The sequence below is a fragment of the Aplidium turbinatum genome, chromosome 17 (assembly GCF_918807975.1).
Source record: "Aplidium turbinatum chromosome 17, kaAplTurb1.1, whole genome shotgun sequence".
In the NCBI taxonomy this organism is placed as follows: Eukaryota; Metazoa; Chordata; class Ascidiacea; order Aplousobranchia; family Polyclinidae; genus Aplidium; species Aplidium turbinatum.
This window is the reverse complement of record NC_137488.1, coordinates 17448207-17513939: the sequence shown is the minus strand read 5'-3', so window position 1 is coordinate 17513939 and position 65733 is coordinate 17448207. Positions and strand designations below refer to the sequence as shown.

Below are 65733 nucleotides of genomic sequence, written 5' to 3'. Positions count from 1 at the left end.
GGTTCTCTTTAATGAATCCACATGTTCCAATTTCCCATGGAACTCTGTTTCTAGTTCACTTTCAGATGATGAGATGAAATAACTTGTCACTTACCGGTATCGAGGATGTGCTGGATGAATCATCATTTGTCATATCTTCTGTGAGAAGAGTCCAGCATTTCCTACAAAGTTTTTGTCCAGGAATAGCTTTTAAGTTTTTATTTTTCAGAAATAAAGCGTGGGCAAGATTGATTTCATGAGACCCATTTGGCTTTTTATGAGACCGAAGTCTTGAATGTGTGTTAAATATGTCACAACATTTTGAAAAACAAACCGCATAGTTGTGCAATAAAATCTTTTCATGGTGAAAGCATATGTTCCCATATTGCAAGACAATGTCGTCATCCAGTTCAGCACGCATTTGTAAGATTTGCAGTTGTTCTTTACCAATTTCTTCAAATGAGAGAAAGCCTTTCTGGCGAATTTGAGTTTGTTTATGGCATTCATCATTTTCATTCAAGTGCACACCAATTGAACAAGGGATATTATCCATTACTAAATTATACACAGAGTATAGGTTACTGATAGATAAAATAAGTGCTTAATTTCACCTGTAATGTAGAACATATGACACTTCGTTTTCGAATTACTGATAACTTTTTACTCAACCATATGCAAAACTTAAATTCACTAAATTCAAATAATATCATCTTTCAACTACTAAAAATGACTTTTCATTTTTTCATAAAGTATCATAGCGGCTCGGAATATGTGCACAAAGTGAGATACCTCAAACAGCAAAAATCTCCATAAAGGCAACTATTTAGAATGTTCTAACCCAGTTTTTTGGATTCAGCACCCTCAAAAATGGGGAAATAGCATTTTACTCCATCGATTTACTGTAAGGGGGAAGCTGTAGAAGCTCAAATTCACTGAAGCGTGACGCAATTTGGACCTAGTGGCGGAAATTTCAAAATGCGATATCTCCAAACCGCTCGAGCTAGAATGCTCAAATTTGGAGAAAATGATTTTTTTAGCTATTGGAATCAGTGTACCAAGTTTCGTAAAATTCAGAGAATGTGGGTTGACAAATTGGAAAAAAATCGTTGATTAAGGATGGACTGACCCTAAACAAACAAGCACTGCTCTCCATTTACCATTCTCTAGTGGAGAGTCAGATATTATATTGTATCTCAACGTGGTGTCATGAAAACAAAACTACATTGCAAAAGCTACAACGTACATGCAATAACTTTCTTCGTACTGTATTTGACATTGACCGCAGAGAAAGCATAAAAGGTGTAATGGAACTCAATAATTTAAAATCAATTAACCACATGAAAACTACAGAGATTGCAACTTTCATGTTTAAATATTCAAAAAAGCTGCTTCCCACAACATTCAATGATATACTTATGTGTAAACAATCAAGTAGCCTAACAACAAGAAGTAATTTTCCTTATTTTCTGATATATTGCAGAATTAACACTTGCAAACAATCAATACGGTACATGGGGCCAACAGTTTGGAACAAGCTTCCAACTACTGTAAGAAATGAATGTAAAACTGTAAAAGGCTTTAAATCAAAAATAAACAAGCTAAATCTTCCTTGAAATAATCCCATCTAAGTATTACATCATGCACCAAACATACTAATATTTTTTTTTTTTTTATTGCCCAGCAATGATTAGCCAATGTGTGTAGATTTATTAGCAAAATAGTAAGATTGTAAGTACTCCTACTGGCCTTCTGGTTCTTGTGTTTTTTGTCCATAGAAGTTCTACAGAGTCTGCAGAAGTTTTTCCATCCTTTTTGACCAATCTCCATCTTTCGGTGAAGCGGTGGCCATGTGCTCCAACCAGTTGTTTTATTTCAATATCTTGGACTGGATCGTCATGCTATTGTCTGATTGTTTATTAACGTAATATGCCAAATTGGATATTTTTTGTCACTTTAATATGGTTAAACGTGTAAAACATACGGTAACCCAAATTTATCATATTACTGGGACATACCACTACTACATCCCAGCTGGCGATGACTGTCATTTTTGCATTAATTCAACGTTAGCCAACGTTGGATCGGTGTGGAAGTGACGAGTTTAGCTGACAGGGGTTTAAAATTATCGCTTTATCAACGCAACTTTTATCAAAGCACGCTTGATATCTTTAAGACATAACTTCCCTGAGTATAATTGAATTTCCGCAAGATGATGATGTTGTTTTTTGCTAGTTTGATTTATTTGTTTTTTGTCATTGTTTTATGTCGTCAAGTTATAGCCTATCTATTTTGTGAGTCGTGCAAGGCCTGGTGCGTTGCGCTTGAAATGGCTTTGCCCGTGGTAGGATTTCTTTGTGGGGTTTTCTTTGCCTGCCTTGCTCTTTGCTATGAGCTAAACGCATCAAGACGTGTTCCCCTTACGACCATCAGCACTCTTGATAACGCACCATGGTTGATCTTCATAGCAACTGTCCATACAAGTCTTCAATATATCAGCTAAAGTTATGTAGGCTAATAAAGTTATAGCCTATATATGTTTATTTGTTTTGTAACATTTTTTATTTTTTTATTTTCCCTTTATATCTTAAATTTTTCTGAAGGTGTTGCGACCGTGCCAAATTTTTTTCAACTCAATAACTTACTTCGATCACAAGCACGTTTTAACGTTCGCGTTTTGTCGCTTCTACCTTTTTCTTGACCTTTGCTATGTTGACGTGTATTGTTTTGATATGATGGTCAGAAACAGTGGCGTAGCCAAGGGGGGGGTTTTGGGGGTTACAACCCCCCCTTTGGCACGCGTGTGACGTCACGATATTGAGAATGATGCTTTCAATCTAAAAAAAAATTGCCTAATTTTAAACAAAATTGCATTAAACGAGCGAGTTTTGCCAATACCAAACATTCAAACATCTCAGCCAGGAATTAGCAACAAGAAAACACAGAGACTTAGCTTTTTTTTCCGAAAAATGCCGAAGAAAACATGATCTTATCCTTTTGCTATGCTACCGGACAGCACCATTTTACAGGAATATTCGTACCCACATTTTTGTTGAAAATGCTCTCAGAATGCACCAAATTCAAAGTAATTTTTCAAAATTTTCTGGGGGAGGCCCCTCAGACCCCCCGCCGTTGGGTGGTCAAAACCCCCCCCTTTCAAAATTCCTGGCTACGCTACTGGTCAGAAATAAAAAAACAACTGAACAGACAGACAAGATGTCAAGAGTAAAACTTATAGCCTGAACTCACTAGGCTAACTGTTACAGTAACTAATGCGGTAGTTGCGCTAGGCCTATAGCCTGGTAACTGAGCTTATCAGCTAGGCTATTAACCAAAAACACTCGTACAGCTTCCTCACAAGCCAGCACCAAAAACCCTGTCAACTCCAACCCATTTGCAGTTTGCATAGCTTTGAGCTCAGTGCTTCCACTTTTACAAAGCTAGATTACCACTTGTATTACCACATTTGTCCTCAGATTACCACATTTTTTGCAGTGATTTTCTTCCGGATTTTAACCGTATTTCGACTTACTTTTACATTAACAAAGTGGCTATTTTTACCCACTTGTTGCCATAGTCACAATCAGGTATTGCCAGAGTTAGGATTAAAGTTAGGAAGGGTTAAGGTAATGATTAGACTTAGGAATAAGGTTAGGGTTTTGATCTTTACTCAGAACTAAAAAAAAATTCCAAAATGCAAGCTTTTGTTTTCAACAGCTTTACACTTTTCTAAAATTATGACAGAATTCCTTATCTGGCAACGCTATTATTTGGCTATATTTACACTATATAGTGTGAAATAAGGTCTAAAACAACTACTCAATTTATTAACAGTAGCCTACCGGTTATTAACAGCTATTAAAACGTCCGAAATAAGTAAGCAAAGTACTGTACCGGTACGGTACTTGACACCGCAGCTAGAATCTGAAAGACATCTTGACTATGAATATGGTCACCCTACGTTCAAAGTCAAAATTCAGGATGCATTCCAAAATCAAACTGAAAACAGCGGAACATGCTAGTCGCATGCTATTATAAGTAGTTTTTTGCATATCTGTTCGATTTCGGAAGACAACAGTTTAAATGCTCTTATTTATTGATAGTCTTTTATGTCAAATTTTCAAAATTTACAATTTCCACATTTTGGCAACATTTCCACACAAAATTTCCATATTACCACAAATTTTTCATTACCACATTTTTACCACAAGCATGATGAAAATTCCACAATTGTGGTAATTACCACAAATGTGGAAGCGCTGTTTGAGCTTTCCAGCTTAGGGTTTCCGAAAAAAAACTGATCCATGTTTCCAATTTAAATTTGAAGTTTCATAACTGATTTTTTTGAAAAGTTGAAAGTTTACGAAAGTTTAATTTCTTGAAAGTTTACGCGGCAAGCGGCGCGGCTTTTCATTTCAACTTTCCACGCGGCGCGGCACGCGGCGAAAAAGTCATAAGCGGCCGCGCACGCGGCGCGGCTTGCATCACTAATCGAGACGACCATACGGTCTACTATAGGGATTGTTTGTTTGTTTGTTTGTTTATCTTTATCCTGCATTGCGGGAAAGCGGACTTGAGCGCTATGCATCGGTGTACGTCTTCCGACATACACCTGACCCACGCTGCAGCCGACGGCAATGTCTGTTTCCGGTTGTCTACTTTACTTATGACTTAAATTTGGTACTACCCATTACTCGAAATCGATCACTAGGTAGAGGCAATTATCGTTAAGTTTCTTGCCCAGAGAAGCAACAGCAAGTGCGGGTGGCTGGAGTCGAACACGCAGGCTCTCGACTGCGAGCCCAACGCGCTAACCACTCGGCCACTGCTGCCGACTTGTCAGGCATATATCGCACATAGTATTGCAACAATTTTTTGCATATTATGCAATAATTCTTTGCATACTTGAGCGTGGTTGCACACATTTAGGCGCGTGGCGTGCGGTCGCGCGTATTTTAGCATGTGTTTGAGGGTGCGGTTGCACGTATTTTGGCATGTGTTTGAGAACTTGTCCCTAGGTCTACTAGTCAATTGCCACCCTACGGAAATTGCCAGATGTTTATTATTTTAGTGAACAAATCACTATTTTAACAAAATGTTCACTGTAAACTATTTTGCTAATAGTGATAGTGAACATGTTCACTATTCTGCTATTCTTAACAATTTAGTCAACAATTAATTTCTGTCAACAATTCTGTGAATATATTTTAGCCAATAGCTATGGATTAGGGTTGCCAGATTTTTTTTCTCAAAATAGTGAACATTTTGAAAGCGAGCGACCGCACCCTCAAAGTTCTCAAACACATGCCAAAATACGTGCAACCGCACCCTCAAACACATGCTAAAATACGCGCGATTGCACGCCACGCGCCTAAATGTGTGCAACCACGCTCAAATATGCAAAGAATTGTTGCATAATATGCAAAAAATTGTTGCAATACTATGTGTGATATATGTCTGACACAACAATTTGGTTCATAAGTGATACCACACATGAAAATTAATAAAATCTTACTTTCTAAATCTTCTTTAGCAAGTAGGTAGTGCTCAACTGATCACAGGTTGAATCCAGGTAATGGGCTAGCTATTGGACAGTGTTTAAAGTAGCCTTATCTATTTTTTTTTTGGTTGTATCAATGTGTTTGTAGTGCTTTTCAAAGTGGACAGCAAGTTTTTTGTCTGGTAGCACCCAATGATGACCAAATTTGAGATATTTAGCATAAATACTTTAAAGAATACACACAAAATTTGTGTTCGATCTTAACGCTAGTCCGCTAGCCAATGGCTAGTGAAAATTTGCACGGACTAGTAGAAATAATGCAGTAGTCTACTAGTCCGATTGGCTAGTGAAAATATTCGCTGGTGAAAAGTTTTGGTTTACAAAATGGCGGTTGGTGACGTCACTCTGAAATACTGCAAATATTTGCTTGCCAGAGGCGAAATTGCGCGAAGAAGGCTGCAAAGTCGGTCAATGAGCACGTGACTACTTTTTTCTCGCAACTTTGCTAGACATGACACGTGTGCACGCCTGCACACTGTGCACAGAGGTCAGAGAAGCCAGCAATCCAAAACACTTATCTTAAAGGGTGGGGAAACCCAAATTAACTTTGCGAGTTTTTTGTTTCAGCGTGATGTCATTGTGTACAACATGAGTTTTAGCAATAAAAAAATCCAAACTTTGTTGCCCTCGTCTCGCTAAGGCCGCTTTTGTTTGATACCCGTTTGCGAGGTCTCGTTGCGCATCAAGCTGTGATTCTGTTCGCTGTGACGTCACAAGGTACATATAGTTGTGGCCAAAAGTTTAAGACCAGACTTGATTTATGACGATTTTAGCATCACTTCAAAATAATGCATCAGATATAAGACGATGCATAAAGATGATGCAACTGAAACAATATATGATGCAGTATTTTGAAGTAATGCAAAAATCGTCATAAATCAAGTCTGGTCTTAAACTTTTGGCCACAACTATATGTACCTTGTGACGTCACAGCGAACAGAATCACAGCTTGATGCGCGCGAGACCTCGCAAACGGGTATCAAACAAGAGCGGCCTTAGCGAGACGAGGGCAACAAAGTTTGGATTTTTTTATTGCTAAAACTCATGTTGTACACAATGACATCACGCTGAAACAAAAAACTCGCAAAAAGTAAATTTGGGTTTCCCCGCCCTTTAATACGTCATCAGACAAGTGAAAAGTCAGTAAACTAGTCGGACTAATGAAAAATCGTGCGGGCTAGTGAAAAAAAAGTTTAGATCGACCCCTTGAAATTTTCAAATGAATGTGAAAAGTGTTTAAAGTAGCTAGCGTAGCCTATCGTACCTTATGGTAGGCTTGCATTTTGTCGGCTTACATTTGATGAGTATGGAGTTCTTAGACTACCCTACCTCAGAGATTATGAGTAATATTGCATTTTTGACAATATATTTGCAAAGGCCAAATTTTGGAAAATTTTGTTCGCCCCCCCCCCCAAAAAAAAAAAATGTTTTACTTTCCTACGGCTATGATTTCAGGTCTCTCACTATCAAGGAAATTCAGTTCTATTTCAAAATTTTAAGGACTTTTAACACTCACTAACGCCATTGACTGTCATTTTAGATTTAAGCTTTGTCTGTCTCCTGATTTATATTTTAGTTATAAATTGCTCTATTATGCTCATGCGTCTGAATATCAACCTGGTGCATCAAAACGTTTAGCTGCTGCTTCTTCAGAAAGTGAGTTAATGTTACATTACAGATGTTCATGTTTTTTTTCGCTTTGCAGGTGGTAACTACGGAAAATCATACTTAAAAAAGATTAGAACCTTCTAATTATTCAACTGCTCAGTTTTAATTTTTAAAACTTGTTTGTTTTGCTCTAAACGCTTCCACACACATTTTGTGTGCAGAAATACTTTAGTTTGTAAAATAGAATCATGTTTATTAGACCAATTTATGATGATTTTTAAAGCATAACCTAACGATTAACCAATAGGCCTATATAGAACGTGTAGTTGTTTGGTTTGAGTTCACGATCTAGAGTTCTAGACTTGGCTTGTTACCTTGTTCAGTTTTAAACTGACTACTGAGTAACGTGTGGATGTTCATTTAACAGCGATGGAAAATAACAACGGTTGGAGAAAACGATTGTACCGAAACTGTGTGGAGAGTTATGCGACTTTTAATGAATGACGATCTGGCCGCTTAGATTAATTGGACTGGAAAAAATGTAAAAACTGCCTTTCTTGATCTGAAAATAAAAAAAGTGTTATTTGGTAAGTTTGTATTTATATAATTGTATGTTTACCTAGTTTTACGAGCTATCGTCAGTAGGCTAATAAGTGCTGCCAATGCTAACACCATGCATACTACAGTACGATGGTGGAAAATGCCAGGCCTCTTTGTTTTTATGAATGCAGGTTAAATATAAACCAAATCAACTGAGGATTGACAAATTGGAAGTTTTATAAAGGAATGGAATATTTTTCTGTAATATAAACGTTAAAATGTGACAACGTCCAGTATTAGATCAGCTTCTACTATTTAGCCCTGCCTTCCCAATATCACATGCGTGGTTGTTGTTGCTGGATAAAACACGGGTTTCAGCAGTACCTTATCATAAAAGATGTTTCAATAATGCTGAGTTTATCACTGATGAATTACCGGTATATTATATATATCACTTATGTTATCGAAAGCGTTACGTAACGTTTTGCTTGAACCTCCTCCCCCCAATGCAGGCCCGTAGCCAACCGGGGGCCAAGGGGGGCCTCGCCCCCCCTGGCAAAATTCTAACATTCTCGAGCAACAGCTACAATTGTAATGATTTTGCCCATCTTTCCCGTTGCAGAGCTCCAACCTAGGCCCAATTAACTACAATTGTTTTGTTTAGTTAACAGCTAAGATGATTAAACAATTTCGCCCCCCCCACCCCCTCCTTTGGCAACCTCAACATGTTCAATTCAACCAAGGCCAACACGTGTTAGGTTGGTAGAAAAATTGTCAGAAACTGTGCAAAATAAAAATGTTTTGAGAAAGAATGATAACCTAACAAAGAGGGAATGGTTTTCCAGCAAGCCTACAAACCGGTACAAATTAGGCTATTTGATAGGCTATCAGATGTCGCTATTCTCGGTACCATATTCTAAGGGTCAGTGATAACCAATTTGTGCACTGATAAACCAAATTTGTGCAGAGATAAATCGCAAAATGTGCAGTGGTAAAGCAAGTGGTTTTTGAAGACAACGCATACAAAATATAAACCGTAATCTTTTAAGCAGTGTTTACTTTTTCTCTTCAATCAGTGTAAATAAATTTTGTTTCTAGTTTTCTAATCTGTAAAGTGTTCAACCTTGCAGCAGATATTGCTACATTTGGATCTAGCACTGCCGTTTGTGAGTGTGGATTCTCAGTGTTAACAAGGGTTGACGCTCCCACTAGACGGAGCATGTTACAACCAAAACAGGCAAACTTGGTGCTTATGGCCTTTGAACATTCTGTATCGAAATCTATCGATTTAGACTTGTTTGTGAGACGGTTTGCATCCAAACATCCGCGACTGCAATAGACTAGCTCACGGGTGTATAGGCGGAATGTAATCATATCTATCAAAATCCTCGGCACTAGCTTCTTCGAGCCAATTAAAGTTTTTGCTCATAACCAGTGGCGTAGCCAAAGGGGGGTCTCTTTATGTCTTTAAAACAAAGTTTGCCTAACTTTAAACGAAACTGCAAAGAGCGAGTTTTGCCATTACCAAACATTCAAATATCTTAGCCTGGAATTAGCAACAAGAAAACATAGAGACTTGTAGCTTTATTTCCGAAAAATGCCGAAGAAAACATGATCTTATCCTTTGGCTATGCCACCGGACAGCACCATTTTACAGGAATACTCATACGCACATTTTTGTTGAAAATACTCTCAGAATGCACCAAATTCAAAGTAATTTTTCAAAATTTTCTGGGGGAGGCCCCCCAGACCCTCCGCCGCTGGGTGTCGCGATAAGCAAAACTCGCCGTCAACCCCACCCCCTTTCAAAATTCCTGGCTACGCTACTGCTCATAACAAGTAGCCTAACGCTATTTATACAACAAGTCAACAATTGCTGTGTTATGTTGGTCATTGTAATATGGTTGCCGTGGTTTAACTAGCGGATAAAATAAGAGACCAGTGTTGGGCTTAACACTAATCTGATATATTGCAATTTTTGTGGATGCCGGTATTTAAGAGGTTAAAATGCCAAAATCATTTAAATTTGTTTGGCCCCCCCTAACAAAAAGTTGGCTCCCCTAGCTCTGCGGTCTGGCTACGGCCCTGCCCCAATGTGACATGTGACGCTAACGTAACGCTTTGCATACCCCCCCCCCCCCCCGTCGAAGGCGTTACGTAATATTTGAACGTTCCCTAATTACAATTTTTTGACGTATTTTTTATATTACTACCCGTCTTGTTACGTCATTGGAGGTTTATACCAATATACAGTACATTTAATTGTGAGTAAGTAGTGTAACTAAGTTGTTGTGAGCGAAATTATTTTCACAGAGAGCTCATTTTGTATTATTGCAGATGTGATTCGAAGGCAAGCCAAGGCGACGGACAAAGATATCGAATCTGCAATGAAGCGATATTTGAAGGCGGCTGGTGACAGAAACGAAAAAAAAAGAACTGGGCAAACAAAAGTTCCGGCGCAGATAAAAATTCCGACAATACATGAACGCTATCTGTTTTTTGATTGTTTGTTGACCTTTTAGTGTTCACTTTTAATAAGTTTACTGTTGTTATTCAAACGTGTTTTTGGAGGGGTGTTTTGCCGCCAGTCCTAATCCCTAACATTGCCCCGAACCCAAGCTCTTTGTCGTCAAAACGACCTGTTTCCAGTTTTTTTTCATATTTACCTAATGGATGCCGAAACGCAATAATCACTAGTGATTGTTGATATGCTGCATATATCCTACGTGGGTTTACGATTTTTTCATGCAATGGTAGGCTATGTTATGAGGGTTTGAATTTTGTGCTATCTGGCTTTGAAGGTTACCAGCATGACAGCCACAACAAATGTGCAAACGAAAATGCGTTGTGGTCGTCGTTCAGGCGGCCCTTCCCTATAATTGTGGTTGCCGTGTTGGCAACCATCAAAGCCAGATAGCACGAAAAACTTATTAATTTGAATTTCTCTGCTGGCTGTGTATTAATTTTTTCAATTCAATTCAATTTATTTTCTTTGTCAGACTGCAAAAGAAATGATATTGTGAAAAAGAAATACAGTAACAAAACTAACAAAAGGAAAACGTGGCAAAACCTTAATGGTTTAAGACGTGCATGAAAGGATCTAATATTGCGGTATATGCATCAATAAATATAGTTAAGCACGGCCACCAAACCTGATACTTTAAAATAAGTTGATGAATAAGTTAAGAATCAGTCGCCTTCTCGTTCCTGAAACAACTGGAGCGCCAATTCTTAAAGCAATGAGAACACGACTGAACCCAACATCACAAAAACAAACTAATATACACAGTTACACATACATATTAAAATTACGTAACGGACTATCAAAACAAGGACTATTTACAGATTTCATACAGAAATAAAGTGTTCGCAGCAACGATATTAAGTAGCCTATATATTAAGTAGCCTATATATAGCCTTTATTACATCATAGAGTACAGTGGAAGCAATAGTGTTCTTGATGTTGCTGTGTATTTTCTTCCTGTGCTGTGATTTTGACGTATTGGAATACCTACCATATATGCTTATTGGCTTGCTTATTTGTAAAAGCCCCACAGCTGTTAAGTGAATTTTGACAGTTTTCGCGCAAACAATAATTTTAAGGAAATAATAATAAAACATTTAATAAAAGCCCAACAGCTGCTAAGTGAATTTTGACGGTTATCGCGCAAACAATAATTTTTAAGGAAGAAATTCTATTAAAAAAAACTTTCTTGGTTTTCGAAACTAGTTGTATAACTTTACAGTTATATATTACTATATATACTATAGTTATATAACTATAGTTATGATACTGTAGTATGTAGTACACAATTCGTTTATAGCCGAGAGTAAATTTTACTTACCCTTACCCTAGGGTAAATCGTGCAAGCAAAAATTTGAATCACACTCACACCCATTATAGTTTCGAAAACCAAGAAAGTTTTTTTAATAAAATTTCTTCCTTAAAAATTATTGTTTGCGCGATAACTGTCAAAATTCACTTAACAGCTGTTGGGCTTTTATGAAATAACCTCATGTTTATAGTCTAGCTTTGCTCTCACATGGCTTGGACTTGTAAATTGTTTTGTTATTTGTATTACAAATGATCATAAAAGCCGCCATTCATTAATTACTGAAACATATTTTTTAGCATTGTAGGCTATTACGAAAATGGAGCTGTGGGAAGACAGTGTATTAAAAATCTTCATTGTTTTACATTCTTGAATTGCGTCTGGCTTTAATCACAAAAAGACAATTAATACACAAAATGCTTCCAAAAGTTTAAGTGTTTTGTTTTGGTAATTTCGCAAAACAACAGCTGCTGATGGTGGCCGAAAAAAAGGGCTTCAGCAGGGCGGCATTCGTCAGCCAAGCGACAGCGCGCGCAGCCGGAAAAACGTGCCAGTAAGTTTAGCGAAATTCGTTGACATACAGACAGCGCGCCGTTAACTGACTTGAGCGACTTTCGTGTTCTGGGCGTTTACGCGCCGCCAACTTTATTGTCGATTTTCGCCAGGGTTACGCAGGTTAAACGATGAGCAGATCGGTGGCGGCTGGCTGGCGATTATCGCTGGCGCGTCGCCAATAACTTCGCTAGCGTGGAGCTGGCTAGACGCCAATCTTTGCTACTTGGGTAGGATCTTGCAGAGTGCACAGCATATAGGCTACCTACTGATGCAATAATCGCAAGAAAAGAGACCCATTCTATGTGTTCTCACATGGAATGAATTTGAATTTAGGGTGGTTAGAGTTTGTATGGGTTAAGTATCGGCAAAAATTGAAGATCGTCTTGTCTTAAAATATGCAAATTTGTATCTTGTATTAAAACTCTTGCAAAATTAACTAGTTAAAAGCTTACTGCCCCGTAGATTGTAGGTTGTGGCAGGTTTCACATCATCAGCACTTTTGGAAATTTCAACTAGCCTAACTTATTAGCCACATCACACATGATTGAGTAGCTGGCCTACATAGTCTATACCCGCACAACAACGTGTCGTTGGTCCAACGTTAGACCATCGGAAACGTCCCGTGGGCCCTCCGTTGGTTTCCGACGTTGGCGCGTAACAAATTTGGCCAGCGGGCCACCTTGGGCGAATCGTCAGTCACAAAAATCGGTTGGTTAAACGTCGATCCCCCGGTGGCACACTGTTGGCCAACCCTTTCCCGACCATTTGCCACCTGCGACCAACCTGCGACCAAACGCTTTCGTTGGTTCGACGTGGGATCCACGACGCAATTTACAACTGTCCTCACTGTGGCGAAAAAAGGCTTGGCTAATCGTAGACCCAACGTTGATGCACTGTTGGCCAACCCTTTCCCGACCATTTGCCACCTGCGACCAACCTGACGACCAAACGCTTTCGTCGGTTCGACGTGGAATCCACGACGCAATTTACAACTATCCTCACTGTGACGAAAAAAGGCTTGGCTAATCGTAGACCCAACGTTGATGCACTGTTGGCCAACCCTTTCCCGACCATTTGCCACCTACGATCAAACGCTTTCGTCGGTTCGACGTGGAATCCATGACGCAATTTACAACTATCCTCACTGTGGCAAAAAAAATGCTTGGCTAATCGTAGACTCAACTTTGGTGCACTGTTGGCCAACCTGACGACCAAACGCTTTCGTTGGTTCGACGTGGGATCCACGACGCAATTTAGCCTACAACTATCCTCACTGTGGCAAAAAAAAGTTGTTTAATCGTAGAACCAACGTTAGTGCACTGTTGGCCAACCTACAACCAAACGCTTTCGTTGGGTCGACGTGGAAGACGCAATTTACTATCATCCCCTCTGGCGAAAACGATTTGGTTACTCGTGGGCCTAGCGTTGGCCATCATTTGCTAATCTACGACCAAACGCTCACGTTTTGCTCTGACAAGGGTTAGACATTACGATCTCACCAAACCGAAAACGTTTCTTAACTTTGACCACATGGTGGCGTGTTGTTAACTCACTTTTTTCGAGTTAATCTGTGCTAAAAATGATGACCACGAAGACGTGGGATCGAGGCCTCAATTCGCAGTAAACCTTATCACTTACCATACTAGCATTCCACTCGGTACAACATTGCTAGAAAAGGCACTCATACAAGCAAAGAGTAGGGCAGATGGCAGTTAAGTTTGTTTTTATTTCTAACCATCACAGCAAAAACAAAGAACATGCTAAATATAACAGCGGTCTAGAAAAGGGCATGAGGCAAATTAAATCAAATTTCCTGTCTTCCTCTTCTCAAACTTCTCAGTCCTCATCTCTTGCGTATTTCAGCCAGTCTGAAATAGCGGCATGGATATTTGAATTTGTTGCTGTGGACAAGTTATGGGTTCTTCGTACTCCATCTAAAAATAATAATGTCATTGGGATAAATTGCCAATAGCTGGTCCAAACCAATATGTCTAGTGGAAAAGGTTGGTTGCTGAAGCCACGTAACTAACTCTAACAAGCAACTTTTTCCCATAAAGCAATGAACTAATCACACTGAAAAAGTTCTGAAAGTATCTCCCATGGATAAACTCAGAATTACATTGATTACAACAGTCTGGAAAAGAAAATGAGAATTATCCTGCTACAAATAAACTTTGAAATCATTTCTTCAAAGATTTTGCGAATTACTTCTATTACAAATACAAAATTATGATTTTTCGTCACTGTAATAAACACCTTTTTCATGCAACCTTGCATTAAATTAACTACAGAAGCTTTGTCTGTAGTTATTATTCATTAAAAACTGAGAGTTTGTTGAAAAAGAAACATAAGGTAAAGGGGTAAATGCTTAAGCTGACCATGCTTGTGCTTGTTGTGAAAAAGGATTATCGAAATCTGATGTAGCCTCATCATCATCCGTCATCACCATCATCCATCATCATCAGCCTATTCCTCACAAATAGAGCAAGTTTTCATCGACCTGAATATTCAAAACAATTTACTTTAAAATGTGAAAATGACCTTAATGACCTAACAAAAACTTGACCCAATAATTTAGTGTTTTTTTAGATTTTATGTTAAAACTAATCGCTTTTAATCAATTAGATCGTACCAAAATTGCAAAATTGCGATACAAGACAGTAGTCTGAGCCACAAAACTGGCGACATAAAAATAAACAAATTATTGAGGGTGAGCTTTTTTTATCAATGTAGGAGGAAACGTTTTGCTTACCAGTGTCCATTTAAAACAAACTGACTTAAAATAAGTAATGGTATTGAATTGACTTTTCATTGATCTATTAAACAAGCATCTGGAACCTTTTCGTTACTTTCAGAATCCTTACAAAAAACGCACCGCGCAAGCTTGCTACAAAAAGTTGACTTCATCGAAAAAACAGGAGATAAGCTATTTAGTATTATCGAAACTAACACAAAAATCAATGCACTGCACAGTACACACCCAGGTGTGTCCTAAAATCTAAATTTATGAATAATTATGTATCGGTATTGCATTATAATTAATTATAGTAGGCTACTACATTGAACTAATTGAACCATCTCATGCTTTATCAAAAATGCTAACAACAATAAAAACAGCGATATGCAGTACCTAGTATACACTCACCAATGCTTTTCCAGGCGACTAATGATAGTATTCGAGGCTGGAGCTTGTAGGCTTAAAATCTTTCGCAATTTCATTGGTTGGACCTTGCTGACATACCAAAGCACCGCAATATTATCTTTGTACTTCGTACAAGCCCTCAAGCCGTCACAACTCACTGTGAATAAATTTGAAAGCAGGGCAGCATGGGAAAAAAATGAAAAAAGAAGAGGATGACCTAATTAACACCAATGCATGACCTAATTAACAAAGAGCTGTTTATTGCCAGCCAGCAAAGCATGCTTTTGTATCAACATCTGTGAACGTTGAATCAATGAAAATCAATTTCTGCTCTGTTGTCCGGGTGAATCTAGTAGTTAAACTTAATTCAATTCAATCAAACTTTGGATTTAATTAAACCACAATTCTATTTGGGTTAAATCACTGGCGAACAAAATCAGGCATTTTACATTGATTCAACATCTTCAAACATTGGATGAATGTGAAAAAATTGGACTTTGCTTTTCAATAGAAACTTTTAGGTCGAAACGAAATACTTCAAAAATTCGAAGCAAACGAGATGAGAACAACAAGTTTTGTGGCTAAAGGAAGTAATTTGTATTGAACACTCGAAAGTCTGAATAGTTGAGAAATAGTTTTGCCCACCACAAACATTCATATGATCATTTGTAGGCTACTTTATGGGGGATATTTGCGGTTACTGTAAAAACATGATGAAATCATTTTTTTGGTCCAAATTAAATTATTTTATTTTGATGTAGTTAATTCTAGTCAAACGTTAAATACGGCAGATGTAGGCTAACGAAAATCCTTATCCTCAAACAAGACAAAATTTTTGCATTTAGAGTTTTCTTGGTTGTATTTTCAACAAAATATTATTTTTATATGAATTTTTGGCGGCGGCTTATATTTCATTTTCAAAAATTTCCGATATCCAACCGATTTACTGACTTATAAACTATTGAAAAGCTGTAAAAACGTTTATCAAAAGATGAATTTCTTTAATCAAATTTATGCAGCATTTGGTCATGCAACATTTTAATATAGGCTATTTGTATGAGTGATTGTAACACTTTGTTTCGTGAGACTTGTGTTTTCTCTAATTGAAAACTATTTGATTCAATTGCGTAGGCTAAGCATTTTGAATTCTATGGACTTTGAGTCTGATTGCAAATAAATAAATAAAATAAAATTAAGATTTTTTGGCAAAAGGTTTGCTCACAACCGAATGCCCACGGCAACGAACGCGCTGTGGGGCCCACCATTGGCTCAACGCCGCGTCAACAAACTATTTTTATATAGCGTTTTTGTTAGAATAAACCTTTGTTCACTTTAATTTCGTCAAATTGTAACATATACTGGCCAATACTTCGAATTATTTTGTTGTGAATACGAAAAATGATATTTGTTGTAGAAAGGTTGGCTGACAACCGAATGCCCACGGCGACGAACGCGCTGTGGGGCCACCATTGGCTCAACGTCGCGTCAACAAACTATTTTTTACATAGCGTTTTTGTTAGAATAAACCTTTGTTCACTTTAATTTCGTCAAATTGTAGCATATACTGGCCAATGCTTCGAATTATTTTGTTGTGAATACGAAAAATGATATTTGTTGTAGAAAGGTTGGCTGACAACCGAATGCCCACGGCGACGAACGCGCTGTGGGGCCCACCATTGGCTCAACGTCGCGTCAACAAACTATTTTTTACATAGCGTTTTTGTTAGAATAAACCTTTGTTCACTTTAATTTCGTCAAATTGTAGCATATACTGGCCAATACTTCGAATTATTTTGTTGTGAATACGAAAAATGATATTTGTTGTAGAAAGGTTGATTCACAACCGAATGCCCACGGCGACGAACGCGCTGTGGGGCCCACCATTGGCTCAACGTCGCTTCAACAAAATATTTTTTATATAGCGTTTTTGTTAGAATAAACCTTTGTTCACTTTAATTTCGTCAAATTGTAACATATACTGGCCAATACTTCGAATTATTTTGTTGTGAATACGAAAAATGATATTTGTTGTAGAAAGGTTGCTTCACAACCGAATGCCCACGGCGACGAACGCGCTGTGGGGTCCACTATTGGCACAACGTCGCGTCAACAACTATATTAGTCATGTTAAATTTTTGTTGAAATGAACTTTAAAAATTCTTCATTTCACAGAATTATAATACATACTTGCCATATCTCTTAATTCGTTTGCCAGAAACACCAAAATTGAGATTTATTCTCAAAAGGTTGGCTGACAACCGAATGCCCACGGTGACGTACGTGACGTTGGTTCTTCGTTGGTTCAACGTTGTGTTAACAACCTATTTAGGATATTGACGTTTGTTGAAATAAAAATTTATAAAAGCTTCAATTCACAGAATTGTAATGGGTACTTTTCATTATGTAAGATTATTTCACCCGGAATATCAAAATAAACAATCGGTGGCTGGAGGTTGGTTTTCAACTGAATGCCCACGACGACAAATGCGACGTTGGTCCACCATTGTCTTAGCATTGTGTCCACAACCAAGTTTTACACAATATATATTTGGTAAAAAAAATGTTTTATGTGGTTTATATCACCAAATTATAACATGTTGTACCCTTTTTTACTGATTCTTTGTCCAGTTAAAGAAATAATGTTAGTTGGCAAATGGTTGTTTTGCGGCGAAAAGCCGACCGCGACGTTCGCGACCGTTGGCCAACGATCAGCCGACATTGTTTGCTGTGCGGGTAACAGTGGTTCTTAATTTACCCCAATAGATAAAATGGTAGCCTACTTATTTATTAAAAAACGAAAGTAACAAATTCCATCAGTTATATTTAATGCGACGGCTGCCCTTGATTTTTGGCAACGAGTTATTCAAATTCAATGTCTGGTAAAGTAGGAGATAATGCACAATAAATATCGGGTTCAACATGAAGTTGGTTTCGTGCTTTAGATTTGATAGTAGGCTACACTATAAGCAATGCAGAGAACCCGCATTCGCATAGGTAAGTTGAAGAAAACGTGACTAGAACATTCAGAGCTTGAATACCTATCCTTGGATAGCAATGTTATATTTTGACCCAAAACTTTTCTAGGTTGCAAAAGTGAAACTCATCTTTTGCAAAAGAATCGTTTGTTAATTCTATAAATTCTTCTTGGATTGCTTCAGGAACATCTTTCACTACTTTACATAAAAAAGGATTTGTCGCTACTTTCATCAAAATGCTGCCAGTATTTATCTCGGAAAAATGTCGTTCAAACTCCTCTTACAAGTTTTGAAGATAACTGATGCTGTCATCCTTCAAGTTTTGATTGAGATCATCTCCAGCTATCTCCGTCAAGCGGTGAAATGATATCTATACAATAGCCTACCTGAGCTGGCACAATTTTTCTGTCCCGTCAGCTGATGTGGATATTTTGATTGATAGCTCATTTACCCCCCAAAACGAGGAAATTTACTCCAGTTTAAGAAATGCTGGTCTATAAATGGCCAAACTTCTAGGCTGTTAGTTGCTCGGGCCAGTCGCTTTCAGTTTGTCAGCTACCTAGGCTGTACACTCCACTGTTGGACTTCGTGCTGGCCAAGCCTGGCTTTGGCAAAATTACACTAGGGTAGCATAGTAAGGGTTTTTCCCCAAATCACCAGACTCATGTGTTTTTAGTCTCTAAGCAGAAGTGTATGGTTACTGGTTAATCCATGGCTGTTGGCTAAAATATATTGACAGAATTGTTAAGAATACCAGAATAGTAAACATGTTCACTATCACTATTAGCAAAATAGTTTACAGTGAACATTTTCTTGAAATAGTGATTTGTTCACTAAAATAGTGAATATCTGGCAACCCTACTATGGATTAACCAGTAACCATATACACTTCTGCTGCTTAGAGACTAAAAGCAAATGAGTCTGGTGCTTTGGGGAAAAACCCCTACTACGCTACCCCAGTGTAATTTCGCCAAAGCCAGGCTTGGCCGGTAGCCACTTTAACAAGTCGAAATTCTGCCACTAAACATGACTAGAATGAAACCGCCAACCAATCATAAGCTACGGTTTAAGTGACGAAAAAAAAATGGCGAATAGAAGATGATGGAAAGCAAATTAAGTAATGGATTTTTTGTCAGCTGGTTAGCTTAGGGGTTATGGTTAGGGCTAGACAGTAGGCTAGTCATTTCATTGACGCCGGTTCGATTCCCACTACTGCTATTGCTCTTTTTCTTCTATAATTACCAAATAAAGTTCAAAACAAGCATTAACTCTCTGGATGAGTGCTAGAAGGATCACAATTGGACGGTAGCCTCTTATAACATGTTCTGATTGGTTGGCGGTTGCATTGTAGTCAATCGCAGTGGCAGAATTTCGACTTGTTAAAGTGGTTACCGGCTTGGCCAATACGAAGTCCAACAGTGGAGTCACGAGTACAGCCTAGGTAGCTGACAAACTGAAAGCCACTAGCCCGAGCAACTAACAGCCTAGAAGTTTGACCATTTAACTGTTAGTTTATATAGAGTTATAGACTATGTAGGCCAGCTACTCAATCATGTGTGATGTGGCTAATAAGCTAAGATCATCGCTGGAAAATTGAACTAACTTCTTTCAGAAAGAAACTGCACCTAACTTGTTAAAAGTTGTCCAGTATGCAATGTCTATCCCTGTATCTAATGCCAATGTTAAGAGAATTTTCAGTGTTATGGGTAACACATGGACAGATGAACGAAACCATTTAGCTGTTTATTCTGTTAAAAGTGAATTGTGTGTATTCTTCAACACACCTTTTAGCTGCTTAGAATTTAAAGAACAAATTTCTGCAAACACACTTTTATTGAAGGCAGCACAGTCGCATGAAAAGTATGTTAAGTGAACTACATAGGCCAGGGGTCACCAACTGGCGGCCCGCCACGCTGTATCGCTGCGGCCCGCGGAAGGTATCAGCGTACAAGTATAACCAAAAATACTTTTCTTGAGGAGTTAAAGAGCACGAAGGCAAAAAATACTTTTCGGGAAACATATTTTCATTTGCATACGATTCCACCGACCGACCAATCAGATTATAGTTCTAGGTGGGGGTTGCTTAAAGTTATTCCAATGCGATGTCCAGCCACATTGTCCCAGTGGTTGATTAAAACGTCTGTTTTCGAATTTCTGTGAGCATAGGGTTGCTTATTTTAAGTTTGCAAATGTCATGTAAACACTAGTGTGTGTTTCACTGTTATTGTGTTTCACGAGCAGTGTTTCTTTTATGCAAGTTTTTTGCAAAATAGGTCGCTGTGCCAAATCAATTTATAATAACTTGGCAAAATATGGAACGCTTCACGATTTTGCGTGTCATCCTTGCGCAGGGACGATGCTAATCTTCTCTGTATGATTCCAATTTTAGTATACAGTATGTACTGCCGAAGCAAGTACTGCAAAATGTTGTTAATCAACAAATTCTTGCCACGCTGATAAGCACCGCAAGTGACAGTTGTCTATAATAAAAGAAAGACGGTTTTATAGCCTCTCACAAAAAGGATGAAAAACCAACTCATTGCTTTTTCAGAGGGAAGACTGTTCATGAATTACGATAGAATTAAGATTTTTCGGTGATTTCCACAAGCGTTTGTTTCATGGTGCCTGATTTCTTTCTCCCTGTTATTGGAGCCTATTTTTCGCTGATATGTTTGCAGGTCACTATTGTTGCCTGTATTGCGATGTGTCAAACATTTCCTTGTTTGCTGAAATTGGTTAATTGCAAGATATCATTTGTGAAGCGAAGTGACAACACCACTCTTGCTTGGCGATGAATATTTTGATGAAACCACTCGCCTCGCTATAAGTGCGCAAAACAAGTGGTCTCGTTTATTAGGCATTGTTAAAGAAGTCAAAAGTGTTGTTAAAGGAGCTTGGCCTGGCAGTAGCGTTGCTCGACTAATTGTGTTGTTGCGGTATTCTAAGACAAATATTAACAACATGTAACGCTGGATACTGGGTACGAAATTCGTTCTTTTCTAACATAAGAATCAACCTACCTAAAATTTTATTAGTGCGGCCCGCCATAGCTCTCCTTAGTGCCAAAGTGGCCCGCATGCAAAAAACGTTGGTGACCCCTGACATAGGCTAAGCAAGTAGGAGTGTTCTAATTAGCGCTTTTTATCGTGGGTCTCTTTTCTTGCCATCTTAACATCAGTAGGTATATGCTGTGTAGGCTACACTGCTAGCCCATTACCTGAATTCAACCTGTGATCAGTTGAGCCAATGCCGGTCTTAGGGTATTTTGGGCCCTGTGCGGAATATGCTTTGCGGGCCCCCATTGATAATGATCAAGTTCAGTAGCGCAGTTAGGTATTTTGAAGGGAAGGGGGTGGTTTGACGGTCGGTGGGCGAACAGCGGCGGGGGGCCTGGGGGGCCTACCCCAGAAAATTTTGAAAAATTACTTTGAATTTGGGACATTCTGAGAGCATGTTCAACAAAAATTTGGGTAAGAATATTACTGTGAAATGGTGCAGTCCGGTGGCATAGCAAAAGGATAAGATCATGCTTTCTTTGGCATTTTTCGGAAATAAAGCTATGTCTCTATGTTGAGTCTGGATGCAACCTATTTCATCCGCTGAAAAATTCGTACCCCGATTTCGTACCCTGAAATCGGAGTAACAAAATCAAATTTCGACCTATTTTGTCTCCTGAAAAGATCGAGAGAAAATTTGAAATGTTTGCGGCAACTCCGATCAGTGACTTCGGCTCTGTTGTTTTTTTTTTTAGATTCTTTCAGGAGACGAAATAGGTTGCACTCGCTAAGTCTCCATGTTTTCTTGTTGCTAATTCCTTTGTTGAATTTTTCCATTGGAAATGACAAAATTACTGCATTTTCTGAGTAAATTGCGGGCCCCCTAATTTGCGGGCCCTGTGCGATTGCACGGTTTGCACATCCCAAAGACCGGCACTGGTTGAGCATTATACTTGCTAAAGATCAAGAAAGTAAGATTTTAATAATTTTCATCTATGAAAGTTTATGAAAGCCCTTGCTACAAGAGTTCATTGATTTCAAAAGTTTTTCCTATTTTTAATCACTCGGAATAAAGTTTATATTTGAATAAAACCACAGGACTTCACTTGAGGATCGCAGCAGCACATGATTTCTTTTCTTTCATTAATATTACTGAAAATCAGCCTATCTTGTTTCAACGTAATTTGCCGATGCTTGACATTTTGTCACATTAAGAACTGGGAAGCAGCTGACTCGATGACTGATATAGTCTTTCGCTGCTTCCTGTCTGTTGTGGTATTTAGATAGCTATGGTACTATTTTATTCGTATTGTGTATAATTGTACCGTACTATTGTCGCAACAGACAAAATAAAAGGTTTCTCTCTCTCTATCTGTGGTATCACTTATGAACCAAATTGTTGTGTCAGACAATATCACACATAGTATTGCAACAATTTTTTGCATATTATTATTATGCAATGATTCTTTGCATATTTGGGCTTAGTTGCACACATTTAGGCGCGTGGCGTGCTTTAGAGGGTGAAGTCGCGAATATTTTGGCATGTGTTTGTCTGTTTGAGAACTTTGAGGGTGCGGTCGCGCGCTTTCAAAATGTTCAATATTTTGAAAAAAAAAATCTGGCAACCCTACTTACAAGAGACAAAAAATAAAACGTTAAAACGTTTTCAACTTCACATTTTGTAAAGTTGAAACGATAGTAAAGTAGAAGTTAAACAACGACTTTAATTTATTATGAGAAACAACACTTTCAAATGCGTCACATTAGGTTGGCTTTTGAGTAAGCAAAAAACTCAACCAAATAAAAATACATATACAATTACGAAATCTCATATATTTGCTTTTTGTCATAAAGTATATCCACAAAATTGTCATTTAGGACTGCATTCTTATTTTTTAGAAGCAAAATGCAAATGTTGCAACATTTCATTCTTTCATGATGAAGTTATCGCTATGTTAAACAATATGGACGCCAAGATCGTATTTCCGCGTTTTCTACATCGGTGTTAAAGCGCTACTTCTGCGGACAATACGCCATTTCACGCCCGGCTTATTTCCGCCTTTTATGGTTACCCGCTTTTGTTTGCCTATGACGGTTTTACCAGGTTTTGTTTTACAGCCTTTGCCAAATCAATGTGAAAAAACAGGTTATGAATGGTTGTTGTAAGACACTTGTCTGCAGCTCAGACCTGACGAGGACTAAATGTTCATTCTGCTCACTTTTCAAGTTAAGGTGTTGTGCAAATCAGTGTTGTACGTTGATGCCGTCAATTTGACGGCGTCATTTGACGGCGTCAACTTTTTGTTGACGCTGAGGCTAGCGCCGTCAATTTATTTTTCAGTTGACGGAAGTGATAGCGCCGTCAACTATTTTGCCGATTTTAAGCGTCAAGCGCTAAGCGTCATTTTTTGTTTTCATTGAAAATCTCGTTTCACAATAGGAGTTTCACAATGTATTCTGGCCAGCGCGACTCATCCGAATTACCGGCTTTTGCGTTGGTTGGAATGGCTCCCTGGAATACATGCGGAAGAAGTTCTCCAAATGGTGATCACCCATGTATTGAGAACGAGGGATCAGAGACAGAAAGCGAAAAATCCATGAATGGCATCGCGGACGTTGAATATACTTTATTTCAAGAGCTCTATGCCCCTGAAAAGAGCGATGTTGGTGCAGTGGACCTCGTTAAAAGATTTATACGTGCTAAACTATCACAGCACGCTTGGAACAGTGATACCTTTCCGACTAAACGTTTTCAACTTGTTTTTGAAATACAACACACCAATACCAACCAGCGCTGCTGTGGAACGCATGTTTTCACTTGGAAAGGACAATATGCGCAGGGGCGCCGGAAGCGGGAGGGGAGCAGGGGGAGCGGATGCCCCCCTGCCCTCAAATTTCTGTGAATGGGGAGGGAAGAGGGGGCAATGGTGCCCTTTTAAGGTCATGTAAGCTACTGCACACTTTGCAATATAACAATTTATGCTATTCGTTTTTAGCCTAATTATAAGGTTCTATTTTTGCCTCAAAATAATATTCACGACACAAAATTCTCCATCACAGTAGGCTAAGTTATATTACATCATTATAAAATAGCATGATGCCCTTCCGTGCCATTGTTCTTTGTATAGCGGACACTTGTATCATTACTCGATAATGAGCTGATAGATGAGCATTATCGCTATATCTTATCTTAAAACTCACAAAAAAAATTGGCCTTTCAGCAACAAAAGTGCCCTTTTTTTATACTCCTGCCCATCCAGTCAAAAATCGCTCCGGCGCCCCTGAATATGCGTCCTAAACGCAGCAGATTGTCAGACAAACGTTTTGAAATGCTTGTTTTTCTGCAAGGAAATAACTAATAGGCTGAGCAGCTAATTACAATACAGTCCTAAAACATAATACCTGCTCTTTATTTATACTATAGCTATTGTTAGCCTGAACTTGGTTGAAATATTTCCGTTTTATGAGACGCTGGCAAAAAATAGCGCTAGAAATTAGCGCTGACGCTGACGCCGTCAATTTCTTTAAGAGCTTACGCAGTCCTTTACGCCGTAAAGTTTTTAGGCAATTCGCGCTGACGCCGTCAAATTATTTCAATGACGCGTACAACACTGGTGCAAATGTGCCTAGGTTGTGTGTTAGGGGGATGTGAAGAGGACAGGCATAGAGTCAATCACCATCTTCAAATTACAATAGTATAAAAAACATATAGAATCACTATCTTTCTCCCGCATTGAGAACACCGGATTAAAGTTTTGCTATGCAACTACAATGCACAGCAAAACTGTGAGAAATAAAACATTCAGAGCGGATTTACCAGTTAGACATGAACTTTGTACCAAACTTGTATTGTGGTATCAAACAACAAGTTGGGCTACCATGGTCTTATTGCATTTATGCTGTTTTGATTTCAATGATTAAGGTAAAAAATAATATGCAAATTGAATGTCTATAGTACTTGAATGTGAAGAAGCATGAATCTTATTTTGGAAGCAGTTTCTTGGATTTTGCATGTTGTCTTTGGTCAAACAATAGAGCCAGAACAGGTATTATTTGAACCTTGTAAATGCTTAATTCTAACCACTGCAGTTCAGTTTATTTTTTGTTTTGTTGGCGAAAAAGAAAGACACAAAAAGCAAAAACACAAACAATTCGCACCACAAGGATGGCAGCGAAAGACCAAAAGGTCACCAAAGTCAGCTGCCACCCAAACATTTAAACAAAAATGCACATAAATCGCACAAATGCACATAAATCGCACATTGCACATAAATCTGTATCCTTAAAAGTGTGTTATTCTATTCACATTTTAAGCAGGCTATTGGTTTTATCTACAGGTTTAAGCATTGTTGTATGATTCACATCATAATAATGTACCAGACTTGTTAAAATAATTTAAGCTTCAATAGACAAGGGGGTTGGTGATATCGCTAGTGTTGACTGGTGAACTCATTTTATTGTTAATTTTTTTTTTCAAGCATTTTGAGCAGTTAGGTTACTAGTACTACAAATAATATATATATTATACATACAACTACAAGTGAATTTGTTCAGATAAGTTTTTGGTTAAGTTTCTTTCAGTTGGCTGATTTATTGGCAATGGACAGGATCCACCACAGACTATGTGGGACTTCTTTGCTTGGGCATAATTTTAGCTTGGGCACTTAAAATAAAATCATTTACTGCAATACCGGTAATAGCTACTGATTTGCGTGGGGTTAGTACAACAAGCTGTGTCCTCTGCTACTGAACGTCAACTGATTGATTGAATCTTTATCCTCGGACTGGGAAAGCTTCTTGCAGAGATTAATCCTGGCAGTTTTGCATACTTGTAGAGGCTTTGAATCACTGACGCAGGCCCGGTCACCGAGATTAGCAGAGTGAAGTTTCTGATTGTTGAAGTCTTGTTGCCGGAGAACTATTCCATCCATTAGATACCGCTGAATGGAGAGCAGTCCTTAGATTGCGTTGCTCAAGCTCACACCCCGAGAGTTGAACCAGCGCCGCTTGATCTTGAAGCTTCTTCGTTCTAGAAGTCACGCGCTAACCAGCTGAGCTATCGGGGCGGACGAAACTGATATTTGTTAATCGGAATGCTCTAGACGCTGCGTAGATGCATCAGCAGTTTTCAAAACACATTGTGACTGACAGTCATTACATTTTAAGACTTGAAGTCACACGGAATTAGAACTTCGCAGTGGTTGCTGGATGATTCTGCCGAATGTTGCTTATACCGAAATATGTTTCAACAGAATGCACCATCGGTATTGCGACTGACAAGTTTCGATAATGGTTAGGGAGCGTTCATAACTGACGTCAACCACTTTTTGGCCATTTGCTTGTCTCTTTTCTGAGAGGTTTCTCTTAAGCTTCATGATGAACCACGATGCGGTAAAGCAACTAGATAAATTATATATGTCACCACCGTTCCGAATGGCTAAACTTACGCTACGTCGCCCACTTGGGTCATCGTCCACATGGTCTCGCCCGAGTGTGTTTTGTCCAGTTGCGCTCGACCAGATTTCGTGTACCGCCCCATGCCAGAGGTCCCAAGTACTATCATTTATTAAATTTAACATACCGGTATAATAAATTCACTGCAAAATTGCAAAAAAAAATAGTTTCCTAAGAGCTCCCTTTAATCTCAGGTCATTTGGATGTGGTACGTTACCATGGCTACCTGGAAACGTGACTTGATTTATCATATTTTACAATGTTTCTAAGATTTCCTTGATCGTGCTTCCAGTCTGACTAAAGTTTTTATTTAAATAATATTTTCTTTTCCTCCACTGCCCTCCAGTTAACAACGAGTCATAACATGTTCGGCAATGAAAATTAAGTGGTGACCAGTTAGGTAGTTGTAAATAATGTGCAGTATATACTTTTGTAACAAAACAGTTATCAGCAACATCATTGACGTAGTAGGGTATTTTAATAAAGTGGAAGACTTTTAACTTTGAGCAGAGTATAATGCCTTTTTTTTGCATTATTCTTAGCATTTTCAATGTGTTATACTGTTAACTATCAACAATTTCCACTGCATACTTCCAGGTGTCTTGACGTCAAGAATTTTTACCTCTGAACTTTGTTTTCATCAAATTTGCAAATATTGTTTATTTTATCATTATAGCTTTCATTCCTTGTGGGAATGTACATTTCCTTGGCTGGAGCATACTTCTTTAAAAACAAGTTGCAATGTTCGAATGTGTCTATTGACATTCAACTTTATCTGCTTGGTGGTGCTGGAATCTGGCTATAGGCCTACTATTTTATATGGGGATGGTATGTATTTTCAATTCTTCAATAATTTACAACATTTAATGATTTAAGAATACTAATAGGAAAATAATCAATAGTCATATATATATTTATCATACATTACCTTGGCTGAATTAATCTGGAGACAGCAAGGTAAAACGAGAATTCTTCAAACTTCCGTGTCATGTGACTTTCTCATTGTGTGTTCAGCAAATGTTGCATTTTGTGAACAGTGCAGAGACAAGAAATTGTAACTTGTGAATCATGTTGCATTGTTTTTGTTCAGGTTTGTCTTCCTCCCGATCGTGGAAGTGGTCATATGCTATGCAGCAATGCACATGTTACCTGTGCAATCGTCTACTAGGTAAATTGAACAGACGCATATATATATAAGTATATATATAAGTATATATATATATGTATAAGTATATCAAATGTAGTTATTACTATCTGAAGCCTTTACAAATTGTTTCACCTAACGGATCATCAGAAGGTCTTATTCAAATAGATTCTATTTGAATATATATATATATATATAAGTCAAATATAGTTATTACTATATGAAGCCTTTACATATTGTTTCACCTAACGGATCATCAGAAGGTCTGAAAAAACATGCAAACAGCAATGAATCGATAATTCTAAAAAGATATTAAATATAACAACTGTAATTTAATCTGCCAAAAAAACTCTAAACCTGTAATTCCTGAGAAGATATTAAATATTACAACTGTAATTTAATCTGCAAAAAAAACCTCTAAACCTGAATTCCTGAAAACATATTAAATATTATAACTGTAATCCAATCTGCAGAAAAAAAACCCTCAAATTACTGACGGCTACCTCCATCCGTTACGACAAAGTTTCAATCAATTTGTCCAAATGGAAACCAAGCAACATGATGGCAACATCTATGACATCACAAAGAAGCAAAATGCATTTGTGATGATCAGCGCAACCTGTAGTAACCTGAACAAAATTAATGAAAATTGTTTTTAAACCTGTAAAAATTAAATGAGATTTATAACCTGTAAAAATCAAATGAAATTTAATTTTTTCAAAATTATAACCTGTGAAAATCCCAAGGAATTGTGATGATGTAACCTGTAGTGACCTGAACAAATGAAATAAAATCTGTTTTTAAACCTGTAAAAATTAAATGAGATTTATAGCCTGTAAAAATCAAATGAAATTTTTTAAAAAAAAACCTGTGAAAATCAAAAGGAATTTATTTTATTTTGAAGTACTTGAGTTTAAATTTGTTTCTATGACGACATTTGCCGACCAGTTCAGAACGCTTGTTCAAAAGGTAGCCACTATCAGCCTTCAGAATGGCCAGCTTTTCAGCCAAACATAGGCCACAATTGTTACGACCACCTCCACTATAATGCCGAGCACAGCTGTGGATGGACCAAGTTATTTTAGGATCAACACCCTTGTCCTTAAGGTCCCAAACTGCCTTAGATAGTTTGGTGCTGTTTCGTTTAGACCTGTCCATGAAGGAACATTTATGGTTGGAAAAACGTTTTTTAAAAGTAGTTTCACAACAACCAATGTAATTAAGAACCTTCGGGCCGTTATCAATGGTGGCTTTGTAAACAACAGCCTTCTGCAAGCATTGCCCATTCAAAGGACAATCTGGCTTTACCCTACAATTGCAACCAGGCTGCGATGGTTCATTATCAGCCTGCAATGTTGCTTTATTGTGGGAGGATATAATACTTGCAACATTCGGAGTACAACTGTAGCTCAGCTTAATAGTATTACGGTTGAATATTTTGTGCAATCTATGATGGGGCGGGAAGTGTATGGAAACAAGCCAGAAAAATTCCTTACCAATATTGCTATCAACCTGCAAGCTGTAAGGAGGATTAAACCATAAAATTTTTCGACTCCTTTTCCTAGATGTTTGCAAGTTATTAGCAGGGTTGTAGCAACTCTCTCCGCAAAACCACTTTTCAAAAGAGCATCATTATAAACAGATGCGGTCTTGTCAAATTCATTTTGGCCAAATGATGTGGCGGACAATCGCTTTGCAATCATAGTCGGGATTTGTCTCTTAATATTGGGTGGGTGATTAGACTGGGCAAGTGGGCATGGATGTAAATTGGATCATTATTGGGTTTTCATTAAGGCCAGAATTTACCAGATAGCAAATTCAAAGTGACGTCAAGAAAATCAGTTTCAATTAGTCCAGTATCCATAGTAATATTTAAGCCATGTTGTTTAAATAATTGAATAACATTTTTCCTCAAACGATCAACTTTAGGGCCGGATAAATTACGCAAAATATTGTCGTAACGGATGGAGGTAGCCGTCAGTAATTCTGAGGTTTTTTTTCTGCAGATTGGATTACAGTTATAATATTTAATATCTTTTCAGGAATTCAGGTTTAGAGGTTTTTCTTGCAGATTAAATAACAGTTGTAATATTTAATATCTTCTCAGGAATTACAGGTTTAGAGATTTTTTTGGCAGATTAAATTACAGTTGTAATATTTAATATCTTTTCAGAATTATCGATTCATTGCTGTTTGCATGTTTTTTCAGACCTTCTGATGATCCGTTAGGTGAAACAATTTGTAAAGGCTTCGGATAGTAATAACTATATTTGATTTAATTTGCTCTGCTTTGCCTTATTGCTTAGCATTGAGCACTTTTTGTAGTATTAATAGTTTTCATTGTTTTATATATTATATATATTATAAGTGGCGGCTCGTGGCGTTTGGTGATGGGGGTGCTGCAAATTTAGATGGCAAGTATGACATCATAATGTGACACGAACAGACGAGCGCCAAAGGCGCGAGCTTCCTAGGGAGGTCTGGGGGCATGCCTCCCCAGAAAATTTTGCACTTTTATCTGCTCTAAAATGCCATTCCTGGTGTTTTCAGGACAAAAAATAAAAATTTTGAGCAGTTGAAAATGTGGACTTTTAGAAATTTGAAGTAAAACAATTGCTTTTTCTTACAAATTGGTGCAAAATAGAAAATCTGAAGTAATAGATGAGAACATTTTGCTCATAATATGAATATCAGTCAATCATTTTATTTTTTGTCATTGACGCGTCCGAGACCAAAAAGATACTACTAACTACAATAGTCGATATAGGCCTACCAGCACGTTAATGAATGGGAAAAGGTGGCAAAACTTTGAAAGGTTTAAAACGTGCCTGAATAGAAAATCATGTAGTAGGCTATGTTCAGTCAGCACGGCCACAAAACCCAAAAAACAAACAGTAAAAAATAAAACATAAACAAGCACAAATGTAGTAATGAATGACATCCTAATGAAAAGTGTTGTGGATTGAATTTGTCAGTTCCAATATTGATGTGGATGAGCACTGAGCAGTAATCATAATAATAATAAGATGGAGAAAGAAAACCGAACATAAAAGAAACCCATCCTCAGGCAAAAGCCCGTTTCGATGTGGCCCAGGAGAGCAGATGTTGAGCTCTTTCTATGGTCAAACTGCACACCACACAGTAGCCTACGACGATTGAGGTTTGATATCCAGTTTAAGTTATTGTTTCTTGTCCTGGTAGGTGATGGAATGGATGAGCTGGTAGATGATGATGTCCTGATTGTGTTGATGAAGCTCTCATCTCCTTTGGTGTCGTGTTAGTTATGGAGTGTTGCGTTTGCTGTTAATATCTACAAACATAAAAGTACAGCACAAGCAGTCAACATTATTGTTAGGTAGGCTTAATCTTTTGTAAAGTATTTCGGATTTCAACTGGAATCTTCATATGAATGCAAAAACAGCCTTTCTACGTCTGTCTTTCTATTGCGTATCCGTTTTGTTTGTTTAAATGTTGCTTTAGTTTGTGGACAATAAATGACTTTGTATCACTCTTTCTAATTGAAGAAGGAAATTCGTTCCATGTTTTTGCACCTATGAATTCTATTGAATGCTGAGTTACAAGCGTTTTTGAGAAGTATGGAATGTTTAGAGAATCATTATCATGGTTTCTTGTACACAGGCTGTGAACCTCTTTGACATATTTAAAATGGTTGGAGAAGCAATCTGGTCAAGGGCGCGGGAAGTAGGGGTGCTCAAGGGGCTTCAGCCCCCCCTAGAGCTAATTCAGCCCCCCCTGGAAATTTTTAAAATTGCTTCAGCCCCCCTAGAAAATTCTGAAAATTTAAGGTAGGTACATAACATATTTTCAGAAAATTTTTGGAAAAGTTTTTTGCTTGGGTAGAATTTTTGGAAAGTTTAGTGGGATTTTTGGAAAGTTTTTTGCTTGACTAAGCATTCAATATTAGGTCGAACAGACAAAGTGGCAACTCTCAGCTGCATAGGCTACTAAGATTTTAATTTTCATACCGATATCACATGATCAAACTTCACAGATTTTGCGTAAAGGCTTTGCTGGTGAATAATGCAATGACACAAAGGAAAGGTGTACCAGTGAAGGCATAAAACAGCTTTAAGATGTCTTTTGTCTTTAATGCATGAGCGATTGTCAAATTGTTTTTGCGGGCCGCACAAAATTCTTTGACGGGCCGCATGCGGCCCGCGGGCCGCAGGTTCGTCACCTCTGGTCTAAACGTAAATCCTTGTTCATGTCGCTTTTCGGTTCCGATGAAGTTGCCTGCAATTTGCTGGGTTTGTTTCCTACTTGTTGGTGCGTTCGTTCTTCTGCTCTCGATCGTGTTGTTAAGTGCTACCCTACCCTGTTTGGCTGTTGCAATCAGTGCCTCAGTGGTGCCGAAGTTAGTTGAGGATTGGGGGGATAATTCAACAATTTATCAAATTTTAGACGATTTTTGAACATTGGGGGGGATGCAAATTTTTGTACACAATTTTTTAGTGGTACCGGTATTAAGTTTATTAAACAATCACCGGACCTCGGTAAATTAGCTGCTAACAGCATAATATACAGATAAGAAATCATGGAGATAAAAGTGCTATCAATGCGCTTGTGAATGGTTGTTTCTTATTCTTGCAGCAGTCAAAGAAAAATAGGTACCTCCAACAGGATTCGATCTTATGACCTTCCAATGAATACTTAGTTTTTAAAAAAAGAGAACAGAAGTTATAGGCTGCTTTTCTTCTTGTCCTCTCCTTCACTAGAATCACTACACTTAGTGCACTATAAGACAAAGTCACTAGTCAGGATACTGAAAACAATCGAAGCTACAGAAAAACACCTGCAAATTTATGACAAACATAATAACTTTCAAACACTTAACAAGAACTTGTTACAACCGAACATGTTGCGTCTTACGGTAGTGCACATTGAAACCTCATTAGCAATGTCATTTATGCTGATGTCATTAAAAATATTTTGGTGAATGTTGCAAATAATACTAGCATTCAACCTCTCCTGTCCCAAAGTATTTCTCAGCCAGGTTTTCAATGTACGAAGATTGGAAAATGACCTCTTACAAGCAGCAGAGATTACCGGGCAAACTAAGAGGATCTTAATCAGCTGAAGTATTTGAGAATAGAGAGGTTTTTCCAACTCGTACAATGCCTGGTAAGCTCTTTTAGATCAGAATAGCAGACACTATAGTTAGGAGCTGCGATTAAACGCAGGAGATTAATCCATTGCATACCAGAGACACAAGGCCTGCACAGGAGATTAAAACAATGAGTCCCCTCATAAGCATTACTGCAGTGCCGTGGCCGGTGGCCTGGTCCAACTCGTCCTTAATACTTTCAATGAAGGTCCTTCATTGTCTGCCGTCAAATCCAAGACAGTTTAGAACTGTGATCAAACATCAATAAAAGAAAAACAACAGCAATGCAAGATGCTTGCAAACAACTAAATCGAAGTACAACTTCATAGCAAATATTTTTTCTAAATTATTGGGGGGATGCTGCCAAAATATTGGGGGGATATATCCCCCCCATCCCCCCCTACTTCGGCACCACTGGTTGCAATGTCTGACCTACATGACAGAAGATACAGTAGTGCAATGAAAGGAGACGCACGTGCAAAAATATTCAGCTTGGTAAAATAAGCACGCATGATGTGGCTTTATTTTCCGATTACCTGCAGCAGTGAAGTTTTCCAGTTTGCAGAAGCCGTCACAAGACAGCTCCAAAACAAGAAGATCTCTGCTTCTTCATCTTTGGATCATCACCATTTCCACAAACGGATCAAAAATCTCAGAAAAGGTTAATCCGTTTCCATGCTTGTGGAAGCAGCGAACGTCTTTGCGTCTGCCAATCACCTAAAGACGCCCAAGAATCCCCAAGTGAGAAAAACTCTAGTAAGATTTCAAAATACAGAGGAATCGGATGGTTTGTCGTCTGCGAGAGAAGAAGCGTGGAAACGGCAATACATCGAAGCCCTTGATTTTGTTCAAGCTGAGCTTGATCAAAGATTCGACCAGGCTGATCTACTTAAAGCAGCCAACAGAGAGAAGACCCTTCTGAGCTGTGCAAACGGTGAGGAAGGATCTGATACTGAGATCAGCTTACTCGATGCCATCAGAAAAGATCGCCTAAAACGGAACTTAGGCCTACCTTGCTTAAGTAGCGATGTTGTAAGTGGAAAAACCGCAAACTCCGTTAAAAAGGTTGCTGAGATACTATCGCAACTACAACTACGACTACTACAACCGCAACTACAACAACTACAACTACAACAACAACTAAACCCTCGAAGACTAGATCTTTTCAAAGAAACGTGAAAAGCTGTGGAGCTCTGCCTTTGCCTCCCGGTTTCATCTGCATCATCAGAACGTTCTGTTTCTGCTCTATGGCGCCTGAAAACCTGGTTGAGAAGCTCAATGACACAAAAAAGACTTAGCCTACTCGCCTTGCGTTGATGCATGTCTACCAAAACATTTTGAACACTGTCGATGTCAAAAAACTCATGACACAGCTCATAGAGAAAAACCTGAGCGAAAAGCAATCTTCGGAAGCGTGTGAGAACTCATTTCTACAAACTGTCGTTTTCATATCACTTTCTAATTTGTTCGTTTTCATTTTAATTTCCTGAACAGCTGCTTTTGTTGTTGCCGTTCTTCGTTTCTTACAACTTTCAATGTGCGTGTTTTTGGCGTCTTATTGCACACAGGAGGACACCGATAATACCTACTACCAGTTTTAAATGTTCTCCCACATAAGGGGGGTCTGGGACTGGGGGGCGAAGCCTCCCAGAAGCTCACAACACTACGGCAGCTTCAGCCCCCCCTAGAGAAGAATAGTTCCCGCCACTGAATCTGGTAGTAAATTGTTGTGAAATTTAAACACGAAAACACCAATTTCCAGTTTGAACACAATTGCTCAATTGATATCGGGGTCTTGCTACAACTATCATTGTTGGGACAAAAAATACGATGAATTTAAAGCAGACTTTTTCTCCTAATTTACAAGTAACAAGGAAGTGTCCAACATGAGAGTGACAATCTAGCCTTGTTCCCGACAATTTTCACCAAATCAAACGTCATATAAAAACCGTTCAAGTCTACTGAATATTACGTCATGGAAATTCCTAAAGCATGTGCCAAAATTGCACCATCGTTCATAAGACCTGTTTGGGCCTGTTTAAACAGGAAATATTACATCAGCTTAAACACCTGTTGGAATGACTTCATAATTGTCTTTCATTTATTGCGTCACAGTTACTTTCTACGTGAATTTGAGATATTGATATCTATTCTGGTCATTCGTAAAATGATTGTTTGAAAGTTGGCCGCACATTTAACTGTTGGCTTAGTGCTTGCTAGCTGGACAAAAGTTCCGTCTTTTATCCAAGTAATTTGTATTGTAGTGACAGTTTTTAGGTGTACGGCGTTGCACCAGTCATTTCGATAGCCTCGGGCTAATTTTACTGGAATACACTTTTGAATAGACGTTTCGAAAGTGTGTTTATTTTTGGGTCATTGCATGCAGACGAACGGATTTGGGAATCTTACGTTACAATTTTCCCACGAAGAGATTATGGTTTACCGCTGTGACCATAAAAAATAAAAGACGTCGCTTGTTAGCTGGTAGGCCAAGAAGCACTAGAAGCACATAAAAAATAAAAGACGATTCTCTGGCTAGTGTTTGTACGAAAGCACAGGCAGCATAAAAAATAAAAGACGATTCTCTGTCTAGTGTTTGGCACAGAAGCACTTAGAAGCAAAGAAATAATAAAAGAAGATCTTATTGGTTGGTAGTCTAAAGAAGCAAAGAAAATTAAAGACATTTCTTCTCGGTAGGCAACTGAAGAACTTTAAGCTAAAAAGTAAAGACATTTCTTCTCAGTTTGGTACAGAAGAAAAATAACTTTGACATTCATTGGCAAGAAAGAAGATTAAAGGCAATCCATCTGTGCTTGAAGATTCAAGTGGAAGAATCCAAGCAAGTTTTGTGGACGTTTGGACTTCACATACTCGTACAGCTACGGTATCGTGCATTTAAATTCTTTTTTGTATTTTTTTTACGGTCTTTGCAGTTAAGTTTTTTATAACTACTGTAATTTGTGTGTTTGTGTAACTTAATTTTTTAATTGTTAAATTTAGCCCTAACATTTAATATGTCTACACTCGGTGGCGACAGGGACTCGACCGCCGTCGACTCGACTGAGTTTAAGCCTGATGATGTTCTTTGCGGTCGGGCAGGCCATTCTGGGGAGGGACCCATTAACGATGAGGCTAAGTCAGTTCGAGAGGCCCGGCATCTTAGACGGGATATTTTAACTCAAATTGGGAAACTTTCTGTGGCCCTAGGTTCTTTGAGTGATAAGCAGGAACTGTTAATTTTTAGATCTAAGTTATCTACTTTAGAAGAGGAATTACGGCATTTCCATGCTCTTTTGAGTAAAATTGTTAACTCTGCAATCTTGGCAGAACTTCGTGATAGGGTAGATCCCGAATTTAACTCGTTAAAAAATAACTTTGAACAAAAAGAAAGTGAGTTGTCAGATAGGTTGGATGCTGACATACATCCTGAGGATAGCGCCTCAAATGTAAGCACTAGGATGTCTGAGAGCTCGTCACGGATAGTTGCACAAATTAACCTACAGTTAAGACGAGAGGAGCTCCAGATCCAAGCTGAGGCCGAAGCAAGAGCTGCTGAGGCCATCGCAAGAGCTGAAGCCATACGAGCTGAGGCTGCCGCACGAGCAGAGGCTGCCGCAAGAGCTGAGGCCATACGAGCTGAGGCCATACGAGCTGAGGCCATACGAGCTGAGGCTGCCGCGAGAGCTGAGGCCGACGCGAGAGCTGCTGAGGCCGAAGCGAGAGCTGCTGAGGCCGCCGCGAGAGCCGAAGCTAGAGCTGCTGAGTTCGCACTCAAAGACGCTCAGTTGAGGGCCGAACAACGTAAAGAGGTAGTTTTAGCTGAATATCGTTCTGAGTTGGGCTCCCGGCGTAGCTCTAGGAAGGGCTCTTCTAGGCATTCCAGAAGTGAACATCAATCACAGTTTAATTTACCTAACCTTTTCCACACGCCTGTTCAATCCGTAAGTGGACCTGTACAATCCACATGTTTTCCAGCTGTTTCAGGAGGTCTCGGGGCCGCGGCTAAGGGTCTTCCGAAGGCTGTAGAGCCAAGGTCTGCGAATTACAACCGAACTCCTCCCCCAGAGCGTACAGGTCACGGGGCCGCCATTAGCAGTAATGCTTTGCCCCCTTCAAAGTTTTCTGCGCCGCTAGTTGCTGATCGCCCAGCTACACGTAATTTGGGTGGTTGTGAGAGGCGTATCGTGTCTCCTGATTTTAACGTGTTTGAGGATCGTGATCGGGCTGTGCATGTGACTGAGCCCACTCAGCCCCTTAAGGGATATAGCTTGTCTTCTCCCGCTAAATCGAGTTCTCAACAGCAGGATTGCTTTTTTGAATACCAAAATAGTAGGACGTTCTTCGATAAGGCGGCCTTGATTGGTTACGATGGTAATAATATGCCATTTGTCTTCTTTAAAAATCGTGTTATGGCCTTGATGGCAGCTTCGCCCTTTAAGGGAACTCGTTTGACTTTGTTGCAAGCAGCTTGTGTTAGAACAGCTGCACAAACGATTGCTAATTTGGTTTCTGACACTCCTGGCTTGTCAGAGGAAGACAGGATAGAAATGTCGTTAGCTCGCTTGTCCCAACGTTTTGGGGTTCGTGGAGGTCTTTTCGCAGAACCAGAAATTAGAAAGTATCGCTATGGTAGCAAATTGACTTCTATCTCTTCCAGTGATTTGAAAGAGTTTAAAGATGAATTGTCGCAGTGTTTGCTTTACGCGAAAGCTTATGGTCAGCGTGATAAATTAGAAGGACGTTTTGTTTTGGATTTGGCTAAGCGACTCCCGTTTGACGCTAAGCAGCGTTATCTTGACTTTTTAGGTGATCAGTATGGTAGCACTGAGGAACCTACTTTTCAGAGTTTGTTTGATTTTGTAGTACGGGAGGAAACGCGCAAGTCGACTGATTTTAGCATTATGCTAATGGGCGATTCTGGTGAGTCGCAGCATTTTAAAAAGTTTGGCAAAGGAAAATTGCCTTCATGTCCGGTTAGGCAGACGTCGGTAAAACCCCATGATAATGTGATTTCAGGGAGTTCGCAGTACTCGACTGCTGTTGGCGCACCGCGCGGCGGTGTGGCCAGACATAGTGACATACCGGCGTGTTTTTGTTGTTCGTCACGTGGTCAAGTTGAATATCATTTTTTGTCTAATTGTAAAGAATTTTTGCGCTTGACACCTAAAGATCGGAGAGATGTCATTGTGAAAGCTGGCAAATGCTTGAATTGTTTGCGCCAGCATATGGTTAGAGACTGTAATCATGCAAATAACTGTCGTAAGTGTGGACCTACCAACGATAGGAAACACTATTTTCTTCTGCATGATTTTTATGTGACGTCACGTGATTCTCTGGATTCGGTCGGTAAAGATGATGCTGGTGCCAGAGTTCCTGTGCGTAATGTTAAGATTGGAAATGTTAAAGCAGCCTTTAACCGCGTTACTGCTGCTCGTGTTTTGAATCCAATGACTGGCAAATCGAAGTTGGTGTATTGTCAGCATGATCCTGGTTCGCAGTTGACCTTTGTTTCGAGTGACTTGGTGTGCGAACTTGGTCTTAAACCGTATGATAAAGCGTCGTTTAAAATAGATACTCTGGCTGGTCAGAAACCTACTTGTGCTGACCTTGTTAAACTCAACATCCAGTCGTTAGAGACTGATGAACTGTTTTGTGATATAACCTCGGTGGTTAACCCAGCTTGGGCTGACGATGTTAAAACTTTACCCCATAAACAAGATTTAAGTGGTTTCCGTCATTTTCATGACGTGAATATGTTTCATTTGAATGATTGTAGTACTGTAGATGTACTGATTGGCAACGACAACGCTTATTTGATGTGTGCAAAAGAAGAGCGTGTTGGTGACAATCGTAGTGAACCGCATGCTTTGCTCACTCCTCTCGGTTGGTTGGCTTGTGGTGGTAAGTCACCCTTAGTTGAAAGCGTTGCTAAAGTGTGCAGAGTGCAGACGTCTTCAGAGTCGGATGTCATCTCTGGCTTTCAGCGTAAAATTGAGTCTCGTGATATGGAAATAGCAGACCTGAATAAAGTCATTCAGGATTTGACTTTGCAAAATGAAACCTGTGAATTGTCTCGCAATGATATTTTGGCTAGAGAACTTGTCGAGCCGAATATTGAGTTGAAAGATGGTCGATTTGAGATACCTGTTCCGTTGAAGGAAGATATTGATTTACCTAACAATTTTGTGTTGGCGTCAGATAGAGCTGCTGATTTAAAGAAGAAGGCTTTAAAACAATCTGAATTCCGAGGAACTTGTGTAAATGATGTAATGTCTTCTTGTCCTGAATTGTCTGACTTGTTAAACCCTCTGGCAGATGTCTTGGCTAGATTTCGGCTTGACAGATTTGGTTTCATGGCTGATGTGACCAAATACTTTTTTCACATTTTGGACTCTTCAATTCGTAAGCCCAATTTTATTGAACTGCTTACGTACACAGGCAGTGCCGTTCGGATCGTGAACGAACGCCCTTTGGTACCTTTGAGTGACGACCCTAGGGATTTTACTGTCATCACCCCTGCCTCACTTTTGACCCCATACTTAGACCCATACTGTGCTGTTGGGCAACCACATGATCGTGACCAATTAAGAAGGGATTATCGGTTCAATTTGTCACTTTCTCAGCAGTTTTGGAATAAATGGATCGATTTTTACTTGCCAGGTCTTCAGGGCCGGAAAAAATGGCTAAAAATGGCCGAGAATTTGGAGCCTGGTCAACTTGTAGTGATAGGTTCTCTCCAAGACATTGGTAAACGTGGGAAGTATCAACTTGGGAGGGTGCATGAGGTAGTTCCACAAATTAGGAAAGGGAAGCCTGTGGTTCGTAGAGCCAAAGTTGCCGTCTGCAACTATGATGAGAGTACGGGGAAAGTGAAAGTAGACTACGTGTTAAGGGATATTTCGTGCCTCGCCCCCGTAAAGAACACCTAAGTGTTAGGGTTTGAGCCTGGTTTTGTCTGCGGTGGCCGACCCTTGTCTGAGCCCGGAACAGTCGGTTATTAGCGCAACCATTGTATATAGCGTCATTTAGCGTGTACCTATGGTACCAATTTCATGTATCGTCGTGTTTATTCTTATTGCTGTTCATTCTTTGCATGCCCTTTGTATTTGCGTATTAACTTACACGTGAGTGATTCAAACAATTTGTGTATCATGTGTTTTTATTCATTGGCTCACAATTGTCGTCATTTCTTTTTAGTTATGCCATGTCGGACTGTCATAACTAGGGGCCGCTATGTTCCCGACAATTTTCACCAAATCAAACGTCATATAAAAACCGTTCAAGTCTACTGAATATTACGTCATGGAAATTCCTAAAGCATGTGCCAAAATTGCACCATCGTTCATAAGACCTGTTTGGGCCTGTTTAAACAGGAAATATTACATCAGCTTAAACACCTGTTGGAATGACTTCATAATTGTCTTTCATTTATTGCGTCACAGTTACTTTCTACGTGAATTTGAGATATTGATATCTATTCTGGTCATTCGTAAAATGATTGTTTGAAAGTTGGCCGCACATTTAACTGTTGGCTTAGTGCTTGCTAGCTGGACAAAAGTTCCGTCTTTTATCCAAGTAATTTGTATTGTAGTGACAGTTTTTAGGTGTACGGCGTTGCACCAGTCATTTCGATAGCCTCGGGCTAATTTTACTGGAATACACTTTTGAATAGACGTTTCGAAAGTGTGTTTATTTTTGGGTCATTGCATGCAGACGAACGGATTTGGGAATCTTACGTTACAATTTTCCCACGAAGAGATTATGGTTTACCGCTGTGACCAAGCCTATACAATATACATTGGTTAAAATTATTTGCAGTATCATATATATGCACTGTTTTGTAAATAGTTACCAGTTTTAACAAATTAGATAGGCTATTAATAGGCCTAACCTGAAACATTAAAAGATTAATTAATCAGTACATACTTAACTTTACGATGTCTTCTGAAGATTTGATTATGTGTGTCTGTGAATAAATAAATACAAAACTGTTGCCATTGATTGTCCAGACATTTTTTTTCCCAAATTGGTGTTTTGCATCATTGACGAGTTGAGCTCTCCGCTGAGTAGTGAGTTACTTTCTTCTTCGTCGTATGAGCTGTTCTTCTGGACTATATGTTTGGGCATGATGTCATCAGCCACTCGACAGTCTTGTCATCCAGGGCCTTCAGTCCAAGCGCTCCATGTGGTGGTTGATGGATTGGGCAGTCATGGACGACATGATCTACTGTCTAGTCTGTGGCGCCACACTCGCATCCCGGTGAGGGAGCCAGGCCCCATTTGCACATGTCTGAACGAAAGCGACCGACGCCGGTTCGTAGGCGGTTAAGCCGGACCCACGCAAGTCTTGCGAGGGACATTCCCGGAGGGTGGGGATCGACGTCGGGTAGGAAATCACGGAGTCGGGAGGTGTTGTTTTGCCACTCCATGTTCCATGTGTAGTTCGTCCAGTGTGCCGCACTTATTCCAAGATCTTCAACGTTGTTCAGAAGCTGTCGTGCGGCGGGCACAAACGGGCGTCTTGATTTCAGTCGCTGCTGTCCTCCAGGTAGGCGCTGGAATGTACTGTGGAGGAGGTGGTCGGGGTCCAGTGCGCGACGAGCAAGGGAAATCATGGCTCCTTTACGGCGAAGCTCAGCAGGTTGGATGCCTGCAAGGATGGGAAGGCATTCCGTTGGAGTGGGACGCAGGCATCCAGTCACAGTGCGTAGTGCGTCATTGATGGCGGTGTCAATGTGGCGGGTGTGAGAGCTGCGGCACCACACTGGTGCGCAGTACTCAGCGGTAGAATGGACGAGGGCCAAGGTAGCTGTGCGAAGGGTTTTCGCATCAGCTCCCCAGCCGGAACCCGCCAGCCGCCTCAAAAGTGCAACGCGCGCAGATAGTTTTTTGCGCAGTGACTCCATGTGTCGTCGGTACGTGAGTGACCTGTCCAGGGTTACGCCGAGGTAGTTGGGTTCGGCGCAGTAGGGGAGGTGTTCGTCATCGGTGGTAATGTTGATCTCACGTTTTGCTTCCTTGTTGTTTAGGTGGAAGGCCGCCGACACTGTCTTTGCCTTGCTGAGCTGTAGCTTCCATTTCTGGAGATATGTTGATATAGTTGACATGTCCTGGCTTAGCTTCCTCTCCATTGACTGCCAATCTCCGGCTGGATGCAGGAGAGCCAGATCGTCTGCGTAAGCATACTTCCTGGAGATGGTGTCAGGCAGGTCATAGATGTAAGTGTTAAAGAGGAGGGGAGCCAGGACAGAGCCCTGTGGGACGCCGTTCCTGAGTCGACGTAGTCTACTTCGTCGGCCGTTACCGGTGGAAAGGGTAAAGCTGCGGTTTTGCACAAGTTCCATAATCATATGGACCATGTGCCTGTCAGGAAGGAGACGGAGTAGTTTGCAGGTAAGGCCGCTGTGCCATACAGTGTCGTAGGCAGCCGTGAGATCGACAAACACGGCGCCAGCCTTCTTTTTTGCCGAGAAGCTGTCCTCGATGTCTTGGGTCATCAGAGTGACCTGGTCTACAGTTGATATTCCGTGGCGAAAGCTGGCTTGTTCCCGAGGGAGCTGAGGGTCTATTATCGGTTCGACACGGGCGTAGATAAGTCTTTCGAGTATCTTGAAGGGGATACAGAGCAGAGAGATGGGGCGGTAGCTCTTCGGATCCCCTGGGGGCTTCTTCGGCTTTGGGACTGCAACCACTAGGGCTCTTCTCCAGATTCTTGGGATGCGCAGGTGACACAAGCATCAGGAAAGGAAGTCTTTTAACCAGGACCTCATAGAGGGGGCAGCTTGGAGTATTAGTTCCGGGCATAGGTGGTCAAGGCCCGGGGATTTGCCTGGCTTTAGGTGCTGGAGGGCGGAGGCAAATTCTTCTGGGGTAAACTCACCAGAGATGTTGCCCTCGACAGGTGTTGAGACCTTCCAGAGGTCCGTCATTTCCTTGAGGACGGACTTGTCTGATTCACGGTCTCTCGTTCTGTGCACTCCATTTTTCACAAGTTGTGAGGCGATGGCATTTGCTGAAATGGGGCATTGGCGACGAGAGGCACGTGATCTGCCAGTGAGGTTGTTGAGTGTACTCCATGCTGTGCGGCTGGAGTGCGTGAAGTCGATTGAGTCTATGGCTTCTGTCCAGCGCTTCTTCCTCTTTGAATCCAATCTTGCCAGCAGGGCTGTTGCTGAGTTGGTGGTGGCGGTACCCTGGGGGGAACGGAGGAAGTCGCGGTAAAGCCTGTCGCACTCCACATCCCAGCAAGGTATGTAGTTTTTCCGTCGACCTCGCGGGATGGAGTCTTTTGCCGCAGATATGATTGCATCACAGAAGTCCTGGTAGGCTTCATCCACTTTGATGGTGTGTGGGGATGGGAGGTACTGCGTAGCTTTGTTTGTGAGGAAGCTGTAGTATTCCCAATCGGCCTTTCTGAAGTTCCATCGCTTGACAGGCTTGCTCGAAATAGGTGTGGCAAGCAAGGGGGCCGTGATTAGCGAGGGTCGGTGTTGAGACCTTGGGAACTTCTCTAACACACGTCTGTCCGGCTGGCGATTATCGGGGTCATCACTTGCAAAAGCCAGGTCTGGGTTCGTGCCAGTGTTCCAACGACCGGAGTGGAAGCTCGGTGCGCCCTTAGGATCGTATAAGAGGGCGAGGTTGTTGTTGGTTGCCCAAGCGGCCAGACTATCTCCGCCGTTGTTGATGGAGTTGTACCCCCAGTCAGTGTGGTGGCAGTTAAAATCGCCAGCGTAGAGGCTGGGGTGGGGGAACACTGGGATGGCTGTTGATGTTATCCGGGAAGGTGGGGGCTTGTAGACATTGACGATGTTGTAGCCTGCTACATCTACACAAAGCCACTCGATCTCCGATTGAGCTTGGGATTGGTCAACCAAGGACCAGCTCAGCCGGTCATGGACAAACGTGGCGAGGCCGTGTTTCTTGCTGCAGGTTGCGCCTGCGAGTGTGAAGTTGGTTATTACCAACTTATCCACAGATGTACAGTGAGTCTCCTGGAGGAGGATGATGAGGGCTTGATGCTTGGTGGCCAGGTGCTCGATGATGTTGAGCTTGCTGGTCGTGATGCCTTCGATGTTCAGCTGCAGTACGGTGGGTCGTCGGTACTTTTCGACAGTGCGAGCACTGCCGTGCCCTGAAAAGGGCATTTTCCTACCCACCCTGCGCTGAACAGTCTCATTAGCTCTTGTTTGACAAGCTTCGCTTCGCATACGTATTTTGTATAATTTCGTATGTTACTGACGGGGGGGACCACGTGAAGGTGCTTGTCTTCCTCCCCGAGTGAGACTGAGTGAGTTACTCAGTCAAGGCCATGGATGATCCAGCAAAGTTTTTCTTTTGCTGAAATACAAGATTTCTTGTGGATTGTCTGACAAATTTTATTATGATGGGTTATTTCACTACTATGAATAACAAATAAACAAAAGACACAAAGTTCCTACAGTGCATGCTGCACATGCACTATAACTAGGGTGGATACAACTTAGGTAAACAGTGGGATAAACTGCAAAACATAAGTTACTTACAAATAAACTGCTCCATATCAACTGGAACCAAGCTTATTTATAGACAAAATCCAGTCTTCTTGTTTTCTTTTGAGCAAAAAGGTAAATAACTTTGTCGTTAATGTCTGGGAGACGAAAATTTTTTTCTCCGTTGAAATGATGGCAAGAGCATTTAGTGATTAGAGCCTTTCTTGATTGATGGTACTCCTCAGAAAATTTTTGATTCTTTTTAATGTTGAAAAGCAGCATTCAGGCTCTGCTGTGGTCATAGAAATGGTCAGGAGGATTTTTACCAGTTTGGAAATTTCACTGAGAGCATCATTTAAATTACTTTTCTGAATAAATGTCAACAATTCAAATAACGCGGAATATTCGTGCATGTCCAACCTGCTGCAGAATACTGCAAGTTCAGTTTCAAACTCTTCTTTTTGTATGATGATGGGATATGCTTCAACAGTTACTGCCACCTCATGTATGGGCAGTTTATTCTTAAAGCTATTGAAGCTTCTCTTGTTGAACAATTTTGCAGCTACTAATTGCTTGGTGAAGGAATATCTAGCCATTATGTCAACGCATATGCAGTCACACACCTCCTTCGCTTCAGCCATAAGTGTTTTTGAAGAATTCTCACAGTACTTTTGAGTTTCTTATCACAGAAATTGCACTTTTGAAATTGCTTATATATTCATGTACTTTCAACACATCAATATCTCGAGATTGCATTTGGTTGAAAATCACTTCAACATGAGGCATTATTTGATGAAACAGCTGCAACCAACAGAGCAATTTTTCATTGGTAAGTTAATGCAAAATACCTGTTGCTTCTGAAATGGTATGATCAGTATGATAGTTGATGTAGACTGTATTTCATCAAGGCAGAATTTTAAGGGTTCCAAATGTTTGTGAACTTTATTAACTGTTTGTATATAAAAGTTCACATTGACAGCACCACGTTGCAGCTTCCCATGTCATAACCTATCCTTCTACCAGTCTACAACTTGCTGCACAAGTAGACTAGTACTTATAAACCATCAACACTCAGCCTGAAAATAACAATGCGATGTGGAATTATGTAAATATAGCAGACCCTGCTCAGCAAAATGCTTATAAAAAATCTAGCCAATTAAGAATTTGCGTTGTTTTTACAGCTACACCTCTAGATTTTTGACCTTAACTATTATCGCAAATAAACAATGAACCTAGCTTAAATTTAATTAAGTAAGAACGATAATGATAACCTAGTCTAAGCTTTATCTTTTAGTGCAGAAAGCAAAGCACATTAGTCTAACCATGCAACAGCATCAGTCGCAGCCACCTAACATTTTGCTTGAAAACGATGAAGTATACTTGCAACAATACCTAGCCTGACAGGCAACTGCAAAATTTGCAGTTCGGAGTTGTGCAGTTTCAAAGCAGCCTCAGCCAAATATGACGTCACTATTCCTGTTTGTTCTTGTTTTACAAGATCGCAACTGCAGAGCTTGCAGTTCAGAGCTTCCTTATATAAAACTTGAAAAATCATAATAATTTTTAAAATTCAGAAATTATGAAACTTCTAGTCGGTAGGATCTATAGAGAAAATAAAAAAAAAACGTAAAATTAATAAAAAAAATAAATTCTGAAATGTGCAGGGGGTGCTGCAGTTCTGCAGTTTCTTTGGACGAGCCGCCACTGATATTATTACAAATCGGAAATAGTCTAGGTTTAACCCCACTTGGTGCATCAGTTTTCGTTCAATGCCATGTCTTACATGGAACTCTTGTGGTGGAAATCAGCTGAAGTAATTGAACAGCAAGTCACTTATAATGAATTATCAGAAAGTATAGTTCCATACATCTTTTGACAATTTGATGACTCACACCAAATACGAATAAGCAATAAGTAGCCAATTGGATAGGCTTTATGTCCATTTACAGTATTTGTGAATTGAAACAATTGCCTTTTTGTGCTTTGTAGACGATTTAGTGACCATGCCAGTTCAAATTCGATAATATTTTTGTGAAACCAGAAACGGCAGAAAGCCATACCTCATTGAGTCAATGGATATTAGTTGCTTAGTGGCTAAGGCCTATTGATAAATGTAAAAAATTAATTAAATCTAGCTCTTTTTAGGTTCATCTTTGTCTTCTCAATGTCTTTCCTTGCCATGTGCAAGATTCGTATGGTTTATATTGAATTCAATTCTGTGGGTGAAAAGAATTCCGGTGATTTTACTGGGTAGATTGCTTATGATTTTGTGTTAAACAAAATACACTTTCAAGAAGCATTGTGGTAACATCGTTGGTGATAAATTTTCAATCAACAAGTAAAGTGCTGTAAATGTTATTTTTTATCCTGATTTTTCTCTGCTTTATCTATGAACTTGCTAGTTTTTTTTAAATATACATTTGCAGACCGATAATGATCATCACACAAAGGATCACTTCGCTCGCTTTCAGCTTGAAAGATGGTAAGCAACATACCCATTTGTCAGGCAGCCAAAGCACTGAAGAAGTTCGTGAACAGAATCGCCTTTTTTATTTTGACGTCGTCCAACCGCGCCCCAAACTGATGCATCGCGCACGATTGTCGGAGAATCACTGGCATAATAGACCGGGAGCCCGCGACGTCCACCCTAGGTGAAAAAGTTACCAATTTCTATTCATACAGCGATGTCCGGTGGTATGTGGGTACTCATAATCTGGAAGTCTGCCGGGCCGCCGGTGGTGGGTATGGGAATGGGGGGTATTTTTCATGGCCCAAAAAATGCGCTAGGTCAGCTGAAATAGTTACCGCTTGAAACTTAGTTGGTTGTAAAGTAAATTGTTTCTAGATGATTGTCTGGTATGTGACAGACATTTTTTGTGGTGGGGGGGCTCTGACAGACAAGTTTTATACCCCCCAAAATTTGCGCTAGGTCAGCTGAAAAAGTTACCGGATAAAACCAACTGATTATTAATCTGTGAGTGTTAAGCTTCACAAAAATATATGTGACAGACAAATTTGGTGGTGGGTGTCCCCTGACAGACGACCTAAAGTAGGTGACCCCCCTAACTGAGCTAGGTCAGCTAAAATAGTTACCGGATAAAATCAATTGAAAATTAATGTGTGAGTGTTAAGCTTCACAAAAATATATGTGACAGACAAATTTGGTGGTGGGTGTCCCCTGACAGACGACCTAAAGTAGGTAACCCCCCTAACTTGAGCTAGGTCAGCTGAAATAGTTACCGGATAAAACCAATTGAAAATTAATGTGTGAGTGTTAAGCTTCACAAAAATATATGTGACAGACAAATTTAGTGGTGGGTGTTTCCTGACAGACGACCTGAAACAGGCCTAGGTAACCCCCAGGTTTGCACTAAGTCAATTGATAGGAGGGATTTGTTAGCTGTGCTTTTGAAGTACGGTATACTAAGTAACAGAACGTGATTTATCTACTATTCTACTTCATTTGTCTACACAAATAAAAATAGTTTCAATACAAGGAACTATATCAAGTGTTTTTGCATGTGCTTGGCTCACTACAATCTCAGCCAGCAAATCAACTGTTTTCTACATTGGTTTAACGTCTCCAGACGTTGAATCAATTTAAAAAATGGTTGATTTGCTGTCTGAGATCCGGTTGTCTTACTTTTAAATCTTGTAAGAAATCCCGCTGTCTTACTTTTAGCGAGTTTGGTGATTGGAATTTTACAGTCCTAGTGCAAGCTGGTCAGCTGAAATAGTTACCGGATAAAACCAATTGAAAATTGATGTGTGAGTGTTAAGCTTCACAAAAATGTATGTGACAGACAAATTTGGTGGTGGATGTCCCCTGACAGACGACCTGAAATAGGTCCAAGTAGCCTAACCCCTTCCCTTTTTGCACTAAATCCAATGACAGGAGTTCCCGCTTAAAAAAACTTGAAGAAGTGTTTTGTTTTATGTGTGCACAACAGAAAATAAGTATTAGTATTACGTATAACAGGCCATTTAACTACTAATGGAATACCGGAATAAAAATGATGCAAATTGAGCAATCACCCAACTTGGGTTAGGGTTAGTTAGATCTATAATAACAATCACTGTTAAGGGTACTTATTAATACTTGAAAAGTTTTTGTCTGAATTTTTCGTCAACACTGAACAGTCTAGCCTATATAAGAAAAAATGTTTGGCAATGGTGGTGAGTCATTGACTAAAAAAATAATTCCAAGTCAGATTCATCTTCCGAGTCGGAATCTCCGCTCCACTGTTCATCACAACTTTCAATGTCATCCTCATCACTTCTTTTCTCCGATTTACTAAATAGCTCAGATGGTATAGCTGCGCCTTCAAACCAGCCTGGAATGATTTCATTTGTTTTTGACCAGCCATAATAGTGACATTTGCTCGTTTTCTTTAACAATTCTGTGATTGCGTAATTGTTTCGCGGCATGCCGGCATCTTCGACTTGTTCTAAGCCTGCAAGATATCTTAACTCTGTTACAGAAGCAGGTCTCTGTGTAACTGTGACACAACATCTTTTTATGGCACTTTTTGAGTTCCGAAAGCCAATTATTCCTTTTACCTGCGACGCAGCGTCCCTATTCGCAGTTTGCTCTAAAGACAGATGGACTGACGTCCTAGAGTAATCCTTTTTGGTACGCCTAACTGAGAAAGCACCATTATCCAGTATAGCTCTCAGTTTCGGATCCGCGTTTTTTAGTTTGTTGCAGAACAACGATCCCCATCTTGCATAATTTAGACAATTCAGAGCGAAATATATAACCATGTAACCACTTGCGTCGTTCATCCTGACGCATCTCTGCACTTCTCGATAGAGTCGGTTTATTAAGAACACGTAGGACCAATCACGTAGAACCTATAGTGTCCAGAACTGATAGGTTTCACTAAACACTTCATTCATAGACCTATTAAAGCATTCTTTATACTTTTCCCGGTGTTCGGTGACGACTGGATTGGCCAAGCATACTTCTACTTTATCAGGGTCAGTTAAAATAGTGGACATGACTTGCTGGAAGTTGTCAATTTCATCTGCATCTAAAGTTGTTAAGAATCGATCGTATAGCTTTCTTTCCATGACGTTGGCTGTAATTTCGTGCACACGAGTACAGTAGCCTACACCTGTTGTAAAATTTCCTGTAATGAACCCTTGTAATGATCCCTCGGCAAGGATCTTTGACTCCGACAATATGGACTCTATCCCGCAATCATTTATGAAGGTTCACCACGGCGTATTGTTGGTGAGTTTCAGTTGCAACCTTCATGGTTCTAACCAGTAACCAGTCTTTCTTTAACAACGTTATTGTTGGTTGGTAATCTTGTTATTGGGTCCATGTAACATATTCGCTGTAGCGGTAGACAATCCACTCTATTATTGCTCATGAAACCAGCATAGAGTGGAGTTGCAAAATCTCTACTTTTGCTGAACCAATACATATCTAGCGGCTTCATTTTGCATGTCAAGATGGACTCTTTCTCCATTATTTCCTGAATATAATCAGATGCTTCTCCCACGGAACGTGATTTTTACTTTCTTCCTGTGCTAAAGCGGAGTATGCAAATTCCGGCTCTAAACTTTTCACATCATTGTAGTTAATTGTGTGGCCTTCCCTGTTAGGTATCTGCAAAGTTAACTTGGAACCTGTCATTGCTTCTAAACCAAGTATTGTGTGCTTCCATGGCTTTACATGACCTCGACTGACGTTATACCCAGCATCTGACTACATTGATTCAACTTTTCTTTCCATTGTGTCTGTGTGAGAATCACTGAATTTGGATTTCAACCCACATAATCGTGTGGTAGGCTATAGAAGAGTTGCAATCATTCAGGAAGTTTTGGGGCCATATCCTTCAAGCTCTCTACGATTGTTGGATTTGGGGTTTTGGTTTTGAGTAGCTCGTAAGCTCGTAAGTAAGTCAATATTTCACCTCGTAAGAGAAGTGCCACTGCACGAATCTGATCATCTTGATTGGCACTATAATCACCTATCAGAGCATATTTTTCTTCTTGGGCGGAGAGAAGTGAGGTGTAAATAAAATTGCCTACTTATTGTTAGTGCTTTACCAAACTTATGAGAAATTTTCCTCACAAAGTTCTGTGTGGTGTTAGACCATAGCTCAACATCATTTCCTCCATTTACCAAATATTCATCTTTGTAAAAATCAAATAATATTGAAAATAGCATTGGCCTTTGCTTTTGCATCTCTTCCTCAACAAATTCACATATTATTAGGAAAGGAAGGTTGTGACTTTGGCAAAATGAAATATTCCAGTTTGTGGTGGTTTGGGGATTGCTTTTCGTCTCTCTATCAAAATGAACCCGGCAAGACTTGTGATACTCTGCTTCTTTGGCAATTAAGTCCACACCACTACGAATTAGTGATTTAATCGTTTCGTTTTTAGAAAACACTGCTCTTGACTTAATGATTCGCATCCATCCATCGTTGAGACCTTAACGGTATTTTCTTCTTTATTTTTGTGTTTCTTTTGCTTGGGACAGCAAAATATGCAGGATCATTTCAATAAACCTATTTTGTCCGACTAAGGGAGCGAGCTTCTGCATCTCGACTTTAGCAGAAGATAAAGCAACTGCCTTAGGTTGAAATGTTCTTTTAACTGCTGTACAGGTAAACGTTTTGTGACATGACTGATGAAAGACACCTATGGGTAATGTAGAGGAACTTGTCTGGATGATTTTACGTGTGGTGACAGAAAAGCAATCGGATGATAATAATTGTAGTCGAATGCTTGCAATGTTTTTCGATGACCGTTTTTTTTTCATCGATTCAACGTCTGCAGACGTTGAATTAATGTAAAAAATGGTTGATTTGCTGTCAATGTTTTTTCGAAAGGTTGCTTTTTACACTGTTTTTATATCATATTCTTCAACTTAGCCTACTAATATTTATCCATACTCGTTAGATCGCCAATTTGTTGCGTAGCTTAAACTGAATTGTCACTGGCTGCCTGTTTGAAAAGTATTGTTCATAGAATAACGGTTTGGAGGAATAAAAAACGGAGAGTACTTAATTATTTATTTTTGTGATGTCATATAGTAGCTTATTGTAGGGAGTTTCGAAAAAAGTGTTCATTCATGTTAAAAGTGTATCACATAGCTAAATGGTTAGGGTATAATGCCATAGTCAGATGATCAAGCGCTTTAAGGAGTGAATTGTTAGTAATGTGTCGTTGCCCACTGTAACACAAAAGCAAATAATCCCTTTCAAACTAATTTAACAGCTTGCACTAGGACTGTAAAATTCCAATCACCAAACTCGCTAAAAGTAAGCCAGCGGGATTTCTTACAAGATTTGAAAGTAAGACAACCGGATCTCAGACAGCAAATCAACCATTTTTTTAAATTGATTCAACGTCTGGAGACGTTAAACCAATGTAGAAAACAGTTGATTTACTGGCTGAGATTGTAGTGAGCCAAGCACATGCAAAAACACTTGATATAGTTCCTTGCACTGAAACTATTTTTATTTGTGTAGACAAATGAAGTAGAATAGTAGATAAATCACGTTCTGTTACCTAGTATACGTACTTCAAAAGCACAGCTAACAAATCCCTCCTATCAATTGACTTAGTGCAAACCTGGGGGTTACCTAGGCCTATTTCAGGTCGTCTGTCAGGGTACACCCACCACCAAATTTGTCTGTCACATATATTTTTGTGAAGCTTAACACTCACACATTAATTTTCAATTGGTTTTATCCGGTAACTATTTCAGCTGACCTAGCTCAAGTTAGGGGGGTCACCTACTTTAGGTCGTCTGTCAGGGGACACCCACCACCAAATTTGTCTGTCACATATATTTTTGTGAAGCTTAACACTCATACATTAATTTTCAATTGATTTTATCCGGTAACTATTTTAGCTGACCTAGCTCAGTTAGGAGGGTCACCTACTTTAGGTCGTCTGTCAGGGGACACCCACCACCAAATTTGTCTGTCACATATATTTTTGTGAAGCTTAACACTCACAGATTAATAATCAGTTGGTTTTATCCGGTAACTTTTTCAGCTGACCTAGCGCAAATTTTGGGGGGTATAAAACTTGTCTGTCAGAGCCCCCCCACCACAAAAAATGTCTGTCACATACCAGACAATCATCTAGAAACAATTTACTTTACAACCAACTAAGTTTCAAGCGGTAACTATTTCAGCTGACCTAGCGCATTTTTTGGGCCATGAAAAATGCCCCCCATTCCCATACCCACCACCGGCGGCCCGGCAGACTTCCAGATTATGAGTACCCACATACCACCGGACATCGCTGTATGAATAGAAATTGGTAACTTTTTCACCTAGGGTGGACGTCGCGGGCTCCCGGTCTATAAGGGCTTCGTGATTTTTCTCATCTATTTATAAATGCAAGAAATTGAGCACTTTAATTTACAGTCTATCACGTCTTACCTAGCATCTCTTTGTGGAAGACAAGTTTTGCTCACTGATTGGGTTACGCTGGAACTGGCATTGTTATGTTTCACTGTTTTGTCGGTCAGGCAGTCAATTTAGCACGGCCTTCCCAGAAAATTGGTATTTTATAACGTTTTAACAGCTGCCGTCAATAAAACGATGTAAAAATTGCTGTCGGGCGTCCATTTTTCCAAGTTTAAATTACTGCGAACACTTTATAGTGCTCCCACTCAGCAACAACTAGCTAAAAGGAAATGTCACACAGAAGCGTTTTTGTTGGCCATGTTAGGCTGTATCGATGATTAATGTTTTCATAGTTATGTGAAGGCAAGGAAGCCAATTTGGTATGTCTTTAAGCGCTTGCCAAGTCACAGCTGTGTACTCTGGACAAGTATCGAACTGACGCCCTTTTGGTGCACGTGTAGAACTCACCCCTCCGTCGCTCAGTCAACGCATTAGGATTCTTTACATCAACTAAGGAATAAGGATGACAGTTGTCGTACGAGTGAGGTTACAAAGATAAATAAGAATAACACCTATGATAAGATCTGATATTTCATTCTCGCCATTTGCAAACTAATTTTCCTCCGTTAATTGTAAAGTACTTGGTGTAATTTAACGTATCTTGCTTAGGTCTCAGAGAGAAGGAGCTCAACAATCTCCGAAAGAAGCATGCTATCAGGTAAAGTTTTTCGCTCAAAAATTATGCTTTTACCAATAAAAAAACCCAATCATGCAATTCTGTGCGCTTGGTCTTGTTTGTTAATCTTTTTGTGCTAACTATTAATCTCTATTGCGTCAAAGCTATTTCGATCATGCCGTACTTTATCCACAGGAAGGCTCCAACGTTTTCTGAATACTTTGCCTACATGTTCAGCCTGTTGGGAATAATATGCGGGCCCTTTGCATTCTACAATGACATCATGCCGTATTTGACCAGAAAGTCAACCAAAGAAGTGAGTTTAACTACCTTTTTCTTTAGCTGTCGATCACGATGCACGTGCGGCAAGCACCACGAACTACTATCAAGTGTTGGAGGAATAATATTTATATAATAACAATACTTGTCTGTACCCGGTGTTCTAGTGAAAAGCACCCAATAAAAAAATATATAAAACGACGCAGTTGTTATGTCATTTTCAATTGGCTAACTTGATCAACTCATTTTCATGTGTAGTTGTTTTGTATTATTTTTGTGATGATAGAAATTTTTTATATATTAATATATCATAATTAAATCAAATGCTTTATAAATTAAATAAAATTAATTATAAATTATAAATTAAATCAAATTTTTTATATCATAATTATTTTGTGATAGGATCAAACTCTTTCATCCCGTCCCCCACTTAAGGTACGTCTTCCAAGCCGCTTATGTTTTGTTGTCGTTTGTTTGTTGTTGTTTTCGTGCATTGGAAAGACGACCTATTTCAAACTTCCTTTACTCAGTCATAAACCATGATGTGACTAGCCAATTACATCATCCCAGGCTGCAAAATCCGTCATTTTACATTGAGCAGACGTTGAATCAATGCAAAAATGATGGATTTTGTTTTTTGGAATATTTCTACTGCTTCACAGCGAGAGTCAATTTATTTTCGCATTTATTCAACGTCTGCGAAATTTTTAGCTGGGTTTAAACATTGTTTAAAAAAATGATATTGATGAATAATTGTGGCGGGAGCGACGATAAAACTACATTTTTTTACGTGTATTGCCCAACCGCTTACCATCCTAAAGAAGTTTTGATAAATGATGAAAAGTTTAATAAGTACATCAGGATTTTTTCTTTACTTGCAGTGGCAGCACTGTTCGTTTGATAAACAGAAAGTAAACCAAAAAAAAAACTGTTTTCACTCACAGTCGCACGTTTCCAGCTTTACATCATATTTCGCGGGATTGCAACTGCTAGAAAATGTTTGTTTTGTTGTCGCATGCTCTTATGAGGTCTGCGAACCTCAATGTCAGGCAATATTTGTCGTCCTTGCGATGCCATCTCAGTGGTTGAACTGTCCCAGACAGCAAAATCTGTAACTTTCCCAGACTGTAAAATCTGTCATAAAAATGACAGATTTTGCAGTCTGGGGTAGTATAGTTGACAACTTGAATCGTTCTCTGTCAACATTGCTGAAATACATTTTGTGCAGGTTGTTTTATTGAAGGCTGCCTCTGCTATGCTGTGCATATCCGTCTACTGGCTCGGATCAAAATTTCTGCCTGGTCGCAGAAACATTGGTACGAGATGTTTGTTTCCCTTGACAATCACCATTTTTTTAGTGTTCAATCTTCCATTTCGTTTTTTTCTCGCATGCCAATTTGCCAAATCAGTGGTTTGTTTCGGGCAAGTTATGAAACCAGTCATACACACACTACATATTCCATTTGAATAAAAACTTTAAAGATCCCAACAATGGTGAGACGAACCGTTAGGTTTTGAGGAAAAATAGTAGCAACTATCGTATGGTTATGGACATTTGAGAGTGTTGTTTTTTTGAGCGAGAGAAAAATAAATCCAGAACAATAGAGACGCAACCTTTCAAAAAAGGTCCAAGACCATTACATTGTTATCATGGAGCAGTTGAAAGGCCATGAGAAATGGTCTTATTGAAACCGTTACGTTCAGTGTCGACGGTTATAATAGCTGATGTTGCGATAATTTTTAAGTAGTCTTTTAATGTGTTCTACTTAAATTCCACATATCACATGTAAGTGACATACATCCCAGACAGCAAATCAGATCTTCTTTGCATTGATTCAACGTCTGCAGACGTTGAATCAATCTAAAAGAGACGGATTTTGCTGTTAGAGAATGTTTTACAAATTGTTTGTTTCACCACCATGCTGACTGTATTAACCTACAACAGATGGAACTTTCATTGCAAGTTCTTCTATCTGGTACCGGATCTACTACCTCTACCTGTCCTTGCTGGTTGCCCGGACCATGGCCACCTGGAGATGCGGCCTGATTTGTCACATTTTGCAGATTTTGGTTACAGCTACTGCTAGTGCTTGACTGACATTTTTTGAGATGTTTTTACTTTTTGCGGTTTCCTAATGACATAAAAACTTTTTGTTGTCTTGGGGAAGCAATAGCAAATGAGAAAAAGTAAATTGAAAAACGCAAAATCAGACTGTTATTGAAAATTAACAGTCTGACTAAAATCTTCGAAATCAAATTATCTTTGTTTTTCAACATGTGATGATGTTAAAACCTATTGTGTCATCTGGAGAAAAGAATAAAGAAAGCGTAAAATTCTAATTTTTAGAAAAAATTATTTAAACGTTCGCCCAAAGTTAGAAAAACCTGGACATTTCTGCAAAATGTGACAAATCAGGCCGTATCTTTAGGTGGCCATGCCCGGACTAAGTTTTATGGAGCCTGGTTGTTTGGTGAGAATCTTTGTATCATTTTTTAAGAGATTGTTTTGGTTTTACATGAACCGTGGTTGATTGTGTGATGTGCACTGTTCACAGTCTCCTTTCAATTAATTGTACAGTAACGAAAACAATGCCCAATCATTATACTGCTGAGGATGCACGGTTTCTTTCTCCGTATGTAAACACAATACAGGCAGCCATTCAGTCTTTTTACGTTCGTTCAGCGTCTACAGACGTTGTTGAATCGATCCTAATAGGACTTGTTCCCTGCAAAACATAGAACAATCCTGCACATTTAGCTGCACAAAAGTGTGTCAGATTTCATAAACATCGTCAAAATATTTCCTCATAATGTTTTTAATCTTTTATCCTCTACTACGCTTTTGGGTTGAATGGCAAAGCGAAGTTACTTTCATCTTTTGGCACCAATAACATGTTGCATTGCCTCATAAATCACCAAGTTTAACGTCAACAGCTGATGCCACCCACAACGCTGCAGGGATTGGATATAATGGACGCAATGCTGATGGTAGTCCTCGCTGGGACCTGGTCTCCAACGTCAATGTCCTCAACATTGAGGTTTGGGAACTGCTTCATCCCAGACAACAAAATCCGTCATTTTTACATTGATTCCACGTCTGCAGACGTGGAATCAATGCAAAAATGACGGATTTTGCTGTCTGGGATCATTTACTTGAGCATTCGTTTTTCAGTTGTATCAGTCAAGATTCGATTGATGCCATGAGTATATACAGTAGAGCTTTTTTACATTGACTCAACGTCTTCTGACGTTAAATCAATGTAAAAAAAGGACTGATATGCATGCTTGTTAATTGTCCAGCATTTTGCCTAAAGCGGCCAAGCCAACCCATTGTTAGCTTAAGCCACTGAAATGATTACTTGTTTGCAAGCCGAAATCAGGGACCTCAGTACTTCAGAGATCCCTGGCCGAAATTGTCTTTTATGTTCATCGTTTTCGTAGCAACGCTATCGTAGCAAAACAATTGCCCGACCTAAATGTATGCGAGGTCAGATTACGCTTTGATGTTGCTATTTGCTGTCATTTTGTCACTTTTGAACTGTTTATCTTATTACATATAGAATATTCGTTTCAAGAATACAATTTTGGTAAAGAGATCACTTTCTTCAACCACAGACATATACAACCAAGAAACCACACGGCATTTAACATAATCCATTAAAATTGAACATAAACTATAAACTACAAACGTTTTCGGCCATACACACGTTAGCCCTTATGAAGTGACAAAAAAAAATAACTGCTTATCATATCTACAATTAAAATGAATAAATGATCTAAACACTGAATTGAAAAACGAAATGCAAAATGAAACGGCAGAACATAGGAGAAAGGCACATCACATGGCTCTTAAATTACGAGAGGCAAAGACGCATCAAATGACGCATCAAGAAAAGACGTTGAGTAAATAAGAAGCGCCTGAGGCAAACAACTGTGTATTGAGGCGAGGATTGCATGATTTTATTAGCATGGGTGGATATTGTTCCTGTGTATATTGTTCCTGTGTATAAAACGTTTAAAGTTGGCTATTATTTTCAGCTTAAATCTAGGACTCCCTCCTACTTGTGTTCAAATATCGTGTACAAGTTCACTTGTTCGCATGACGCGAATTGTACATACATCGGTATGTCTACGCGGCATTTGGCCACGAGAGTGAGGGAGCACTTAGATTTAACTAATTTGAACAAGCAAAGTGCCATTAAAGATCACATATTCGATTGCCAGACATGTTCAAATAACAAACCATCCTTGGAGTCGTTTAGAATTGTGCGTAAATGTTCCACCGAGTTCGACACTAAAATCCACGAGGCTTTGCTAATAAAATCATGCAATCCTCGCCTCAATACACAGTTGTTTGCCTCAGGCACTTCTTATTTACTCAACGTCTTTTCTTGATGCGTCATTTGATGCGTCTTTGCCTCTCGTAATTTAAGCGCCATGTGATGTACCTTTCTCCTATGCTCTGCCGTTTCATTTTGCATTTCGTTTTTCAATTCAGTGTTTAGATCATTTATTCATTTTAATTGTAGATATGATAAGCAGTTATTTTTTTTTTTGTTACTTGATAAGGGCTAACGTGTGTATGGCCGAAAACGAACCTGATACTTCCATTTACTTTTTGAACCTGATACTTCCATTTACCTGACTCTCTAAAGGTTCACAATTATCTTTGGCGTTTATTCAAGTTTGATAGCGATATGTCGCTGTGGTATTGTAGCGATGTCATTTTTAGCTGGACATCTTTGACTTTTACAGTTTGCAACTGGATTGAAACTCTACGTCGACAATTGGAACATCATGAGTATGCAGTGGATACGACAGTAAGCTACTCGACCTGGTGGATTTGCATTACGCTACTTTGACGATTGACGAATGAATTTACCTTTTACTTTGCTTACATGGACTTTAGGAGCAATTTTCTTTTTACAAAATTTTTCACGATTTATCAAAATTAATATGAGGTTCCAAAGGAAACTTGGTACAAAAAATATTTTGGAAAAAGTGAGTGTTTAATTCGAAGTAATGGCAAGTGAACAAACTTAGTTTTCATGTAACTAAAACATTTTTTAACCGGTCGTCTTATTTAATGTTCAACTTTTATTAAATTGAGGTAAGAGACAAACTGTGCGAAAGCTATATCATTCTTAGGCTCATGCTTAGATGAGTGTGATTTTATTTGCAGTGTGTCGTATGACCGTCTTGATCCTAAGTACCGCACTTTAGCCAGCTTTATGCTGTCCGCCGTATGGCATGGATTTTTCCCCGGATATTACATCATGTTCCTTACTGCTCATTTGTTCACTGTCGCTCAGCGGAAAGTAAGTTCTCATCCAGCTCGCAAAATACGTCTTTTTGACATTGATTCAACGTCTACGGACGATAAATTAATGTGAAAGGGGTAAATTTTGTATGGTTCACATTTGAGTGAACACCAACCACCTTGTGCGTTGAAATGACGTTAATCTGCATATTTATTTGATTAAGTACTGTTTTGTTGATTTCTTTGATTACTGTTTTTATCCTTGTTGTTTTGTGACTGCCAGCTTTAGTTGGCTTTTGTTTATGCTTTAAAATTTCTAAAATATTATGAAAAATGACTTCTGTTACGGGACAATTACTGTTCTTGCTTGTCAATGCAACATTCAATTTGTTTTGTGGCCATTAAATCCGGTTTTGCCAAACGATAATGTTGTTGCTAGACAAGTTGGCTTGTGTAGCTAGCTGTGATTTCTATTTGTACGTCACATGCAAAACTGTTTAAATAGGGTACATATTGCAAACAGTGTCAATTCTGTTTTTATTTCACAAGCAAATGAAGTATAGTTAAACCCGAATGTATTGGACGACCTGTAGTTTTTGACTGGTGTGAAAAGCGTAAGACTTCTATCTGTATCATCTCAAACACCCCGGGCTATCTGAGCATCAAGTTGCATAAATTCCCAGTATCTCGAATCATTGTCAGTTGAATTAATTATTGATATGGTCATGTAGTTTGTTTTTTGTTTGTTTTTTTCTTGCGATATGCAGTTATGCGCTACATACCTAATTGACTATCTACGTCGTCAGATGATGAAACGATTTAAAAACTGCAAGGCTTGCTCTCCGAGGTAACGATTCCCGAGGTAATTACTGAACCTCGTGCTGTGGTAGGAAGGGCTTGTTACCAGCTTTGTGCTGTGTTAATTCATAGACTGGCCCTCCAAAGCCACATACGACATCACCATTCAGAACCAAATTCGATTTGAAGACAAAATCAATGTTCGGACACGAGCTGGAGCCGACCACTGTGTTAATTAGAACGAGGATTACTTGCAGTGTTTCTTGAAATAGATACCAAACGGCATTTGGTGGCTTCAGTTGCTTGCATTGCTGTCTTCAGAACCATATGCGGCTTGGTGGCTGATTTCCGTCGTGTTTGACAGGAAGGATGTACGAACGCTTTTTCAAGGCGGAAAGAGCTAAAACTCCGCACTCCGCAGCTGGTTGTGTCTTTTCATTTATTGAATGTTCGTATTGTTTACAATATTGCACGACTCATGAACAAACGTACAGTAGTTTAATCAAACACCTTTCCCTTGTGTTAACGTCTCTTTCGCCTGGTTAAAATAAAGGGAAAAAATTAATTGCTTTGCTTACCAGGTCCGTCGCGCCATCCGACCATTCTTCCAAACATCAACAACCAAGCGCTATTCCTACGAGATCTTCACTTTGGTGGTTACCCAGCTGGCTGTGTCATACGCAAGCATATCGTTCATGGTTCTGGAGTGGACTGGTTCCATGCGGCTTTACAAGTAAGCCAATTCCTTTTCCAAGACAGTAAAAGCCGTCATTTTTACATTGATTCAACGTTTGTAGTTATCATTGTCTTTTTTGCAAGGCATTATTCATCCATGCATAGTTGCCAATGTTGAAACGATGTAAAAAGGATATAGTTTGCACATTCCAGTGCAATAAATATTGCATCTTCTTTCGTACCTTGTCGTTTTGAACACTCGTTTTTGTCTTGACAAATGTGCTTTATTTGCACATACGTTCAAAAAAGACTGTTTAACATTGCATGAACGTGACTGTCACGGAGTATCTAACTTTACATGTTACCGATACCATTCCACTGCCAACACCGACAATCCACGTTGTTACTTACTTTCTTGTTTTGCGACTCTAATTTTTAGAACATTGGCTGATTTTGATTTGCAGTGTTTGAAAGCACATTTATTCAATCAAGTGATAATTCAGCTATAACCAGTGCCACCATTTTCCCTTCCAGGTCTGTGTGGTTTGTGGGGCATGTTGTTCCAATCCTACTGTACTTTCTTGTTCCAAGCCGAAGTTCAGAAAAATCCGCTCCCTTGAAACAACCCGAAGCGAACAATGTGGCCGAAGCTAAAGGAAAGCATGAAGGAATCACAGAATTTTATAAGAAATCCTTACGAGGCAATCAAAGTACAGTGCGACACCGCTAATCACAGTATAATACTGACTATATTAAGCTTGCGCGACATGGTACTGCGCTGTTTTCATCCATGCAGGAATTATTGAAGGTACACCACATCCTTTTTCCCAATGCAAAATCTTGTAAAACTTGACTGCTGTCGTCCATACATTTTGCAATCAGTTTTTCACGCAACGTTTTTGCCCAGTTTCCCAGTAGCACTGACAGATCACAATAGGTTTCTGTTCAAACTACGATTGGTTTTACAATTTCTATGCGTTTTCAAATGTCGTTCACCATCGAATTATGCAGAAATACTTCAAGTTACAAGGTGCGTTTACAATGCAATCATAAGCAAAATGACACTTACAGAGTACACATTACACACGTTAACCTGCCTTCGTTCACTGGGAACTTCCTAGACAACCGTAAATCAGTCGTTTTTTACTCTCTAGGTTACCGTTTTTTTTTGCTTTGAAATCATGATCTTCCAACGTATAATAATCAACCTTTTGATGTTAATCTAACATTTATCGTACAAAAGTATCGAATCAAGATGTTTTACTATACTTGCCCTTGACGTCTGAGCTGAGTGGCTGATCAAATAATGATGAAATACAATCGGACTCACCCTATCCTGACAACTTGGTTTGTTACTTTGGGTTAGCGAAGTATTTGGATAAACGAATTTGTGAACAATAAGGTATTTTTGACGACCAAATGGGAACGAGTTACACGAAACTATTAACCGGGCAATGTATTGTAGAGCACAACACTCTACTATGATGTAAGTACCTTCCTTAAGCTTGTTTTTTAAACCAACTTCAGAACCGCTAAATCTTTCGGACGCCACAGTCCTGGTTTTAGATACCGATTGCACTGTTACGTGCAAAAATGCAAGTTTTTTTTCTTCACATTTGCCTTTCCAATATAAATATGTACGAGTACTAGTACTGCAGATTGAGATTTAATTGTCTGCTGTTTTGGTGTAAAAAAGTCTTTTCGTTGATAAGATACCGTCTTGATTTAATTTTCAGTTCTCGCAGGGCAGTTTTTTTATTCAAATCAAAAGGTTAAAGAGTAGTTATTGGACGTTGTATCACCCATGTTGATACATTTGTTGTGCTGAGGTAACAAGTTTCAATTCTGCAACACATTTTCTTCATTCATTGAACAACCAAACAATCTACATCTTTTCAACGTTCTCAGACATCAGAAATACTTGTTTATCTCATTCCGTAAACACAATCTTGTGACATCCTCACATCGAAATAATTTGTGCTTTCACTTTTAACTCGGGGTTTCAACTGAACAAAAATAAAATTGATTGTTTGAATTCTAACCATGTTCTGATTAATTACTATCTTTCGATGTTTATCGACCATCTGCCAATTATGTTTTCTGTCACCACTGAAATGACTATTATGAACATGCGTATTTTTGCTTTGTACTACTGTATAACTACGGAATGGCCCGTTTCGGTGAGTCCGATTCGGTGAGTCCGATTCCTTAACGGGGGATTTTTTCAATTTTTTTTTTAAATTGTCGGGTACCGTAGCCTAATTATCATTGCCGTTTTAGGGTTAGGGGTTAAGGGTTAGGGTTAGAGGTTAGGAACTCACCGAATCGGACTAACCGAATCGGACTCACCGAAGCGGACTTACCGAATAGTAGCAGACCCGTATAACTACAGGGTTGATAAAAACGTATCTAGACCCTCTTGAGATCGATAAGTTTTGAGAACATTGATTTTAAACACCTTTATTGGTACTGTACTGTTGCAGTTGAATTGTATGTTGACGTTTTTAGTAGTTTGGTGATTTTATGTTGCAAGTATGTTTAGTGACGTATTTTACAGAAAAATAATGGTTTTAAAGAAGGCCATCATCAGAAGCATCTTGCGTTGTAGAATTTTAATCTTCGAACGAAAACAACGCAGCAGTAAAACGTCTTTAATTTGTTGCTTTATTGCTATTTCATTACAGTTAGCTGACTAAGCGATACCAAAATTGTTTGCGTAGTCTGCGCTGCATTCATTTCCTTTGCCTTGTGTGTTCCCTTTTCCGTTGTTAAATCAAGCGAAACGAAAATTAGCCATGTACAGGGTGACCCAAAAAGATTCGTATCCATGTTTTATTCGATTTTTTCACATTTGGAACACATCTTGGGAAAGCCATAAATTGACTAAAAATTGACAGAAAAAGCTAAAACTCTGGTCAATGGTCTTCCATAAACTGAATAATGTGTGGTTGTAATTTGAAATAAATAGCTTTTCAATCCAAGTCACAATTGAAATTTTCATGGGTACGAATCTTTTTGGGTCACCCTGTACAACGTGCAGCCGCAACTTTGCCTATTGTGCGCCAGTCAGTTTGTGAACGATTACTGAGATCATTTCCCAGGCAGCAAATCAGTGCATTGGTTTCACGTTTACAGACGTTGAATCAATATAAAAAGAACTGATTGGGTCTACGACCACCTTCCCCCGCCGTAGCAACCTTTGCAGAATGCTGAAACTAAAACTTCGATTTCTGACGCGTCGTGCTTTTCTATGACGTCACGATAATAGTTCAACGTCCCTGCTGTTTGGTAACGTACAGTTTCATCCCAACACGTGTTTTGCCTAACTGATGTTAGTCTAGCAAGTTTGTGTGTATTGTTTTTGAACGAAGGTTCACCTTCGCACTTCTAAAGCGCCATTTGTAGCAACGCATGACATTATTTTGATTGGTGATAATTATTTTAATCGGTTTTGATTTCTAAACTTTGCAATGAAGCAAAAGATTGTGTTCGTTTCCATCATGACTTCTGTGTATTCAACTGTGTATGTTACGCAACCTCATGTTCTCAAAGACGACTTATGTATTGTGTGTAATCGTGTATTATGAAAATAGTCTCAGCTCAGGCGTTGTAAAATTATTGACAGTTTTGTTTCGCCTTCAAGTTTTTTTCCTGTTCTTTCAGATTGCTGTGTGCATAGGTGTACGGGAAGCATATTTTTTGGGGGTGCAAAAGAATTTTTGCCCAAATATAACCAACTGCGACTAAATCAAAGTACGGTACACAATAGCCGTACGAGCCAGGGGGGCAGTGGGGGCAGCCGCCCCCCTGTTGTTTCAAAACGTCGCGAATTCGGCCAAAATCTTGCAATTATTAGGGCAAAAATTGCTATATGAAAAGCTACAAAATTGCATGAATTAAGAAAAACTATAAATTAATATCTTTTACCTATCAAACTAAGTACGGTAGGCTACAGCCTCTTATTTGCACAAGAAATGTGCCGCAAACTTTTCATTTGGCACACCTGTATTGATGTATTGTATTGCATGGTGATCAAACTGTAGTACGAAATGCATTTAACCAACTGCATCATGCCAATTTGGGCAGCCACCAAAATATGTCTCTAATACTTTTGTGAAACTGCCCAAATTGAAACACAAAATTTGCTACATAGCTAATTTTATTAATTTTCACAAATGCATCGTGTTGATTTGGGCAGCTGAAAACATGAAATTATTTGATGAAACTGATTAGTCTATTTATGCAACTGCCCAAATTAGCGTGAGGCAGTTTCCCCAAAATGAACAAATTCATTAATTTTTCACATTTACATAACTGTATCGTTTAGATTTGGGCAACAAAAAATATGAAATTATCTGATCATAGTCTATTTATGAAACTGCCCAAATTGGCATGATGCAGTTGCCTCAGCATCAAAATTTACAAAGTCTTTGCAACCCCCCTTTTGGCACGCGTGTGACGTCACCAGGGCCGGATTAAGGGTTTATGGGGCCCTGGGCTGAGCTGAAAGTGGGGGCCCTTATCAAGTGACATTTTTCGATAAAAAGGTTATTGATCAAAGACGCTAAAAGCATTTCTCAGCAGCAGGGGGCTCCGCCTCCAAACCCTGAGTTGTGCGTATTGTGTAGTTGGTACTGTGCTTATGCTGTGATTGGGATCGAAAAAAGCGACAGGAACATTATTTTTAGAACAACAAAATGACATAATTCGTTTAATGCTGACTTTATTGGAGGGGCGCAAACTCTCAAACTTACCTGTGCGACGCCACTATTCTCTAGTTGTCTTTTGAAAGCAAATCCAATCATTTTAGAACAGATCAACAAACGTATCCGTTTGTGAGATAGGTATCACTGTTCAAAGTGAACTCGATCCTTTCTCCGCAATTTTTAGTGGCAACACTTTCAATACAAATTGCTTATAGGCGATTATTGATATAGGCTACAGTAGAATTCGCCTATAGTGACACCTGAAGGAACCGCGGAAAAAGTGTCACTAGTATTGACGAAGTCAAGGTAAAATGGCCACAGATGACTACACTAGAACTCGCATTTAACGGACCAGTCGGGACCAGCGAAATTCGTCCGTTATATGCGATATCCGTTATGAACGAGGTATTTTACATTGTTTTCCTCAAAGGAACTGGAGAATTAGTCCATTGTAGGCCTATACGGTTATCCGTTCTATACGTGTCCATTATATGCAAGTTCTACTGTACATAATAAAAGGAACTAGCCTAGCAGCCACAGTAGCCACTTTGCCCACGCTTTTATTACATCACAACCAGT

At 39.3% G+C, this 65733-nt stretch overlaps 1 protein-coding gene and 1 pseudogene across 1 annotated transcript; one reads left to right on the top strand and one right to left on the bottom strand.

Annotated features, from left to right (window-relative positions):
* Positions 1 to 20495: 20495 nt before the first annotated feature.
* Positions 20496 to 20593, bottom strand: LOC145787029 (U6 spliceosomal RNA; annotated as a pseudogene).
* A 25560-nt stretch (positions 20594 to 46153) lies between these two features.
* On the top strand, positions 46154 to 61178 carry LOC145786269 (membrane-bound glycerophospholipid O-acyltransferase 2-like). The gene is made up of 14 exons (XM_082597911.1): positions 46154 to 46203; positions 46525 to 46629; positions 46806 to 46861; positions 53430 to 53478; positions 53632 to 53752; positions 54118 to 54150; positions 54944 to 55031; positions 55661 to 55740; positions 56165 to 56186; positions 56650 to 56753; positions 58471 to 58535; positions 58898 to 59033; positions 60355 to 60506; positions 60983 to 61178. The coding sequence occupies exons 1-14, from the start codon at positions 46154 to 46156 to the stop codon at positions 61176 to 61178; spliced, it is 1257 nt and encodes a 418-aa protein (XP_082454037.1).
* The last annotated feature ends 4555 nt before the right edge of the window (positions 61179 to 65733 follow it).

Excerpts from the sequence above, each read along its gene's own strand:
- LOC145786269 (XM_082597911.1), top strand. The coding sequence starts at position 46,154 with ATGTCTTACATGGAACTCTTGTGGTGGAAATCAGCTGAAGTAATTGAA. Across the intron at positions 46,630-46,805 it reads AATTCCGGTGATTTTACTGG|ACCGATAATGATCATCACAC; the intron begins GTAGATTGCTTA and ends ATACATTTGCAG. Across the intron at positions 46,862-53,429 it reads CGCTTTCAGCTTGAAAGATG|GTCTCAGAGAGAAGGAGCTC; the intron begins GTAAGCAACATA and ends TATCTTGCTTAG.